Here is a 62629-nt window from a genome sequence, read left to right as displayed (position 1 = left end):
TCACGCAGAGCTATGTTTCTCCCTACCTCTTGGATATGCTTCCAGTCCATTGAGCAGTCTGTGAGCTGGAAATCATGGGAAAAGCTGAGCAAGAAAGAAATGTAGCTGTATGTACCGTATTTTTCGCCCTATAGGACGCACTTTTCCCCCTCCAAAAATGAAGGGGAAATGTGTGTGCGTCCTATGGGGCGAATGCAGGCTTTCCCGGGCTTCCTGCAGCTCTGCGCCACCCTCCGGATCCCAGCGCGAAGTCGCGCGGGGCTCCGGAGGGTGGCGCAGAGCTGCCTGCGCTCCAGGGCTTCCTGCAGCTCTGCGCCACCCTCCGGATCCCAGCGCGAAGCCGCACGGGGCTCTGGAGGGTGGCGCAGAGCTGCAGGAAGCCCGGGAAAGCTCTGGAGGGTGGCACGGAGCTGCCTGCGCTCCAGGGCTTCTTGCAGCTCCGCTGCAGATAGCAGGCTGTTCTGGGGGCTGGGGTTGGGGGAAGCTCGGGCTTCCCCCGCGCCTGCCCTGTGCCTGGGGAGGGAATTTTTTTTTAAACCCCCCCCCCCAAAAAATTAGGTGCGTCCTATGGGGCAAAAAATACGGTAAATCATGGGCATTTACCTAGGGAAGACATTGACCTCTATTAAGAGACTGGAAATGTGATAAAACATTAAGCTTGATCAGTTAAATGCATAAAAATTATCCTATCCTGCTTCCACAGAGCTCAGAATAACATTTGCTTTCTTCCTGTGTCCTTTTGTTCAACTGACTGGCCCAAATTTACCCACTGTGTTAACTCAGATTTGAATCTCCACTCAACCATGTTACTGGTCTCGATTCAGACCAGTCTGCTACACTAACACTGCCTTCTTCCAGCTTTGCTTATGGGTACTGATAAACAATAGTTTGTGTAGAGAAAGAAATTAGCATTTTGTCACCTTAGCAAATAAGTCAAGCAAAGGCACAATTAATCCCAGCCTCAGTTCTTATAGTCATTTAAAGTAACCTCAGAACTGTGTACAGTATATCACAGACTAAAATTTAAATTCTGGGGCAAGAAACATAGGATTTTGACCCATATATTCACACTGAACGAATTTACATAATTTTGTCTCTGCTAGTCATGGAGGACATATTGGCATTTGCTTAGAATCAAATTATTAATTCTCAGTTTCACACACAAGCCCAGTGCTAGTGGCACCTCCACATTGTATGAAACAGTACTCTGGAAGAGGATCCAGGAAATCCCAAGAGCACATGTATGGAAGACTATGTGGCCTTTTGCAAGCTTGCTCAGAAAGAAGTCATGCCAACATAAGTTGCTCCCACACATTTATTACAGTTAATACCAGGTTTCTTCACCTATGCACGGAGAAACAAGATGAAGACTGCACATCCCTTATTTAACACGCATTACTTTAACCAAACCACCCACCCTCACTAATAGTACTAAAGAAGTTCAGACACGGAACATTAAAGCCCAGACCTATGCCTAGAAATGCAGCGCAAAAGGAAGTCTGGATGAGTGAAGTTGAGGTTAGATTTGAACTCAGCGCTTCTGAATCCTGAGTAATAATCTTAAAGATACGTTCTACCCAGCCATAAATGCTGAAAGGTGATAAATGCTATTTACAACAGGGATGGGGAACCCTTGGTAATTTGGCTCACCTTGAGAACCAGTTTGGCCCATGAAGCAATTTCCCCCCAACCACCACCCCATGTCAGGTATGGGGCATGTAGAAACAGCTTGATGGGCTGTGTGACCCAAGTTTCCCACGGGGAACTGGATGACACAGCTGATCTCTGCAGAAGGCAGGCTTCACCAATATTAACCAATAGCCATCTCAACAGTACAGTCTCATTAACTTGAATTCCACACCTTCACCCATCTTTAAAGCTGCAGGCTTACACTTTCCTGGGAATAAGCTCCACGGAACTCAACGAGAACGAACTTCTCAACAGACATGCATAGGATTCCACTGTAAGTTTTGCAAGTTTCTTTCGAAGCTTGCAGAGGAGTGTAGTGACAGGCTGCCTTCAAGAGGAAATGATTTCAGTACACTATGGCCATAAGAAATTTAACTTAAGAAGCTGAGGGTACCTCCACCTTAACTGAAGCTTTCAAAGGTTGGGTTCACGCAGAGAAACAACCTCAAAGAAACAGCCCAGGAAAATAAGACAAATATTTGATGACCGGAAGAAAATAAGCTAAATATACTTGAGCTCATCCAGACTTCTTTTTGCACCACGTTCTGCAGCTCCAGATCCATGCTTTAAAGATCTGTGTCCAAGTGGGTTTGAGGTTTTTTCCACCTGGAACTTTCCCTGGAAAACCCGCATGTTACCACTGAATCAGAGCAAATGGTAAATTGTAGAAAACCCAGTTGCCATATGCTGTGATTCAGTGGTAAAATGCAGATTTTCCTGGGGAAAGCATTTGGGGGGAAAACAGCACTGAGCTTTAAAGCCCAGACCTGTGCCTAGAAACGAGGCATGAAAGGAAATCTGGATGAGCGCTGAGTGACATTAGAAAATACTATTTCCAGGCAAGATTGGTACAAATATGCTATTTATACATGTTTTTTAAGGCACAGCTTGCAAGGTTATGAGTCAGGTGGCTTTTGGTTTCAGTTAAAAGTGTTTACACTTCAAACCGAATGGGGGTATGGGGAGGTGGTACTACTAATGTATTTTATTCGGTTTTGACTTGTTGCTTTTTGATGCTGAATAGAGACTAAAGTAATATTTGTGCTGAAAACTATGTTAAAACCATAAGAAAAAAATGAGCAGGACTTTCACAGAACTTTCATACCCCTCCTGTTTAATTTTGCCTACTGCTTATCAACAGTATAAGCAACAAAACAATGACTATCATCACAATCAGATCCCAATGTAGTTTTAGCATGTGGTCCAAGTCCGGCAGTTTCCAGTTTCCCGTTTGCTATAGAAGAGAAGAAGAAGAAAGTATTTTCAAGGTGAAAAGCTTTGCTTTGCAAATACGACTTGCACAATAGGTATGAGCAACACCTTTCTGTATTATCCACTTTCCTCCCGGGTTACTACTTGGTCTCAGGTTCGTGGCATGTATGCTTCATTCCTGGTGCTGTAACTATAATGTAACTATAACATCCTGATCCTATGCTGCAGATCCTCCCTTCATCAGCTTTGCTCAGCTCCATAAGGGTGACTTTGACAGAAGGACCTACAACAGGCATAGGCAAACTCGGCCCTCCATATGTTTTTGGGACTACAACTCCCATCATCCCTAGCTAACATGACCAGTGGTCAGGGATGATGGGAATTGTAGTCTCAAAACATCTGGAGGGCCGAGTTTGCCTATGCCTGACCTACAACATGGACAAATCCCCATGTGGCTCAGGTTTTGGGTTGTTACCCCAAAGAGCAGAGAAAAGAATTGAGCTACAACGGCATTCACCGAATGATCTTAATTTTAGACTGCGTCCTTTCTTCAAGTGAAGGACAGTTTAAGAATAAAATAGGCCTACATGCCTTACCAAATAAAGGACCCTATGCCATTCGTAGTCAGGTTCTAGAGTTCTATTAACACAGAGCATTTTCACGACATCATGGTTTCAATATACACTGCAAAAAATGCTGAGATACGATTCTGCCCACCAGTTTGTTTTGGTACCCGGGAATAACCTTAACAAGTGTGCATCCACAAAAAAAGAAGAAAAGGCTTCTGTTCATGGGGGTGGACATGGAGGACTGTTTAAATGCCAAACTATTTTGCTATGTGGGAGGGAGTCCCTGGCATTCGTACAGTATACACCTTCCATTTTTGTCCTCTTCCTCCAGATTTGGGTGCGGGGGGGGGGGGAATCTGTACACCAATAGATAGGTGGAAGGCTCCAGTTTTTCTGGGAGAAGTAAGTTCCTCTCATGACAGCTGAAAGTTTCTTCAAGTAACACCTCCTCCTCCAAAATGGTGGAAGCTAAAAGAACTGCTACCTAACCATAACCCCTAACACTAACCCTCAGCCTCACCCTAACTGCTGATCCTAACCCCCTAAACCCTAACACACTAACCCCAACACCAGCCCTAACCCTCACCCTCACCCTAACCAACCTCTAAACTTAAACCTAACCCTCACCCTAAAACTTCTTAATCCTAACCCCCTAACCCAAACCCAAACCCCAAACTTGAACCCCTAAACACAACCCTAATCCTAACCCCCAGCCCTAATGACCTAACCTGTACTCCTAACCCTAACCACTAATCCTAATGCTAACCCTTACCCCTAACCAAACCCTAAACCTAACTGTAACTGTAACCCCAACACACTAATCCAACCCTCAAATCTACCCCAACCCAACTGTAACCCCAACCCTCACCCTAAACCTAACCCTACCCAATCCTAAACCTAACAATAAGCCTAAGCCAATCCTAACCCTAGTTTAGGAATTTGGTTTAGGGGTTCAGGGGTTTGGTTTAGGGATTGGGGGTTCAGGTTTTGAGCATTAGATTTAGGGCTTCAGGGCTGGGGTTTAGGGTTTGGGAAGAAAGTATGAAAAGTTAGAGTCCCACTCAAGGAATGGCAAAGATTGCCATTAGGCTTAGTAGAAATATATTTAGATTTGCACATCTAGCCCCACTTTCAAGATTTGATACTTAAAATCACACTTCTGTGAATTATACAGGAGGATTTCAGTTTCGTATGGATTCTGCATCTGAGGAAGTCGCTCCAGTGTGAAATTTCAATTAGCAACAACATTTGCATGTTGGGAGCACGTTAGGTGCCCTGAATCTTAAAAACTGGTCTAAGAGCATTCTAGGTTTGACAACTACAATGACTACAAATAAGAGTGAAGTGCAATTTCACAAAGAGGGTATCATGGAATAGCAGACCCTAATCAAATTACAAGAGGTTAAGTTTGTGTAAATCACACTTACCTTGAGAAGCTGAAGATCTGTGAACAAATGCATCACTTCTAGTCTTATATATGCTAGGAACACTGGTATGAAAGCATCTGTGCTTGTCTCAGCTGCCAGGTCATACCACCTTCTAGCTAAGTGTATATCCTAAAGATAGAAAGTCATTTCTAAAATTTGCAAGGGCTTTATGAAATATCCATGGTTAAGGCACCTTCCAGTAGCAATGTCATTGTGGCGCTCTCAAAATCATTTTGATTGATATGGTAAGGGCCAATCAAGATTGTCAAATTCTATTGACTGAATCAGAATTCTTGCTTGTATGCATAGTTTGCGTGCTTTAGCATAAAGCCTTGGGGTGATTTACTATATTGTAAGCATCAGTCAGCCTAGAAAACTAGCGAGGAAAAGAATCACTATTTCCTCAAAGGTAGTTTAAAAGTGTATCTCAAGATCCAAAGAACTGCAGGTAGTGACCCCTTTTTGCATAGATGTTTGTCAGCAAGCCCTTCCAACAGCATCTCTGAGCAAAACCAAACACTGTCTTCTGGGGGAAAATATTTTTGCTTTCAGGGTGCAGAACCACTTGACACTTGTGCATGGCATGAATAATGTGGAGCTAAGCCACTGGGTCATTTGTAGTTCCACTTGTTAAATAAGACTAACATATTCCACCAATTGTAGTGTTATAGTCCATTAATAATGGTGGAAATTCTCATAATCTACTGACTTCTCAATTATTTCGCTTTTCTGAGCTGTGCTGGTTATCCTGATGTCGCAGTAGAAGAACATATTCAGTGTCTTCATTGTTCCTAATATACTGATGTGTTGGTCAATATTTAGTCAATACTTGCATCAACTGACCACATTTTTGGACAGGTCAAGTACCCTGCCCAAATGAAAATTCTGTGTCCCACCTTGGTTCTTTAACTAGAATATTCACAATAACCAAAGTTTACTTGCAGAGCTAATGTTTGATGCAGCACCAGACATAGATTATGTTACCTTAGGAATGCCTAAACCATATTCATACATATATGCCAGATTGAACATGGCTTGAGCACTCTGTTGATTAGCAGCAAGGTTGTAATGAACCGCAGCTGTCAAGTAATCTCTCTTTATTCCAAAACCATAGAAGTGATAATCTCCCGTTTTAACTCTGGCAAATATATTGCCTGCAAGACAAATAGGTGAAAAAAATGTTATGATTATGATTGCTTTTGTGACTGTTATTTCTAATATCCCGCACCTATCAATCCAAGGTGGTAGAGGAAGAATTCTTGGCCATTGTCATTCGTGCCACCAGTTCTGAAGGTGGTTCTGAAAAGTGCAATTCAAACAAAGTGGCCTCCCTCCGAAAGAGGTTTCTGTGCATGTGTACAAAGACACTGGACCACGTATGATACCTGCTTCTCCATCACTAGTGTTGACTTACTCTGTTTTCAGGCTCTTGGCTGGATCCCAGCTATTTTGATCACAAGCATTTATTAGAAATGTTTCTTAGGCTACCTGCCAATAAACCTGTGAGGCAGCTTACAATGCAGTAATCCAATTAGATAAGACAGAGAGACTGTGATACATAGATAAAACAGCACTTGAAAACTAACCATAACAGAACAGTTATAACAAGCCTACACTCACCTTGAGACAAAAAAGAAAAGTCTGGAACTGCAATTATTTGAGAACCGGTGCCAGATTACTAGCTCTCAGAGCCCATGTTGCTATGAATACAAATGGTGCTATATTCTCACCTCTTTGTAACTGGGGTAGTTCTGAAGAAGAGGCCTCATAAAGGAAGCTCTTCTAGGGACTTCCCCTGCATGCAAAGACAGGCTCTGGCAGATTGATCGGATGTGACCATTAGTGGGTCCAACAGTCAAGAAAGCAGTTTCTGCACGAGCTGTAGAGGCGCAGGCGGGGCTCGTTCACCTGGGGTGGTAGCCCATCTCGGAGAAGGAAAACTCTGAACCAAACCTCCATTGTCTTGCAGGTGTACTTGTCTATGAGAAAGACTTCAGGAGTAAACCTCAAGGAACAATCCATATCCACTGCTTTATGAGACTTCTTTGGGAGAAGTCCAAAAAGTACAATTTTTTCGCTCTATAGGACACACTTTTCCCCCTCCAAAAATTAAGGGGCAATGTGTGTGCGTCCTATGGAGCGAATGCAGGTTCCTTGGCTTCAGTGATAGCAACGTGAAGCCTCCGAAGCGCAGAGGGAGAGCTCCTCCTGCGCTCCGAGAGGCTTCGCGTTGCTTTTGCTGAAGCCTGGAGAGTGAGAGGGGTCAGTGCGCACCGACCCCTCTCGCTCTCCAGGCTTCAGGGATAGCTGCCTGAAGCCTTTGGAGTGCAGCGGGAAGTCGCGCTGCACTCCGAAGGCTTTGGGTTCCTTTTGCTGAAGCTGGGAGAGCAAGACTCTCCCAGCTTCAGCAGAGAGGGAGAGCTGCGCAGCGCCCCTTCAGCGAAGCAGGAGGAGAAATGGAAGGAGCTCCGTTTCTCCTGCCGCTTTGCTGTAGGGGCGCTGAGCAGAGAGGGGGAGATTTTTTTCTCTCTTTTTCTCCCTCTCTAAAACTGTTGGCCCGGTCTTATTCAACATCTTTATCAACGACTTGGATGATGGACTCAAGGGCATCCTGATCAAATTTGCAGATGACACCAAACTGGGAGGGGTGGCTAACACCCCAGAGGACAGGATCACACTTCAAAACGATCTTGACAGATTAGAGAACTGGGCCAAAACAAACAAGATGAACTTTAACAGGGAGAAATGTAAAGTATTGCACTTGGGCAAAAAAAATGAGAGGCACAAATACAGGATGGGGGACACCTGGCTTGAGAGTAGTACATGTGAAAAGGATCTAGGAGTCTTGGTTGACCACAAACTTGACATGAGCCAACAGTGTGACGCGGCAGCTAAAAAAGCCAATGCAATTCTGGGCTGCATCAATAGGAGTATAGCATCTAGATCAAGGGAAGTAATAGTGCCACTGTATTCTGCTCTGGTCAGACCTCACCTGGAGTACTGTGTCCAGTTCTGGGCACCACAGTTCAAGAAGGACACTGACAAACTGGAACGTGTCCAGAGGAGGGCAACCAAAATGGTCAAAGGCCTGGAAACGATGCCTTCTGAGGAACGGCTAAGGGAGCTGGGCATGTTTAGCCTGGAGAAGGGGAGGTTAAGGGGTGATATGATAGCCATGTTCAAATATATAAAAGGATGTCATATAGAGGAGTGAGAAAGGTTGTTTTCTGCTGCTCCAGAGAAGCGGACACGGAGCAATGGATCCAAACTACAAGAAAGAAGATTCCACCTAAACATTAGGAAGAACTTCCTGACAGTAAGAGCTGTTCGACAGTGGAAATTGCTGCCAAGGAGTGTGGTGGAGTCTCCTACTTTGGAGGTCTTTAAGCAGAGGCTTGACAACCATATGTCAGGAGTGCTCTGATGGTGTTTCCTGCTTGGCAGGGGGTTGGACTCGATGGCCCTTGTGGTCTCTTCCAACTCTATGATTCTATGATTCTAAAACAAGGTGCGTCCTATGTTCGGGTGCGAAAATATAGAGCGAAAAATACGGTATACCCTAAACAAATCCAGAGTAGAATGGCATCTTGTATGTTTCCTTCTGGCAGCTCCTGCAGCCAAGCTAGTGCCAAATGTATTGCTTTCCTTTCCTTTGGATCACATCAGTGAGGCCAAGAGAGGAGTCTTGTCATTTGGACAGCACAGGACCTCCACACACGCTGCCCAGGTTTGGCAGAACAACAGTACCCAGACTTTACAGCACTGAAGTGTGGGTGAAGTACATATTTTAATTCTTTTCCCTCTCCTGCTTCCTATAAATTCTTATAAATTGTAATTATTATTGATACAAAATACCTTTTCCTTATGGTCACCAATTTAAGCAATACATGTTATTACACATCATTTGACACAACTTTGTTAATATATTCTGAAACTTTTATCTTAGTATTTATTGTTATGAACATGAAATTTATTACGGTCAGAGTCCAGCTTGAGAAACACATTTATTGTTATGTAATTGTTGCATGTCAAATGCTCTAATAAAGATAGGTAAAGGTAAAGGATCCCTGGACAGTCCAGTCAAAGTCCAGTCAAAGGCGACTACGGGGTTGTGGCGCTCATCTCGCTTCAGGCCAAGGGAGCCGGTGTTTGTCCACAGACAGATTTCCGGATCATGTGACCAGCATGACTAAACTGCTTCTGGCTGTGCCACAAACCAGAGCGCACAGAAATGCCGTTGACCTTCCCGCCACAGCGGTACCTATTTATTGATTTGCACTGGTGTGTTTTCAAACTGCTAAGTTGGCAGAAACTGGGACAGAGCAACGGGAGCTCACCCCGCTGTGCGGATTCGAACTGCCGACCTTCCAATCAGCAAGCCCAAGAGGCTCGGTGGTTTAGACCACAGTGCCACCCGCTCCCAAAGATATATCCCAATGCAAACTAACAGTTTAAAGAGGAAAATGAGTAAAAACTATGTTGCCAAGAATTGGCGCCAGATGAATCTCCCTGTAAATGGCATAAGACACTCTAGGCAGTCACTCAGTCACCACCTGCTTATCTTTAGGCAGAGGAAGAGGACATGGGAAAGGGTCTGTGGTCATTCCTAGGTCTGCTTAAGGACTAGTGGAGGACAGACTGCTGCTTTTCTATAGTGCAGTGGAGACTCTGGTCAATGCAAAGATCTAGTGGTCTTTAGGACTGCGGAATCAGAATGATGCTGGCAGTGTGACAGTAAACTGCATTTGTTCTGAAAATGTTCTTCTTTTGTTTTAACAGGATTGTTTGCACACTTTGAATCCCCAAACCGCAGGGATCGAGTAGGTTACAAATTTTAGTCAAACGAAAATGGCAATTGGCTTTGGGAATACTTTGCCCTTCTATTAAAATATTTGATAGTAATTCAGGTATGTCATTTGGTGACATGGTTCTAGGACCTGGAACGAGGATGCCCTTGTTCAGATTTGCTGGCTAGTCTTTAATAGAATTGTCAAGGCTAAAGCATTATTCTATCATTAAATCTACCCGTCCTGGTTAAGGAAGTACTCTAAAGAAAAACCAAGATCAAAGAAATGCTGAAATCTAAGTTCCCCATTGTGAGTCTCAAGAAATGGACAGGCTGGGATGAATTATGTCCAAGGAAGTGAGGCAAGCTGAGAGCACTCTTCATTCTGACATCTTAGAAAATCCAGTCACCTTCAGGGCATGGAGGACAAGGCATAGCTAGTTGATTTGCTTGAGCAGAAATTGAAGGTTCATGGTAGCTAAGTCTTTACTGCTCAGTGAGTTTACTTCTGTGCCCCAAACATCACGTAGAGACTTTGATAGGCATGTCAAAGAACTGGAAAAATAATTAGCTTGAACGAGCATGAGGTTGCATTTTTCAAATTATCCTTCCTTTTCTCTGACAGAATGGATGGCTCATATGAAATAGCAATGAAGCGAAATTGTTTAAACCATTCATTGCTTCTTTACATGTAACAAAATTAAGTAGAGGGTAATAAAAAAAAGTGAGATTGGTTGGGAATAAAGATAGCTAGGTTGGTGGGGGGATGCCTATTCTTGAAGGTCACTTAACGTTCTAACGTCATAGGAATTATATTTGTTATTATTATTATTTATTAAATTTGTATACTACCCTTCATCCAAAGATCACAGGGAGGTTCACAACATAAAAATACAAAATAAGAACACAAAATACATAATAAAAGCAAAAACAAAGCAATAACCCCACTATAGAGATTGATGTAGCAAGGCCATGTAAAAGGAACAAGGTAACAATTAATATGCACATCATTCATTTTTTTACATTTTGTTATTCAGTACTTTATAAGAAATGCCTGTGGGATTGCCATCTCAATGAATTAAGTGGAGGGGAAGGAAAATAATATCTAAATATTTTGTAACAGTGATTTTTAATGACTTATCGGTATTGTTGCATGAATGTAATATTTTCTTCCTATTTAACTGCAAGAGCCAAAATGGGGGAAAATATCATACTAATAAGAGTGGACAGCTAGGCACAGGTTATTTTTAACTCTGTTCATACCTTGATTTGCAGCCCGCTTCCATAAAAGAAGAGCCAATGGATATATCTGCTCTCGGTGGAGAAGTTTAACGTTTTCTGTAACAAAATATTAGCATCATTTGTCTTAAGACAATCACCGTGTTAAAGAATGCAAGTAGGCAGCCTAAGATAAAGTTTCCCTTACCAGATTCCATAATGTGAGCTGAATTGCACTGAGCTACTTCATAGCCCATTTCTGCTAGAAGTGCATATTGAACAAGAGATGAATCAACATTGCCAGTCTGGTAAGCAAAGTGTGCTGTCAGGAATTTGTCTGACCATCTCCCCAATTCACATACGGTTCTGTAAAGCTAAATAGCAAAAAAAAGGACAAACATTAAACACATACAAAGAACACCAGAAGTTTGTAATTAACTTTGCCTTAACAGCAGGCTTAATGGAAGAAAAGAAGATTAAAGGGAGACACTAGACAGGGCAGTGGTTTTAAACGGATGCCACCAATGTGGGCACAACGCTTCAGGTGGCAGTCCTAGGCATACTTACCTGGGAGTAAGCCCCCTGAAAACAATGGGACTTCTGAGTTTCTGAGAAAAAAAAATCCATAGGTTTGCACTATAAAACAAGTTCAGCATGTGTTGTGCTTAAATCTCCTTTGAAATCAATGCAATGTGCATAGCTTTGGCTGGATTGTGTCTCATGTGTGTAATGTTTGCAAAACATTTCTTCACGCTAAGGACACAAATGCCATGAGGAGATGCAAAAAAAAAAAAAAAGTAGAATTAATTCATCTACAGACTAGCAACTACCCAAAATCTTAATATTTTGTAGCCTCTTTGATAGAAACCTAACTTTGGAAGGTGGGGGTAATAGATGCCAGTGGAAGATTTTTTTGCTAAATCTAAGCGCAAGAGACTCATGAGAAGAGAACACTCGCTGGAAAAGACCCTGATGTTGGGAAAGACTGAGGGCACAAGGAGAAGGGGATGACAGAGGATGGGATGGTTGGACAGTGTTCTCAAAGCTACCAGCATGAGTTTGACCAAACTGCGGGAGGCAGTGGAAGACAGAAGTGCCTGGCATGCTCTGGTCCATGGGGTCACAAAGAGTCGGACACGACTAAACAACAAGCGTAAGAGAACCTGTTTGCCATGGTTGTGGTTGGGCAGGAAAAAAACCATAAACTTTTCCTCCCCACACACTGTAGTCCTGATGCAATTTTGGCCCCCATGTCTGAATTTCAAGAAAGAAAACTCCTGGAATGTTTTTGAGCTATTCGTTTGACATAAAGTGTAGTTTGACTCTGCATCTATTGCTACTGGGTGGTTGTTGTCTTTGGACAGCTGTTGATATTGGATGAGAACAACCATCAACATTAATATCTCAAAGGGCAGACTCTCAAACAGGGCATTACTTACTTTAACAGCATTCTGGCATGACCTGAAAGCTCCCATTCCCGTAGCGTACATTTCAGCCAAGTGATAAACAGCAAGGGGTTGCCCGTTTTGAGATGCCAAGTAAAAATATTGGAAGGCAAGTTTGTAATCTCTCTTGACTCCAGAGCCATCTGCAATGAAATATGATTTGGATTTTCATCAAAAATTAGGTAACTGAACCATGGGAGCCTTGACAAAAGGGAGAACTGTGCCCAGGGACTTACTGTGATACATAAGGCCCAGCTGAAATTGGGCCTGGGCATATCCCTTCTCTGCTGCTTTATGAAAGTATTTAAAAGCTTCGCTGTGATTCTGAAAGGGAAACAAACTTATTGAGAGGTCAAGAAATTAGTTTCTGGTTTCGTGGACCGCAGCTCAGAAGAAGTTGCAGCTGCATTATGAGAAGTGGTATTGATAACTTGCGGCACAATCCTGTACTTGAGATCTGTCGGCTGAGGGGTCATGAGACGTAGCACTAAGTCCCACTATGACAACAGAGCACAAGGTACACAAAGACCCTGGCGGAACAGCCCCTGTGGTAAGCCATTTATTGGTCTGTGCAATGTGCCTCCTCATTGGCTCAGGGGTGCTTGAAGGTAGAAACCCCTCCCCACCTTGACTACTGTGTGGTGGTATCCTAGGACCCCTTGCATGTAAAACATAAAACCTATGTTTTAATTTTGGGGTGTTAAAGCCACATTAGGCCAAGCGTCTTATGGTTTTATTGGCTTTTTTATTATGAAAAAGCTCTGATACACTGAAGACTTACCCGTGGAAGACCTTTACCACGTAAATAAATAAGTCCAAGCCCCCATAGTCCAATGGAATTGCCCTAAATGACATATTGAGAATGTTTCATTTAGACATAAGAATAAGTTGCCCACTCTATGAAAAGAACCTATAAAGAATCACTGTAATTGTGTGCCTTAGCGTCAATTATAATTATTTACTGATTATATTTCTCGCTTGTTAACCAAGAGACAAATGTCTCCTTCGCCATATCTCCTCTGGACATTGTGTCACACCAAGTTATTCACATAACCCTGGTATGAGCAATAAATGGTTTAAAGGTAAAGGGACCCCTGACCATTAGGTCCAGTAGCAGATGACTCTGGGGTTGCGGCGCTCATCTCACTATTGGCTGAGGGAGCCGGCGTACAGCTTCCGGGTCATGTGGCCAGCATGACTAAGCTGCTTCTGGCGAACCAGAGTAGCACATGGAAACACCGTTTACCTTCCTGCCAGAGCGGTACCTATTTATCTACTTGCACTTTGATGTGCTTTCAAACTGCTAGGTTGGCAGAAGCAGGGACTGGGCAACAGGAGCTCGGACAACCTAAATGAAGCATTTTGTTACACAGTTGTGATTATTAATGCAATCTTATGCAACTCTACTCATTTAATTCAATTGGAACTATTTCCATTGAGTTCAATGAGTTTAATTAAGAGTAAAATCCTGCCTCCCTCCCCAAAAGAAGTTCTGATAGGTTTGCTCTGGAGGTAGTTGTAATGTTCATAAACATCAGTGTCATTATATCAACCCAGGTTGGTGTCAAAGACTTCACCAGACCCAAGTACAACACAATACAGTATAGACAAAGAGAATATTCATTTTGTAGGACAAATGCAGTCTGAGCAAGTGTAATTTGAAGCCTACAAGTTTAATGGAAGTTTTATGGAAAAGTTCCCCTCTCCCCCAATGTTGTTCATCACGTAACCATTTTTCTATACGGCCTTTTCATGTGCTCCTACTTATCTATTACAGTCCTTAGTGTTGAACAAGTTAGTCACCTCTTACATAGCACCAATGCATCTGGTGTTTTAAAAGATTAAATTAAAGAGGCAGATGTGAGATGCCAGCAGTCTAAAAATACAGGCAAAATGAACAGTAGGAGAGGAATGAAGGGACAATGTACTTTGACACATGACACCCTCAATATATCTACAACTTGATTCCCAATTCAATATTGATGTGATGAAATCACCATGAAGCAACACTTTCCCATAACACTTGTGGGGTCCTTCTCTCTTTCAAATATAACCTTGAGTTGTTAGATCTGAAATTTACTTCATTAGTTATAACAATTCGTAATGTTTTGCACTTTTAGCACTGAAACATTTTGTTTGTTTTATATATTAGCTGCTTGATTTTTCATTGTAAAAAGGCAACCCACCTCTAAGAAGTTTACATAAAGCTGTGCAAAATATTCCATTGACTGATCTTGTTGATGTCTAAGTAACAACAGGGAGCATTCCTCAGTATCAGGAAAAATATGCAAGAGATTTTTTAAATGAAAGTTCAGAGTCTAGAGCACCAGCCATGGGCACCACTGGGAGCTTCCACAGGCAGAAGGTTGACAAACCTAGTATAATAGGTTAAGGACATTTTAAAGAGCAAGTACAGAAGGTTAATCATGGTGTGGTTTGATTTAGTGCTTGGAATATATAAAGTTAAAAGTTGATTTGAAGCCGTTATTGTTGTGATCTTTAATTGTCAGATTTAACTGTATTCCTAAGAAAGGTACCCCTGCCCGTACGGGCCAGTCGTGTCCGACTCTAGGGTTGCGCGCTCATCTCGCTCAAGAGGCCGGGAGCCAGCGCTGTCTGAAGACACTTCCGGGTCACGTGGCCAGCGTGACGAGCATATTCCTAAGAACAATGTATTAATTATAATTAATTAAAGCCGCTACTTTTTTTAGAAAAAGAAAGAAAATACAATACCTTCTCTGCCGCCATTTTGAAATACTTCAAAGCTGCAATGTTACTCTGAGGCACTGTAGCACTTCCTTCTAAATACATCTAGACAGGATTAAGAGGGGATATTTCTTCAGATGATGGTGACCATCCATGGAAATGCCTCCTCTTGCCATTAAAAATTTGCAAAACAAACGGATGAAGTTCCTCTGAATTTTATCCTATTTTGCACTTTTACTTCCTGTTTTCTGTTTGACTCTATGTTATGTATAGTGCTGGGCTTCCATGAGTCATTTTAAGGAAGATTTGAGGAATCTTTAGCCCTCCAATGTTACTGAACATTAACTCACAATATCTATTAGCCATGTTTGACAGGGCTGATGAGAGTTATCTATCAGCAACATCTAGAGAGCTGAAGGCTCTCTAGGTTAAGGGACCCCTGACCATTAGGTCCAGTCATGACCGACTCTGGGGTTGTGGCGCTCATCTCACTTTATTGGCCAAGGGAGCTGGCATACAGCTTCCGGGTCATGTGGCCAGCATGACTAAGCCGCTTCTGGAGAACCAGAGCAGCGCACAGAAATGCTGTTTACCTTCCTGCCGGAGCGGTACCTATTTATCTACTTGCACTGGTGTGCTTTCGAACTGCTAGGTTGGCAGAAGCAGGGACTGAGCAACGGGAGCTCACCCCATCATGGGGATTTGAAATGCTGACCTTCTGATCATCAAGTCCTAGGCTCTGTGGTTTAACCCACAGCGCCACCCAGGTCCCTTGAAGGCTCTGTACTCCTGCTTTAAATATACAACTATAACACAAGCAGCTGAACACATTGTGTATTTGTTTCCAAAAGGAATACCCACAGCTTACAGTAACATAACAATTCTCTTTTTTTAAAAATACCAATACCCACTTAATAATAATTAATATTAAATTTATTACCTGCCCTTCGCCTTAAGGTTCCAGGGCAGATTACAACATTACAACACACATTACAACACAATATAAAACACACTTTAAAACGACTTACAAGTAGAGAAAAAAAGTGGGTGCTAAAAATATACATCTCAAGTGTCAAAGGCAAGGACAAAGAGGTGCGTCTTGAGGAATCACCAGAAGCTGTGGAATGAAGGTATCAGACACAGCTCTCCGGGGAGGGAGCTCCACAACTTACAACCAGCAATGGCATGAATTTTCCATTTGCAAATTGAAAGACTCCTTCTATTCATGGAAGGCCTTTCAATCCAGTGTAGGCCCCCACTGGCAGAAGGAACAGAGAGTGTTTTTTTTCTGATCCCCCTTTCCCCTCCAGTCCTCTGTGTCAAATCTTGAACTGTTCCAGTTGGTCTCTTAAGCCCTCCAGAACAGATTTTCAGGGTGCTGCAAAGGAGAAATAAGCCAAAATTGCCCCCCCCCAATTCTGCCAGCAGCATCTTATGGAAATTTGGAGTCCACACCACTGATTAGAAGAGAAGCACTTTTGTGTGTGTCTTGTTCTTAAGCTGACCAGGAAATGTCAATAAATGGAAGGAGAAAAGAAATGTCAAGCTCTCCCCTCAAAAGTGTTCATGCCTCTTGAAAGTCCTCCTTAAGTTTGCCATTCTACTTTGAAGCACAACACTTCAAAGTCAATCATGATATGCCTTTGATTTTGCATGCAGAGATACAAGACAGTCAGATCCCTTTGGCCATGATCATACAGCAGAGCTTTCCAAACTGTGCGTCATGAGACGTTAGTGTGTCAGCTGCAGTGTGTAGGTGTATCTCACAAATGCTCCCTGCATTCCTCCTGGGACTGGAAAGGGGTTAGTTTTACCTCCAGTTTGCTAGCAAAACTGAATTAACTGTGTTGCGAAATGATGCATGTCTAAAAAGTGTGTCTCCAACATGAAAAGTTTGGAAAGCTCTGTCATACAAGATAGGTGAGAACTGTAGTTTAATGTGGTCTTAAATGTACAACTGAAGATTGCCTCTTTCCTCCTCCAGTCTCCTCCACTCTGCTTTGACCACATCGCAAGTAGCTTGTATGTGAGAATGGCCCCAATCCACTGCAGCTGGACTCTGCTTGAATGTGAGGAAACTACAAAGGACCATAGATGGGGTCTCAAGCTAGCAAATTAATCCCAAGAAGCAAACATAGGTACCTTTCCCAGGAATGCCATACCATGTGCATTCCCTGCATTCGCTGCCTTTAGGAAATAGTAGAAGGCTTTCTAAAGAAAAAGAGCAGAATAAAGTGATGACTGATATAACAAAGTTTCCAAATCAAGGTATGCATTCTCCTGCCATGACAACTGTTCATAGTTAGACAGGCCATATTGGTGAACAATAATTCAAACTGGCATCTTTATGTTCTAGTAGTCTGTACAAACTTAGATCATATGCCCCAAATGGTATTGGGGTTCAATCCATAATGTCTCCAGGCAGGGCTGCAAATGTCAAATCTGAAACCCCTGGAGAGACACCATCCACTAGGGATGGAAGAATCTGCCCATTTGGATCTCTTAGTTGCTTATTAGTTTTTCCATCTTAAAATAATTTTTTGTCATATGAGCAGCAATTTGCAGTTTGTTTTCAAATCCCCATGAAAATTCTTCTGCATTTTAGTGTGTCGTTTTTATAAAGTTTTGACTATATGTGCATTTTTGCAAACAATTTTCCTTAATGTGATATGTTTTTGTATGTTATTTTAATGCACATTTCACCCTAATATATGCATTTTTTAAAGCTCTGCTTGATTGGTGAGCTGCATTACAACTCAGATGTGTGTGAATTTCAAAGGCTGGCTGTGTGCGGGGTTTTTTTGTTTTGTTTTTAATTGTATCAGAAAGTGTGAATTTAATTAATTCAGCTTTACATGCTAACTGAACTGAAATTTTTCCACATCCCTAGAGCTCCAAAGAGCCAACGGCTTGACCTGGTATAAGACTGCTCCCTGTGTTTGTTTGCTTTTTTTAGTCCCATTTTGCTGCAAATGCATAAATCTTAGGTTGCGGTCCAGAAGGGCACTCACATATGCCTACCTTTTCCTCCTTAAATAATGCTTTTCTGAAATTGCTTTAAAGAAACCCTAATTTTCTGCTGCCAAAACTCCCAAACTAAAAAAGCACTCTACACATTTGTTGCATAAATGTTTAAAAGAACACGCAAACTCACACAGCTGGCATTTCTGTTTATAAAAACCTAAGCACCAGCTTCCTAAATTGGTGCTTGAACTCGGAGGAAATGAAAGACCGCGCTAGATTCTCAAAAGGATGCCTGTTTGAACAGGGGTATTACTTTGTGATCTTAAACACGCTCATTGGAACCATCCCATTCAAATCAACCAAATATACTTCTAAAATTTAAAACTGTAAGAGCACGGCTTTCATCCTTCTAATCTACCTGCACTTACAGCATGATCTCTCTCGAGTCCTTTCCTTCCGAAGAGATGCAGCTGTCCTAGATATACCTAGAAATAATTATTTTAAAAATGAATGTCTTGTATCTTTTGGACCCAAAAGTCAATGAGCAAGAATGGCCCAATGTCACACCAGCAAACACAACAAAATTTCCCCCTTCCACCTGTTTTTTCCAAGCCTCCAGAGCAGATTTTGTATTTTGCGGGTGCACAGAAAACTGCAGGAGAGAAGAGAGGAAGGGGAAGTCCCATTCGTGCAAATGGTGTCAGAGAATAAGACTTGGGCACAGAATTTATGGCAAAGGGTCTGTGGGGGAATACTAGTCTGAAGGATTCAGCTGCCCTTCCTGGGATCTTATTTAACATTAACTTACTTTTTTAATAGAAAGGGATAAAATAACAACAAACACACAACATTTTTGGTTGGTTGGTTGGTTGATTGATAATTATGTCCCACATCAGAGTTAAAAAGGTGGCTAACAGGATTTTTTAACATAGACCAAACAATTCAACCATTTATTTATTTTTAAGCTTCCAGAAGACATATGACTTCATCATTGTTAGATTCCCTGGGAAGCAGATCTATCAAGCAGATCCTGAAGGTGAGGGCGAAATAAGACCACAATGGGGTGGGGAGAGGGGAGAAAGAGGATTGGTGACAGCAGTTTCCATGCATTTATCACTTAATGCCACACTAATCTGCAATATTTGTAAGCTGAGGGTCAATTATAATATTCTTAGTAAAGATAGGGATTCCAGTAAATCAGGACTTCAGGAATATTGTTTGAATTCCTGAACACTACAGTTAGATCTGAGGACGCAGGTGGCACTGTGGGTTAAACCACAGAGCCTAGGACATGCCGATCAAAAGGTCAGCGGTTCAAATCCCTGCGACGGGGTGAGCTCCTGTTGCTCGGTCCCTGCTCCTGCCCACCTAGCAGTTCGAAAGCACATCAAAGTGCAAGCAGATAAATAGGTACTGCTCCGTCGGGAAGGTAAATGGCGTTTCCGTGCGCTCCTCTGGTTCGCCAGATGCAGCTTAGTCATGCTGGCCACATGACCCGGAAGCTGTACGCTGGTTCCCTCGGCCAATAAAGCGAGATGAGTGCCGCCAGTGGCGTAGCGTGGGGGGTGCAGCCGCACCGGGTGCAACATCTGGGGGGTTAGGGTTAGGGGGCGCAAATCCACGGGTTAGGGGGCACAAATTACTTGCCTTGCCCCGGGTGCTGACAACCCACGCTACGCCACTGAGTGCCGCAACCCCAGAGTCGGCCACAACTGGACCTAATGATCAGGGATCCCTTTACCTTTACCTTTACAGTTAGATCTATGCGGGCAAAGCCTTGCATCGCATAGCACAAAAACACAAAGTGGCTACATTCAGTTTAGATGGCTTTAATAGAGGATTAGACAAATTGATGGATGTTAAAGCTATCAATGGATACCAAGCACAATGACTACGGCATAATATGTCCTACCTCCACCACTGGAGGCAGTAGGTCTCTAAGTACCAGTTGTGTGGAATTGCAGATGGGAAAAGGGCTGTTGTGCTCAGGTTCTGCTTTTGGGCTTCGCATGGGCAGCTGGCTGGTCACTATGAGCACAGGATCCTAACTAGATGGGCCTTGGACCTGATCTAGCAGGCTCTTTTTATGTCATTATAATTGCTGTTTTTATTGTTTTTTGTGTTATAGCATATTTTAATTATGGATTTTTAAAAAGTGTTTCGATTGAATTATTTTATTGTGTATTTTGATGATGTGTGGATTCTAATTGATTTTATACTTGTAAACCACTTTGAAGTCAGGTAAGCAGTATTAACAAATTAATAAATAATAATAATAAATAGGCAAATAGAAAGGAATGCCTCTCACCTGTATCTGTGTGTCTCCTCTTTCAGCCAAAAACTTGTAGTACTGATGTACATCCCAGTCCAAGATTTCTGTATCAAAACCCAGATTTTCTGATCTTTCCATCAGCTTCACTTTTTCAACTGGCTTATCTTCATTTTCTTCTAATTTGCTTGCAACTAATAATAACAATAATAAATTCCAAGTAACACAAATCAGAACAACCGCTTCCTACAATCTGAGAAGATTTCATTTTTCCTTTCCATGATGTAGTCAATGTAGTACCCTCCAGATGTTCTGAACAACAACTTCCATCACTCTTGACATTGGTCATGCTAGGTCACCTTAAACACAGTGATGGAGGAGGCAGGTCCAGTCTACTTGCCCCACCACCCTCACACATGTATTTACAGTTCCCTAATTGTAATGCCTGCATATGGCTTCGGTTAACTTGCTTTGTCACTTGGGACTGTATTTTAGTACAAATAAACATGGCAAGAAGAGTTTGGATTTGATATCCTGCTTTATCACTACTCTAAGAAATCTCAAAGCAGCTAACAATCTCCTTTCCCTTCCTCCCCCACAACAAACACTCTGTGAGGTGAGTGAGGCTGAGAGACTTCAGAGAAGTGTGACTGGCCTAAGGTCACCCAGCAGCTGCATGTGGAGGAGTGGAGACGCGAACCCGGTTCCCCAGATTACGAGACTACCGCTCTTAACCACTACACCACACTGGCTCTTTTGTTAGACAAGTAACTGGATTCCTGGGATTAGGGTCGGCCCACCTGTGAGGCAAGGTGATGTGACTGCCTCAGGCAGCAGGATCCACAGGGGCAGCAGATTTGACGTCCAAGGAAGGCATCGTCTGCTGCTACTGCCAGTGCCATAGTTGGCAGCATCAGCTGCAGCTTGCTCCTTGGAGGCCAGATCTGCTGTGTCCTTGGCTGCCTCCCCCAGTGCTGCCTCTACAGTGGCCTCTTGGTGAAAAGGGGGTGCTGTTGGTCCCCCTCAACCTTCGTTCTCAAGGTAGACCTTTATTCCCCCCTTGTTCCTGATGCACATCATCACTAATCCCTTCTTCCCTGGTGGGGGTGGAGGGTGCCATTCTCAGGTTCACCTCAGGTGCCAAAAAGTATTGGGCTATGCATGCCTGGGATCTTGGAAAATTTGTTCTTTTCATATGTTAATAATTTGAGTGAGAATCGTGTCCTCTGCCCCCCATGAGGGTCTGGTATTTCTTAGTCTTTAAGGTGCCACAGGACTCTTGAAAGAGCAAACAAAAAACAAAAGTGGCACTTTCAAACAAGGCAAGATACAATAGATGAAGGCCACCTACTGTAATCTGCAACTTTCTTGTAATAAATAAGTGCTGCTTCGCAGCTCCTTGGAACATTGATTCCTAACCAGTAACGATAGCCCTGTTGGGGGAAAATTCACAATTATTTTAATTATCACTCAAGCCTCTAGAATTGGAAATAGTGAAAATATGTGATTTACAAACCAAGATCATCTGGGATATCAGATTTCCCCCATTACTTGCGAATGTGTAGTAAACAAGTGCCTAAAAAGGGGGTGGGGGAGAGAAATAAAATCATAAAATCATGCCAGGTTTTTCTTCTTCGAAAAACACAAAATATAGATGAAAGACTTCAATGACAATAGGGTAAAGTCAGCACAGAATTTTATTACCTTTGATTGACTGTATTCCACTCCTATTCCATATGAAGACAAGAAACCTAATGCCTATGGGGGGAAATAAAGTAAAAAGTTCAGTCAATCCTTTTGCTTTTCAGTTGCTTATATTGTTAACAGTTGTCTTAGGCCCAACTCTCATGCGGTAAAATTATCTTTAAGTTATTTTACCATGTCAGTTTCATGTAATCAGGGCTTAGCATTAATGCACTTGTGCCGAGAGTCAGCAGGTATATTTACTGCAGCCCCCCATGAAATGTAGGAGAATGAAATTTTCCAAAGTAGTGAATGTTTATCTGGGCTCTACCATTTCAGACTGCTTACATGGCTGAATGCTTCCTTCAACCACTGAGAGGACCTCTAAATTCTCTGCTTTCCTTATCCAGGGACAACATCCTCAGAGGCAGCATGTGAATTGCAGCCAGGGAAAGTAAGGCAAATGTAGGCTTGGCATTTTGGGCAAGAAGTGCAAAGAAAAACAAAACAAAACAAAACAAAACAAAACCACACTGAGGTGCACACAGATGTGTCTACATTAAGGGTTGCATCCAATGGCATTACTCAGGCAACTCTTAGTGAATCATCATCCCTCTTGCAGCTACCCACACCTCCTAAGCATTGGAGCCCTCCAGAAAGGTTGGAAGCCCTCCAAAACAGATTCAGGTGGTGAAGACTGTAGGAGAAGGAATAATTGAAAATTGCTTCCCTTCTTGTTCTGCTGATGGAAATCTTACTGTCAGCTCAACAACACCACTAGATACAACCCATAATCTAAAAACGTATGCAATTTTTTTATTTCTTTTCCCTCTGAAAGTGTTGTAATCCTAAACTTGAAGAGGACCTAAGAAGGCTAGGTGTTGGAATTTTTGAGAACCGATATCTGAAAATGAAGCTCTCAAAATGTGAAATGGACTTTCTGGAAATGGCCATCACAATTGGGAGGTATAAGCAGATGACAAAAATATATGGGGGCAAACAAACTAAAGCGAGAAAGTCAAGGCAGAGTATGCTTAAATAAGAAATTTTCATGAAGCCGTCACATTGCTCATGTCTTTGAACAATGACACATATATATATGATACAGACATTTTCAGGTTACATTAAGGCAGCATATGAGAATACTATGTGAACACACACATACGTGTGTTTTCATATATTCCCCTTTGTAAATTTTCTCTGCGTAGCTATATAAACATCATACTGAAAACAAAGTTAAAGTGGCAGACAGGCTGTGATGTGACTGTATATAGACTCCTTGAGGCACAGGCGTGTGCTTTGATCTTTGTACAAAATGAATTCTAGATTTATTCCGGCCAGTCTTGGTTCAAGGTTATAGACATGGACAAGATTAATTGGTGGAACATTGTGTCACAGAAAAGATGTAACATGGAAAAAGTAATGGTGCTTCTGAATGAAGAAAAACTATCTATATTTCTATATCACAACTTTGTTCCTCACAAATAGTTATAAGTTTAAAATAGGTCACTGAGCTAAAATTTAATTCAGGGATGTCCAGCCTTTGTATCTTCAGACATTCCGTTTTCCAGACCGTGGTCCAGAGGATGGAAGTGTATTTACAATGTAAACTGACCTCCTCCTATGGTCAGGATCCACAATAAAGCTGTGCTATTTAGCTGTTTCACAAGGAAATGAGGAAACTTATGTGCTTAGGTGTAGTGTTTTACAATATTAAAGCGATGCAACATTAAACAATATGAAAACATTTCCCCTTTCCTCTGAAATGTTTCTTAATGATACTCCTGAAGATACTGTAACATTTATTATAATGTGCAGTTCTGCACATTCCAGAGGAACACTAATGTGACACCTTGGAGATAGAAATCCTTGTTGTGGGATCACATTTCATGGCCCAGAACCTATAATATATAATATTTTTTTATTTATACCCCGCCCATCTGGCTGGGTTGCCCTAGCCACTCTTGGCAGATTCTAACACAAATAAAAACACAATAAAAAAACAAACATTAATAGTAACAATCTGATCCAATATAAAAAGTCACAATAACTTTAAAATAAAGAAACAAAACAGCATTCGACAATCCATCAGAGTCTAATAGTAAACAGTAAAATTAAAGATCAGCAAATAATAATTTAAACAGTTTACGCTTATCAGTTACAATAAAGAACAGGGGTCAGCAAACTTTTTCAGCAGGGGGCTGGTCCACTGTCCCTCAGACCTTGCGGGGGGCCGGGGTATATTTGGGGGGGCGGAGAACGTTGGTGGAGGGACAATGAATGAGCGGCGCGTGAAAGGGCTCTGGAGAGGGGCTGCTTAAAATGGCAGCTGCTCAAGTGCTGCTGCTGCTGCTGGCACCAACAAAGCCCAGCCCCCTTCCTCCTCTAGGCAGGGCGGGGAGAGGCCAGGAGGGAGGGAGGAGGTGGCGGTGCCGCCGCTGTGTGAGGGAGAGGGAAAGAACGCGCACACTGGCGATCCACACGGTGATTCCTGGACCGTCCATGGGCTGGATCCAGAAGGCAGTTGGGTTTGATCTGGCCCACAAACCTTAGTCTGCCTACCCATGATAAAGAATTACTAATCTATAATCAATAAAAATAATGGCAAATCACAATGCATAAAATACCACAAAGATTACAAAATCATGTAAAAGGATCGAATTGAAAAACAAGGACACACAACTTATAAAACTATTCTTAAATAATATCCCATGACTTCTCTCTTCCCAGCTGCTTCTGCTTTTCTCAAAGTCATGGTCGGGAAAGCCTCCCAGGGCTGGAGTGTGGGGCAAGGCAGGTGGAAAAGCCATTGCCTGGTGACCATAAAACAATGAACCTGCATTATGTGATGCACATGGACACTAATCCACAAAAGCTTACAGCACAATAAATATGTTACAGCAACATCCAAGGTTGGTCATACTGAGAATAGACACAATGAAACCAATGGACTCTGTATATGACTTAGTTGGATATCATCCTTCCTGTCTAAGATGCCACAAGACTCTTTCGTTTTTCTTTCAACAAAGCTTTCACTCATCAGAACTCAGTTGGAAGGTAAGAAACCCTGGCAGGAGAGCCCTGCATTATTGAAACGATGAGTGGACTGGAAAGCTTTTGTAAAGCCAATGTGTTTTGGCACATTTGGTCGATCTGTTCTTTAATGACCCATAAACAATTCATGTATTGCTTTTATCCATGTATGTGCGCACAGGAAACAATCAGACACATATGCAAAATGCTATGAAAACCTAGACAAAAGATTCAACAATCAGCACAACTTGTGAGATGCCTCTTCATGTTCTGCAACAGAGTCATGCGAAAGGAATGCAGGAGGAGATCCATTTGTGATTTATTAGACAAGAGACTAGTCTAAGCAACTGAATTTGCAGCCGATCTCTTACGCATAGTTGTTTTTTTGCTATTATTTTGTGTCATCCATAAATCCTTTTCAATTAAAATTGATAATTTGCCTTAAATCAGAACATGTTAGACACACTAGCTAGGTGCGAAAATATAATTAGTTCTTATATCTTCAATTATAACAACCGTAAACATTTGATTTTTGTTCCATGGAAACCATTGTCTACCTTTGGAGTGTCTTCAGTGGAATAAGGACTGAAGCCTTGACCTGGAATTTTATTGAAAAAGGATTTTAGAAGATGTTTGCTGAACACACCAGATAGCCTCTTGAAACAGGCAATTTAATAAATAATTAACTTTATATCCCTACCTTGTTGACATTTCTTGGCTGAGCATAAACACCATCTTACCTCTTTTCAAATATTTATGCACTCTAAAGTAGACTAGTGCCTGTTTAAAGCTTTAGCTAATTAAAGAGCACGTACCGTCTGGCCTTTATGAGATCCTTCGTCAGCTAAAATCTCATACAATGATACAGCTGCTTCTACATTTTGAGGAACATTATTTCCAAACAACATGTCAGATGCCAGTTGCTCCATAGCTTTCTGGTTTCCCATTTTTGCTGCTTTGACAAGGAGCCGGTGGGCTCTGATACAGAAACACAAAGTTCAGATTTAGTCCGTCGGATATGGAAATTTCTCATCCATACATAAAACAGGAATTTATTCTGCTGTAACTTTGCATTAGAAGTACATCACCTTCATCATATGGTTCATCACCATAGACTGGGCCGTCTTAAGCATATGCAGAACTGGGGTGCAAAGATCTGCCTGGCACCCCTAGGTTGCCCAGAGTTGTCAACCTTTTTTTAGGGGGGGCAAAGTTATTGAAATAGTTGTTTACCTTTAGACGCAGGGACTCACAGCACCAACCAACAGGCGTGCCAGCGCTCCATGCACAGGAATGTACATAGGTGGGTGCGGGTTCCATGCTGGGGGGGGCAAAATGTTGGGCAGCACAGTCGCCGCGCTGTCTGCCTGCTGCCTCCCCCCTGCTGCATCGCAGCTAACTGTTTTGGCTGCACATGCAGTGCTCGGAGCACCGTGTAACGTTGTGGGCACTGCGCAACGCATGCTATTGCATACACCAAGCTGCGGGTTCCTTTGCTGGCTTTTCCGCTGTTGGAACATGCTCCCAGCGCCGCCCAACATGGGGTGCCAGCGCAGAACAATGGGGAAGGCAAGTGGCAGCAGAGGAAAGATCTCCGGATGGGATCCATGTGCTCCTATTCGTCGGGTTTTGTTGCTGCCGTCGGCGCTGTCGGCGTGCGGTAGATCCCATCTGGAGATGTTTCCTCCGCTGCTGCTTGCCTTCCCCATCGTTCTGTGCTGGCACCCCATGTTGGGTGGCGCTGGGAACATGAGCCAACAGCAGAAAAGCCAGTGTGGTGTAGTGGTTAAGAGCAGTAGACTCATAATCTGGTGAACAGGGTTCGCATCTCCGCTCCTCCACATGCAGCTGCTGGGTGACCTTGGGCCAGTCACACTTCTCTGAAGTCTCTCAGCCCCACTCACCTCACAGAGTGTTTGTTGTGGGGGAGGAGGGGAAAGGAGAATGCGAGCTGCTTTGAGACTCCTTTGGGTAGTGATAAAGCGGGATATCAAATCCAAACTCTTCTTCTTCTTCAAAGGAACCCACAGCTCGGCGCACGCAACAGGATGCGTCGTGCAGTACCCACAACGTTATGCGGCGCTCCAGGTGCAACCCTGAAGCAGTTAGCCGCCATACAGCTAGGGCAAAAGCCGACAGCAGAACAGAGTGGAGAAGAGTCCGTTGGAGTGCCGCGGGCTCTTCTGCAGGCAGCTCGGCGTGAGTTTGGCAGCAAGAGTTGGAGTCCGGGGAAGAGCTGCCCACAGTAGAAGAGCCCGCGGTGCTCTGACAGGCTCTGCTCCGCTCAGCTGTCAGTAGGTCTTCCCCTGACTTCAACGCTCAGCCCCGGACTCTTGGCCTGGCACCCCTAGCACCAATGGTTAAGACGGCCTTGACCATAGAGAATTTCAAATCAGGAAAAAGACTGAACATAGCTGTGATTTTCCTTGGAAGGCTATTGGGACTGAAGCAGAGCCTAAGTACAGTTTGCTGCTCCCCTCCCTGTTTAATACTAGTTATGTTTAGTACAAATAAGCACGACATAATATGGTGTCCTGCCATTGTCCCATTCATTTGCTGATGTTTGCAGGCTGCATGGAAACAATGAACATGGAATGTAATATTATGTGTTTTTTTCACCAAATATTACATGGGGCAGATGTGGATCGACACATGGCTGATTATAAAAGGACCCCTCCATAGGTGTGCTTCATAAGCCTATCACTGCAAATCTCTACAAGAAAAACTCACTCTTGCATTGGCAATGGAACCATACAAATTAATAGGAAAGGGAGAAACATGGCACATGTACCTATTCCATCCTTCTAAAGTCACCAAGAGAGACTGTGCCAGCCATGTGCCAGACCTGCACATAAACCGATTTATGCCTTCACTGGGACTGCGTTAGCAAAACAGCTAAGCCTACACTTACTTTTCTGTATCTTCTTTGTCTTTGGAATGCTTCAGTATTTTGAGGCTTCTCTGATAAAACTGACGACCTTTGTCCTCCTCTTCCACTAGAAATGTGACCAGAAAAAACATTGTGATGCAACTCCATGATGTATCGCCAGAGATTTAAATCATGCACTCTTTTGATAGGGTGCATGTATAAGCAACATTTCTGTTTTCGAATTCCGGTGAATGCTAGAGTGGAATTTAAATATAAGGTTTCAAATAAGATTTGCGCATGAATTGAGCCACCCTTAAAGCACACTGCATTTGATCTAATACAGTATGTGGTTACTAAAGATCGCTTATACTGCCAAGCCCCATTAAGCATTTATGAATCCCCTTCATCGAAAGCACTAGAGTTAGGGCTTTAACCCACCTACCCATTACAAGTTTAAATAAGAGTGCATTGTGCCATAGCAATGAGTGGCATTTATATCCTCAAACCTTGATGATTTCTAATTGTTTCCATGGCTCTCATCCCATCTCCTGTCTGCTTTCAAAGTTCATTGGCCCTTTCTCTTGGACATACACAATATTTCACAAAAGCATACATGTTGGCTTCTTTCCCCAACAAGTAGTAGGCTTTCTTTTTGGCCCCAAGGCTCTCATCATTCTCTCTGAAATCTCATCTCTTCCTCCATCACTCTAGGAGCCAAATCAAATGAGTCATAGGGATTTTGTGACCAGATCTCCCATCATTTTTCATTTCCATTCTAAAACAGCCATGCAGAGGCTCTGAATTTTTTGATTAGAACATGGCACCAGGAGAGAAAGTGTTCAACCCTTACCCCCTACAGTTTCCCTAGTCTAAATCCCCTTTCCTCAAAGCTGTTGTTATTAACTCCACTGAGGGAAATATACACTTAACTTCCCCAGTATTTTTGTTCATCAGTAGGACAAATATCAGCTAGAGAGAGGAGTGAAATGTTGGACTGAACTTCAGACAGACTTCAAAGTAATAATAAAATGAATCAGTTTTGATCGCAGATATCTCGCACTGTGCCTACTTTGGTTTTAAGATGCTGTATCTTCATTGGAGTGACAGTGGGGGAGTCACTTTTCTGAGGTGTCATTCCTAGAAACTGCTGCAACATTTAAAGGCCCCAAATCATGTGGTCAGGGCTAACCACACCATTTCTTCCCTTCAGATTATGCTTGCTTGGGAAAGGCCCACTCAACTATCCGCACCTAAATTGAGGAGGGCAATTAAACATTCCACCAACCTCAATCTGCCCTCAGCCTCCACTTCCTGCCTTCTTATTTACATCCCGCCCAAGGAGCAGGCACTGGCTGTCAGCTTTGTCTTCCTTCGTCTCAGTGTTGTTCTTAAGAAGGAGGAGGAGCAGGACAGAGCCAAAACTAGCATTTGCTGGCTTTGTTCTTCATTTGCTCCAGCTTTACCTAGCTTATAGGGACATGGGTGGCGCTGTGGGTTAAACCACAGAGCCTAGGACTTGCCGATCAGAAGGTCGGCGGTTCGAATCCCCGTGACGAGCTCCCGTTCCTCGGTCCCTGCTCCTGCCCACCTAGCAGTTCGAAAGCACGTCAAAGTGCAAGTAGATAAATAGGTACCGCTCCTGCGGGAAGGTAAACGGTGTTTCCATGTGCTGCTCTGGTTCACCAGAAGCGGCTTAGTCATGCTGGCCACATGACCCGGAACGCCAGCTCCCTCAGCCAATAAAGTGAGATGAGCGCCACAAACCCAGAGTCAGTCACGACTGGACCTAATGGTCAGAGGTCCCTTTACCTATACCTAGCTTCTGCCTTCTGCCCCACCAGACTCAATGGGCTTTAGCCATCACTGCCCACAACTGTATATTCATAGGAAACTGCCTTATATGGAGTCAGGCCATTGTCTACACCAGAGCCTTCCAAGCTTTTCCTGTTGGTGACACACTTTTTAGCCATGCATCATTTCCCGACACTGAAATTCAGTTTTACTAGCAAACTGGAGGTTAAACTAACCCCTTTCCAGCCCCGGGAGGAGCATGGGGAGCATTCGAGCAACACATCTACACACTGCAGCCGACACACCAATGTGTCGTGACAGCTTGGAAAGCTCTGGTCCACACACACTGGCAGCAGCTGTCTACTGTCTTAGAAAAAGGTCTTTCTGAGTCCCACCTGAAGATACCAAGGACTGAACCAGGGACCTTTTTGCAGGCAAAGCCTGTACTCTACTTACTGAATTACGTTCCTTGAAGAATAAGAAGAAACGCTGGCATTTGCTGTCAGGCACTGGGCAAATTCGAATTTATTTATCACACTTAGTTAAAACAAAGACCTCATAGTTATGCACAGCTAGAATGGTACACAAACTGGCTTCTGTCCCTAACTAATGCACCATCTTGTGCTTGACAAGTAGAGCATGTCATTCTGAGAGAGAGTGTCCACTAGCAACAAATATGTTGTAAGTGTTTAATACCAACTATAAGGCACATGGGATCATGCTGACATAGTGAGCTTGGTGATGGCTATAATGCTACTGGTGCTTGGCTGCATTTAGGCTAGGAAATAGGTTGGGCAGTGTTCTGAGCAGAAAAAGCCTTTCTTTCTTTCTTTCTTTCTTTCTTTCTTTCTTTCTTTCTTTCTTTCTTCCTTTCTTTCTTTCCTTCCTTTCTTTCTTTCTTTCTTTCTTTCTTTCTTTCTTTCTTTCTCTGTCTACAGCACAGGGGAGGATTTGTTGTAATTGTGTAGGCAAAGCGTAAACCTACTTTCCCTGCATGCTGTGTTCACGGGGGGGAGGGGGGAGAGAGAAATCACTCTCACACCTGTAATTTATTTTATTTAAACTATGACATGATTGGGAGGGACACAACTAGTGTCATGTGCATGGGCATTGCCAGGAGTTGGGGGGGCAGGCCTTCTGTTGGGGGGGCAGAACCTCAGTTTGCTATGTATTTTTATTGGTTTTTATTGGTTTGGGGGGGCAGCTGCCCCTCCTTGCCCCCCACCCCCGTTGCACCCATGGCCATGTATAATTAAACTCTTAGGAATGTGGAATCAAAACTCTAGTGCTTATGAAGTTTCACATGGACGTCTTCTATAAGGTGAGCTGAATGGGGTTCTGCGATTCATAACTAGATATTTATAAAGTGTCAAAGAAAGTTCTGGATAAAGTTTGCATTAATTCACAAATTGCTGACCACTTCATTGTCCGACCTAGTTTCCCCGGTTCTGTCAGCGCTTCTTGCTCCCGAATGTTTTTGCTCTTCTGATATGAGCAAAAATAGCCAGTCATGCCACATTTTGCATTCTTTTAAAACATGCAGTCAAGTTGACAAGCACATCTTCATGGATTCCTATTTTTCAGTGGAAAATCAATATTGACATTTTTTTAAAAAAGCATGGGCTTCCAAAGATGTGTTTTTTGTGGTGGTTATTATCTTGTTGTTGTTTAGTCGTGTCCGACTCTTCGTGACCCCATGGACCAGAGCACGCCACATTATTACCTAACTTACGTCAAATATACTATTCCTTATTTTAATTAAGAGTAAGAAAACTCGCACTGAGATTATGATGTTGATTATCAGCTAACATTCTAACAGTGCAGTCCTAGATGTGTCTGCTCAGATGTAATTCCTGCTGAATTCATTGGGACTTACTCCCAGATACGTGTGTATAGGATTGCAGGCTGACCTGGGAGTAAGTTCCACTGAACTCAGTGAGGTTCACTTTCAAGTAGATATGCAATTGTGATGTAACAGTATTTTATATTAGATTCCCTCTCTGCTGTTAGCTCTTGGCTGGCCTTGAAAAAGATGCATGTATTCATTTAAGACGAGCACTGGGGGGAAGTTGTGCTCTTGTGCCTTCAATAGCTCTGTGGCATACATTCAACATGGTAAACATTTCTAGTACAGTGGTACCTTGGGTTAAGTACTTAATTCGTTCCGGAGGTCTGTTCTTAACCTGAAACTGTTCTTAACCTGAAGCACCACTTTAGCTAATGGGGCCTCCTGCTGCTGCCGCGTCGCCGGAGCACGATTTCTGTTCTTATCCTGAAGCAAAGTTCTTAACCCGAGGTACTATTTCTCGGTTAGCAGAGTCTGTAACCCGAAGCGTATGTAACCTGAAGCGTATGTAACCTGAAGTGTATGTAACCTGAGGTACCACTGTATATAAATTCAAATATAGGAAAACATTCCCCTGCTCAGATTCTGTCAGATGTTTTATCACATGTGTGTCTACTGATTTATTTTTGAGTCTTCCTCTCCACCTGAGAAAGAGAGCACAAATTTGCATGTGATGCAAAGAATGTGCAAATTTTATGCAAATCTGTGCTCTCATTTTGCAAGTGGTTTAGAGGGCCCGATCCACATACAGGGTACTGGGCACACAAAAATTCCTATTGTCACCCCTGATAGAACATTGTCTCATTATGCTTTCATTTTGCCAATTCTGAATTGAGTGAGATTTTACAGTAGAGCAGTGAGAAAACTGGATAGGGAGATTTTATTATTTTTTCTATTGAAAACATTTTTTAAAAAATTACAGTGGTACCTTGGTCTACGAAGAGCCCTATTAACAAACTATTCAGTGAACGAACTCCGCAAAACCGGAAGTAGGTGTTCTGGTTAGCGAACTTTGCCTCGGAAGCCGAACAGAAGCTGAATGGTGGAAGGGCACTGGCGGTGGGAGGCCTCAGTAGGGAAAGCGCGCCTCGGTTTAAGAATGCTTTGGTTTAAGAACGGACTTCAAGGTACCACTGTACTGATTCAGAAAGCTTTTACGGCTCAAATTTTGCCTAACACTCCGAGAGAATATACAAAAGATCTGAGGGGGTAAGAGACAATTAAGCTTTGATTACCTTCTGATGAAAATGAATCTTGAACTGTTAATCTTTTACTCTTGTTCAGGGTCTCCTGCAAAACAATTGAATCTATATATGTAATCTATCTTCAAAATTGAAAGAAATCGTTGTCTGGTCAGGTCCTAGAATCTGCTTAGTTGTTCATAAAGGGTTTGTCTACACTTCCGCTTGTCCCATGTCGAGAAAGCATGGGTCTGAGTAATTTCCCGCTTGTTCCATGCTTTATAGGCCTGGGTCCGAGCAGTTTCACAGTAAGGATTTAAACAATTTTTTTAATGGCTGTTGCAGAACTATGCTTTCTTTACAAATAACTAAGTAGAATTAAGAGTGGCTGGGGAGGCCCAGCCAGATGGGCGGGGTATAAATAATAAATTATTATTATTATTATTAAGTGGTTTTTAATTTTGCCCAGATGACATTGCATACATCCCACATTGCTGTGGAGCATGTTATGTAATGGCACTTGAGGGATGATATGCAAAATGTGCTCATCTTGAGTGCCTCTTCTTTCACTTTTAACAAAATTCAATTGTTTTTTAATCATGTTTTGCTTCATTTCCAGCTCTAAAATGAGCTCTAGCTATTCACACTCAAAATTGTATTTCAGTTATTTGATTTGATCAACCTGAGCATAATCATCAGAGGCAACTTTTATCCCCAGTTAAGGTTTTTTATTTGCATGAAATGATTCATTTTGCAGCAGCTTCTTTTATTTTCCCTAGAAGGGATTTTGCATTGACAATAAGAAACAACTATTCATCAGCTATATCATCTATCACTTAGGCTGTGTAAGTCAAAATCAACTTTGCTGAAGGCAGTAGGCAGAAAGCACACAGCAGAACGAAGTTACTGTGACTGTTTGGAATGAAGCAAGAACTTAACAAGGAAACACAAAAATCTCATAGCATGGAGAAACATAGCTAATAATCTCTGAGCTCATCTGTATGTTTAGCACAGCAACATAAAAACAGCAAAAACAAACAAGGATGGGCATCATTCTTCCACATAATATAAACAACTATTGTTATTTTAAAAGGTTTATAAACCACTCACATTATAAAACATTAGTATCGTGTATAGAAAACCAAAAATACATCTAAAACATACACCAGAAACAATACAGCTAAGATAACACAGTACAACACCAAAAGATGATCAGCGGACAGCAATTAAATATTTAAGTCAGAAAAGGCTTGGGTAAATAAAGGTCTGGAGCATGTTATCTGAAGGAGTAGACACCTGGAACATGCCTTATCTCATAAGGCAATAAATTCCACATTAAAAGGGCCACAACACTGGTGGACACAAGGTAAATACTCAGAACTGTTGGAATCGCTAGGAGGTAGGGATGGAATCCTTAGGTCGGATACCCAAGTGATCTAATCTGGGAAGATCATAAGATGGATCAGATAATGAAGTCCACTTTAGAATCTCCAGTCTGTGGATTCTGGCTGCCTGCACCAGGTGGTCTGAGGGAACTGGAGGCATGCATGTTTTTGCTGCACATTTCTGTTATGTACTGAAGTTCTCACCCTGGGCCAGCAGGGGGATACTGTAGATAGTGTGCTGGCCCCGGGGGTAAGGTACCGTGAGTGTAGCAGAGTCCACACGAAGAGGGGCGAGGTCCGATGCAGAGAGCCGGGCGGGGAACAGGAACGCTGGAACAGAAGGCTGAGTAGGTAGCAGGAACACCGGATAGACGGGAACAGGAGGCCGAGCAGGGAACAGGAGTACTGGATAGTCAGGAACAGGAAGCCAAGCAGGGAACAGGAGTACTGGATAGTCAGGAACAGGAGGCCGAGCCGAGATCAAGAACACAGGAAGGTCCGAAGCCAACAACGACGTTGCTCCCGCAACCTGGGGCCGGCCTGACTGGGCTTTTATCCTCTTCTAAGGTCAGGGGCGGTCCCGACCCCCAGGAGCCCCGCCTCCTCTGGCCTTAAGGCGAGCACTCCTCCTGGGGGCAACCAGTTCCCTTCGCCTCTCTGCCCTAAGCCTCTGCAGATCAGGAGAGGCCGAAGGGTTACTGGGCCCTGGAGGAGGCTCACCTGTGGCCACTGAGTCATCCAGCACCTCTGGGGCCAGAATGGTTTCACCTGGTGCCTGCTCTTGAGTTTCCTCAGCATCTAGGCCTTGCCCCAGTTCAGCCGGCCCTGGAGACGGGGACTCCTGTGCCAGCTGGGATTCCTCCGGATCGCTCTCAGACTCGGAATCCCAGGCCATCACACCATCCCCCCTCCCAGGCCCCCCCCTCACTTGAGGGTCCGGACCCGGCTTGCTGGGGTACGCCGCATGAAACTCTCGGATGCAGGCAGGCGCGTGGACGTTGGCCGCTGGTTCCCAGGAACGGTCCTCTGGCCCATACCCCTTCCAGTCAATGAGATACTGCAGCCTTCCCCTGCGGTATCGGGAGTCCAGAATGCGTTCCACCTCGTACTCAGGCTCTCCCTGCACCAAAACTGGCTGCGGTCGGGGACGGTTCGGGTGGAACTCGTCGGGTGGGGCCACCGGACTCAGAAGGGACCTGTGGAATACCGGGTGAACCTTCAGGTGTGCTGGCAACCGGAGACGGAATGCCACAGGCGAGACCTGGTTCACGATAGGGAACGGGCCGGTGAACCGGGCGTCCAGCTTCCGCGAAGGTCGAGAAGGGTGGAGGTGGCGAGTGGAAAGCCACACCAGGTCACCGACGTGAAGTTCCGGCCCCACCTGGCGGTGGCGGTCGGCCTGGACCTTGTACGCCTCCTTGGCCTGGCGCAGCTGCTCCATCAACAGCTGTTGCTGGGACTGGAGCTCCTGAAGCCACTCTGTCACCGCAGGGACCGCAGATGCCGGCAGCACATCCGGAAACAACCGTGGATGAAAACCATAACTGGCTTGGAACGGGGTCTGCTGGGTGGACGCATTCACCGCGTTGTTATAAGCGAACTCCGCCAATGCTAGGTGGTCGACCCAGTCGTCCTGCTGGTAGCTGCAGTAACACCGGAGGTACTGTTCCAGCACTGCGTTCGCCCATTCCGTCTGGCCATCAGTCTGTGGGTGGTAAGCAGATGAGAGACAGACCTCTGTCCCGAGGGCCTGGTGCAAAGCACGCCAAAACCGGGACGTGAACTGAACGCCACGGTCGGACACTACACGCTCAGGTAGGCCATGCAGGCGGAAGACATGCTGAAGGTACAGCTGCGCGGTTTCCTTAGCTGAGGGTACGGATGGGCAGGGGGCACAGTGCACCATCTTCGTGAAGTGGTCGGAGAAAACTAGAAGGCAGGTGCAGCCACGAGACGGGGGTAACTCCACTACAAAGTCCAAAGAGACCGTGTGCCAAGGACGTGGTGGAACCGGCAACGGCTGAAGAAGGCCGGGGGGTCGCCCGGTAGGCCCCTTGGCCCGCCTGCAGACGTCACAACCAGCGACGTAGCGAGCCACGTCGGCCTTCAAACGGGGCCACCAAAACTCACGGCTTACCAGATGGGTGGTCCGATACCGCCCAAAGTGCCCCGCCGCTGGCGCATCATGGGTCATCCGGAGAATCTCAGCCCGCAGCGGCCCTGATGGGATGTACAGGCGCCCGTGGTGCAGCAGAAGACCCTGATGCGAGACCAGCCCTGGATACTGAGGGCATGATCCTTCGGCCAGTTCCCGGAGTCGTTCCTGGGCCCAAGCGTCGACCCGCTGCTGTTCCCGCACCCGAGCCTGCAGTGGCTCAACCTCCTGGGTGGCCAGGAATGCAGCTGGTGGTAGGATCGTGGTGGGTGCTGCTTGCTGAACCGTGTCTACGTTGTCTTCGGGTTTCCGGGACAGGGCATCCGCCTTCTGGTTTTGGGAGCTAGGGATGTAGCGGATCCGGAACTGGAACTGGGAAAAGAACAACACCCACCGGATCTGCCTTTGGTTCAGCTTGCGGGTGGTCTGGAGGTATTCCAGGTTCCGGTGGTCGGTTCTCACCTCCACCGGGTGTCGTGCTCCTTCCAGATGATGGCGCCAAACCTCAAAGGCCACCTTGATGGCCAGTAGTTCCCGCTCCCACACGGTATAGTTACGCTCCGCTGGGAGGAGCTGGCGGGAATAGAAGGCGCAGGGTAAAAGTGGCGCTTCCGGTCCGTGCTGCTGAGACAAGACGGCACCGAGAGCCGTGCTGGAGGCGTCAGTCTCTACCACAAAGGGTCGAGAAGGATCCGGATGTTGCTCTCTGGAAACAGGCCTTCAACCCTTGAAACGCCTCCTCCGCCTCCTTGTCCCAGGAAAACGGCGTCTTGGGGCGCAGTAGTCAGGTCAACGGGGTGGTGCGGTGAGCATAGTCCGCAATGAAGGTCCGGTAATAGTTGGCGAACCCCAGGAAACGCTGTAGGTCCTTGCGGTTCCGAGGTGCCGCCCATTCTCGAACCGCTGCCACCTTCCCAGGATCCATCTGCACCCCTCCTGGTGAGAGTCGGTGACCCAGGAAGTCCACTGACCGCTGATGAAACTCGCACTTGCTGAGCTTTGCATACAGACGATGCTCACGCAAGCGCTGCAGCACGGTCCGGACATGGCCTTCGTGGCACGCCGGGTCACGGGAGTAAACCAGAATGTCATCCAAGTACACCACCACGTACTTGTCTAGCAAGTCCTGGAACACGTGGTTGATGTACCGTTGGAACACAGCAGGCGCGTTGCACAAACCAAAGGGCATAACCAGGTATTCGAACTGTCCGTACCGGGTCCCAAATGCGGTCTTCCACTCATCCCCGGCGCGGATCCGAATCAAATTGTAGGCACCCCGGAGGTCTAGCTTGGTGAACACCTGCGCCCCTTGCACCCGCTCCAGTAACTCCGAAATAAGGGGCAAGGGGTACCGGTCCAGGATGGTAATTTTGTTCAGGGCCCGGTAATCATGGCAAAGGCGGAGCTCCCCACATTTCTTTTTAACAAAGAGCACTGGCGCAGCAGTGGGCGAGGTAGAAGGCCTAATGAACCCACGCTCCAGGTTCTTGCGCAAGAAGTCCTGTAAAGCCTCGCACTCTGGCTCTGTTAACGAGTATAAGCGACTCACCGGTAGAGGCGCTCCGGGCTGGAGGTCTATGCCACAGTCAAAGGACCGATGCGGCGGCAGCTGGTCTGCCCCCCGTTCCTCAAACACGTCGTGATATTCCCGGTATTCAGCGGGGAGCGTTGCAGCAACCTCCTCAGTGGGCGCAGCTGCTAGCATCTCAGTCTCAGCAGGAGAACTGGGGTCTGGGAAGTGTACAGTCCGTTTGACCCAGTCAATCCGCACATTGTGAGCCTCCAGCCAGTCCATCCCAAGCACCAGGGGGAACCGGGGCATGGAGGCAATATCCAGAGTTCGCATCTCACGGTGCTGCTGGAGGCACAGGACCAGGGGCTGGGTCTCCTGAGTGACGGCACCCGAACGCAGGGGCCGTCCGTCGATTGCCTCCACCTGCACCGGTTCCGGCTTGTTCCAAAGTGGCACCCGATGCTGGGCAGCAAAAGCAGCGTCCATATAAGAGCGGGTTGCGCCCGAATCCACCAGTGCATGGGTAAGAATCCATGGCCCTCCTGGAGGGTATAGATGTACCGGAACCATAAGGTGTTGTAATTCAATTGGTGCGGCCCCATTCTGTGCTGTTTGGGACCCCAGGTAGCCAGGGCCATCAGCTACTGGGGTTTGGTGGTTTCCCTGCGGCCGGCGTTTCTCAGGACAGGACCTTACATAGTGTCCGCTTCCGCCACAATAGAGACATAGATTCCCCTCCCGACGCCGCAACTTCTCTGCGGGGGAGAGGCGTGGCCGCACTGCCCCAAGCTGCTTAGGTTCCTCCAATGACTTAGCTGGGCCCGTGGGGCTGCTGGTAGACACTGGAGCCAAGAACTGGAGGTGCCGGCGGTCCCGAGCCTGACGCCGGTCCTCTAGCCGATCGTCAATCTGTAGGCTCCATTGAATAAGGGTGTCTAGCATGGTGGGGCGTTCCATTGTGGCCAGCTGGTCCAGTATCTCATCTGAAAGCCCCTCGAGATACTGGTCCCGGAGAGCCGAGTCGTTCCAGGTCAAGTCCTGTGCCAGCAGCCGGAATTCTGTGGTGTATGCGGCCACCGTGGTCTTGCCCTGCCTCAACCGCCGAATCGCCCGGTTGGCTTGACTCCCCTTCTGGGGGTTGCCGAACGCGGCCTCCAACAGATTGCAAAACCCCCCGTAGTCTGTCAGCAAGGGGGAGTCTTGCCTGAGCAGCGGCAACGCCCACTTGGCCGCCTGGTCCTTTAACAAGCTAATCAAGAAATGCACCTTGGTGCGGTCGTCAGGGAAATTCCGGGCGCACCCCTGAATATACAGCTTGGCCTGGGCAAGGAACATGGGAAAGCTGGCCGGGGCCCCATCAAATTTCTCAGGCAAGGCCACTGGGTACTTGCCAGAAGCTGGGGCGTCGGCCCCAGGAGCCGGTAGGGCGTCCAAACGCTGCTGCAGTGCCGTAATCGCGTTACTGAGCTGCTGCACGGTGTGCCTCAAAGCCTGGTTCTCCTGGCCGCTTGGTCGGCCATGGCCTCTGGCTCTTCCCGAACGCACCCCTACGAAGGGGGAGTGCGGGTGTGGCGGGAGCAAACTGTGCTGGCCCCGGGGGTAAGGTACCGTGAGTGTAGCAGAGTCCACACGAAGAGGGGCGAGGTCCGATGCAGAGAGCCGGGCGGGGAACAGGAACGCTGGAACAGAAGGCTGAGTAGGTAGCAGGAACACCGGATAGACGGGAACAGGAGGCCGAGCAGGGAACAGGAGTACTGGATAGTCAGGAACAGGAAGCCGAGCAGGGAACAGGAGTACTGGATAGTCAGGAACAGGAGGCCGAGCCGAGATCAAGAACACAGGAAGGTCCGAAGCCAACAACGACGTTGCTCCCGCAACCTGGGGCCGGCCTGACTGGGCTTTTATCCTCTTCTAAGGTCAGGGGCGGTCCCGACCCCCAGGAGCCCCGCCTCCTCTGGCCTTAAGGCGAGCACTCCTCCTGGGGGCAACCAGTTCCCTTCACCTCTCTGCCCTAAGCCTCTGCAGATCAGGAGAGGCCGAAGGGTTACTGGGCCCTGGAGGAGGCTCACCTGTGGCCACTGAGTCATCCAGCACCTCTGGGGCCAGAATGGTTTCACCTGGTGCCTGCTCTTGAGTTTCCTCAGCATCTAGGCCTTGCCCCAGTTCAGCCGGCCCTGGAGACGGGGACTCCTGTGCCGGCTGGGATTCCTCCGGATCGCTCTCAGACTCGGAATCCCAGGCCATCACAGATAGTTATGCAAATGAAGGATCAAAAGTGACGTTCAGTGATTGGATAGTTTTAGAAAGTTGCTACAGTTACATTGTTCTGGAGCTCTGTATAAGCAGGCTGACTGAGCTCCTCAGTTCAGTTCTGTTCTGGCCTTTGAATAAACAAGAGCTGTTTGAAGAATCGCTGTGTCGTCTGATATGTTCGCCCACAACTTAACAATTTCCCTCTGAGAGCAACAGAACATGAATTCCCATTTTCCCCAAGGAGGACTTGCTCTGTAACAGTTGCAGATCTTGGGGTCTCAAATTTCAGTGGCACCCCTCTATCTCCTGCATTCCATTGCAGTACACCCTGCAGCATCCCTGAAACTCCACACCCAGTTTGACTGAACTGGCTGTGCTCCCCTAAATACACCTGTCTGTACTGTAATTTAAAGTTCATAGAGGTGAGGACCCCACACATTTTGAATTGCGTTTCAGAGCCTGTGGGAAGCTGAAAGTCTTACTTCTACATGGAGTTTCTTAGAAAATTACTTTCGCATTTCTGTGGATATTTTAAAGGATCCTTTGGGGGACCCACAAAGCTTAGGATCCAGCAGATTCTAGCCACTGTGGGTTGTGCCACAAAACACCTTATTTTGTGGCTTTCTGCTTGCTACTGCAGGTGGGAGAATGGCCAGTCGTAGCTTTCTACCTGCTAAGGCAAAACTGGGGCCTGCACCATGGCAGAGACTTCCAACAGTATTCCTCTCTGCTAGTGGAGGCTGGTAGAGAGGCAACTATGTGCCATCCTAACTCAGACACTCAACCATCAAGGGGAAGGGGATTAGGATTACATTCCTAATCTGGATCCAACCGAATGCATTTTAACATTGTCTGGATGGATAGTTCATCATGTGCACCGTACAAAACACATTTTCGTATGATTCAATCTATTACTAGTTTGGGGCAATAACCTTGACTTCAACAACTGTCTTACTCAGCATGTGTTATTTCCAAGTACATATCTCTTTTCTTTTCAATTATTTACTTTCTCTTTCCTTATCTAGTGATTTACCCAATAGTAGACTGAATCTTCATGCTATTTATACTGGTGTCATATATAAAAGAACCATGTGCTAAAATCTGTTATTTGTTGTTTATTTTAATATACTTTAAGAAGCACAATAAAAATGCAATTCATATACAGCAAAAACAAAGCAGTTTTTGAAAAGGCGGTAGTGTTTTACCTCTTTTGAAATGTTAACTCCTCTCTTATTCTGAAGAATTTCTTCTGATTCTGAAAACAATAAAGACATCAAATAGAGTACAACTTTTAACAAAAAGGTGTTACAGAGAAACAAGAACATTTTACAGTAAAACAAAGGAAGCCATCTTGGTCCACACACACACAAAAACAAAAAACAAAACCCACAGTGAGACAGGACTTTTACAAAGAAATTATTTTGTTACATTCTGATTGGTCCTTCTTGAACCTCCTTCAGATCAAAAAAAGAGAGGAAAGAATAAAAAATAATAGAATGAGAACTAATAAAGGCCCAGGAGATTGTCTAGTATTCCTTAACTCAAGGCTACTGAAGGATAAGATATTACAAAAAAAGTAATCAATGTAAATTGATGGTAGACGAGTTTGTAACCTGAAAGAGTCATTAAGGATTCAGTTTCAACCTCAGGATCTCTTTCAAAAATGTAGAGCATTGTATGCGCCAAAATGAGCATTAAAATGAATTGGAGCAGGGTTGCTCACAGTGGCTAAGAACTGTACATTCTTTCAGGCTTCCTCCCGCAATCCCCAATGCTGCCTGAAAATCTGCTTTGGAGGGTTGTGGGACCCTCTGGATCAACATGGAAGGTGGTAGTGGGGGTTACAGGGAGAATGGGAAATAGTTGGAAATTATTTCCCTTTCGCTTCTTCCATTGTGGAGCCGCCACTGGATCTCAATAATGCTCACCAACAAAAGGAGCCCTTCCATTTGCAGAACAGTAGGTCAGGATCTAACCCTTTAAAATACCGTATTTTTCGCTCTATAAGACACACTTTCCCCCTCCTAAAAAGTAAGGGGAAATGTGTGTGCGTCTTATGGAACGAATGCAGGCCGGAGGCTCTGCTCAGCGCTCCCTTTAAAGAGCCGCGTGGAGCGCGTGTGGGTCTCTTCCCCGAGGAGAGAGAAGGGCTACCCTTCTTCCTCCTTGTGGAAAAGCCCCCAAGAGCTTTTCCTTCATCGCACCAATCCCTCTTGCCCTCCTGGCTTCAGGGATAGCCCCGCAAAGCCTCCTGAGCGAAGATGGAGGAGCGCTCCCTCTTAGCTCAGGGTGCTTTGCGTTGCTTTCTTATTTCTTGTTTTCCTCCCCTAAAAACTAGGTGCGTCCGGTGCATCTAATAGAGTGAAAAATACAGTAGTTTAATATAATGAATTGGGCTAACAAGATTTGTTTATTGCTAAACACATCCAAAAATACCAAACAGGATGGGCACGTACATTGCCTAAAAAAGAAAGGAAATGCACCATATTATAGCATTGGTATGAGTTGGTGAAAGTTATACTTCAAATCATTGGCTTTCCCTGTCCAGGAAACTGCCGGGCAGAGAAGCCATCAAGAGGTAATCACTGGAATGACCTAGTCATTGACTTAAAAAAAGACACAGAGAGAGAACAGATCAGTAAAAGAGAGAGAGAGAGAGAGAGACTATTCTGCCAGAGTGCAAGTGGGGAAGTTCCAGATTTGAAGTGGACAGTGATGTAAGCGAACGGTAAAAAGTGTCAGTTTTGCAAGCTGGAGTGGGAGGGTAGAGCTCAAGGTGTGCTGTCATTTTGTGCTGCAGAGAGCGTCAGACACAATGCTTAGGGTCTATGAATCCAAGCCTGTAGCAATGGAAGGAGCAGGACCCTCTTGGGTTGAGAATGCTCTGCATTCTCTCCATATAGGCTCAGGTTGCAATAAGATAAAGCATGATATAAGAAATAAAGGGAGAAATAAAAAACACTAAAATTCAATAGTACAGTGGTGCCTCGCAAGATGAAAAGAATCTGTTCTGTGATTCTCTTCGTCTAGCGGTTTTTTCGTCTTGCGAAGCAAGCCCATTGAAGGATTAGCAGATTAGCGCTATTAGCGCTATTAGAGGCTTTTAGAGGCTTTTAGCGGCTTATCTGCTGATCGGATCAGCTGATAATTGGCGTAGCACTACTAGCGGCTTATCTGCTGATCGGATCAGCTGATAAGCGGCTTAGCGCTATTAACGGCTTATCTGCTGATCGGATTAGCTGATAAGCGGCTTAGCGCTATTAGCGGCTTTTAGCTGCTTTTAGCGGCTTATCGGCTGATCGGATCAGCTGATAAGCGGCTTAGCGGCTTAGGAAAAGGGGGGGAAGAGAAAAAAAACCAGCAGGAACTCGCAAGACATTGTCGTCTTGCGAAGCAAGCCCATAGGAGATTCGTTTTGCGAAGCACCTCCAAAACGGAAAACTCTTTCGTCTAGTGAGTTTTCCGTCTTGTGAGGCATTCGTCTTGCGGGGCACCACTGTATTTAATGGATGGCTATACCATCTCCTGTCTTCAACCACAAATCCAGAGACACACCACAGTTTACCTGAATGATACCGTTGTCCACCGGTGGTCCATGGACCACAATCTGGGAACCCCTGACATATTCAACTTTGCTGGGATAAATAGCTTTTCTAGTTTACTGAATTCTCTTAGCTTCTGTATTTGTTTCTAACTTCCCTGTGAAGTGCAGCTGTACTAGAAAGAAAACTGAGCAGCAGAGACTTCTTTCATATACAGTATAATACAAAATGACATTCACATGAACAAACATACCAGCTATAAATTAATACTCTCTTTTGTCTGGAAGCTTAATTTTTATGTTATCTGGTGGACCTAAAATAATTTCTCTGACAAGTTTAATTAGAATAATAAAGCTCTAGGGACCATATAACCATTTCTCCAGATTCTTGCAGTTATCCAAGCAGACAAAATGAACTTGAAATTACCTAAGGGTGGCAAATACGCAAAGGTTTATGAATGAACAAGATTAACATTAGTTAAAGTGAACCAGTTAGTTAACATTTGTTAGAGTGAACCACTGTCATACATTAGTAAACCTGAGGCAATATTTAGTCCAAGCAAAGTGTTGCACATTTATCCTAGCAATCTCTTATTACAGAAGATAATAACATTGTTTGGTAAGCAAAATGAACAAGCAAGTAAAAAACCTAAGAGCTCTTACTATGCTGATACTGGCTCTCCTTTAACTGAAATGTTTAAAATGTTAAAAACAGATGCCTACTAATTTCAAACACTGGAAAAGAGAGGCTTTAATGGTCTGATAACAAGCAGAATCTGACAGTGTAGACCACCATGTCAGCAGGTGACTGACTACAAGGAAATACCGTAATTGTTTCAGATACAGGAATTTTTAAAAAACCCTCCAGGTAACAAGGTGCCAATGTGGTTACTAGACTCCTATCATTCTTGACCATTTTTCATGCTGGCTAGGTCTGCACTATACATTTAAAGTAGCATCATACCACTTTAAACAGTCTTGTCTTCCCCCAAAGAATCCGAGGAACCGAAGTTTGTTAAGGGTGCTGAGAGTTCTTAGGAGACCCCTATTCCTACCCAACCGGATACAATTTCTAGAGTGGTTTAACAATCAATCCCTGTTCACAGGATGTTCTGAGAATTGCAGTTCTAGTAGAGGAATAGGAGGTCTCCTCTCAACTCTATTAACAAACTACACTTCCCAGGATTCTTTGGGGGAAGATGTGGCTGTTTAAAGTGGTATCCTACTGTTTTAAATGTATAGTGCACATGGGCACAAATGGCAGACACGCCCTATCATTCATGGAAAGTCCCACACCAGTCAGTTGCCAATTTAGTCACGGTTAGGATACTCCAGGTGGTGTTCCCTAGGAACAAGCAAATACAGTCGGACCTTGGAAGTGAACGGAATCTGTTCCAGAAGTCTGTTTGACTTCCAAAATGTTCGAAAACCAAAGCACGGTTTCTGATTGGCTGCCGGAAGCTCCTGCAGCCAATTGGAAGCTGCGGAACGTTCGGCTTCCAAAAGAATGTTTGAAATTTGTTTCGATTGTTTGGGAACTAAAATGTTCCAGAACTAGGCTGTTTGACTTCCAAGGTACGGCTGGCTGTATGTCGATTTTGGCTTCTTTCCATTTCTCACATTTCTAAGTTTGGTTTTCCACATTTCCACAAATGGTTTCAATTTTCTTTTTTTGGGGGGCGGGGGGAAGGCTTCGTTAAAATTAATCAGCATTTTAGGGGAAATTTCTCTTAATACATTCAAATGCAATTTTACGTCAAATACAGATATTTGCAAGGCAATTCCCCCCAATATAATATACATTTATATGCACACATTACCTTAGTATATGCATTTTTGTACATTCTACTTGGCTGGAGAACTGCATTGCTAATGACTGTGTTTCAGTTCCCCTATTGTTTTGGTTAGTGTGGATAGGTAAGTTCACCTTTAAATGCAAACTGAACTGAATGCAGTGGTACTTTGGGTTAAGTACTTAATTCGTTCCAGAGGTCCGTTCTTAACCTGAAACTGTTCTTAACCTGAAGCACCACTTTAGCTAATGGGGCCTCCTGCTGCCGCCGTGCTGCCAGAGCATGATTTCTGTTCTCATCTGAAGCAAAGTTCTTAACCTGAAGCACTATTTCTGGGTTAGCGGAGTCTGTAACCTGAAGCGTATGTAACCTGAAGCGTATGTAACCCGAGGTACCACTGTATGTGTCTCCCATCCATGGTGTCAGCTCTACTTTCTACTTATTATGGAAACCTTTTCCCAGCATTTTAATAGACTGAAAAGCTAGTAGAAGTAGATCAGGCTAAATTATTGTGACAGCATCAAATGGCCCGTGGTTGTTTTTTTTTTTGGGGGGGTGTAGTAGACTTAAAGAGTTGAGGAAACAGATTCTACAGAGAAATGGCAGACTCTACAAAACGCAGTCACCAAATGTGAAGATACACCAGTGTATAAAACTGGATTCAAGACCCATCAAATGCAGGTATCAGAATACAGTGGTAGCTTGGGTTACAGACGCTTCAGGTTACATACGCTTCAGGTTACAGACTCCGCTAACCCAGAAATAGTACCCTGGGTTAAGAACTTTGCTTCAGGATGAGAACAGAAATTGTGTGGTGGCATGTGTCTAGTTATTAACATCTGAACATAATTTTAATTACTCTTCAGAACTATGCAGATCTACAGTCAGACAGAAGCCAAAAAGAAGGCTGACTTCCGTCTCTCTGCCTGTGTTTGTGTGTGTGCATGTGTATGTGTGAGAGAGAGACTGTTCCTTATTTTTAATTCCTTTTCCTCTGTTCATATAGGCAGCATTTATCTAGGGGGCTAGTAAATAATTGGCACTTATCTGCAAGGCTGAAGGGTTGCACTAAGCAGGAGCAACTTTCTCCTTAGCACTACTGAAGCACTAAGCCTAATCTGGCATCAGTAGCTTGATACCCGTACAAATCTAATGAGCAAGGGATGAAAGGGTGAAAAGGAAAGAGGCTGTTCGCTCCATTCTAGAAATTCCTCATTGCACGTACAAAAAGAACTGGTAAACATCAGGATAGCTGATTGCAAAACTGCTTCTGATAAAATTCAGTTTCACTCCAAACATTGAATCAATATGCTTGAATGGCAGAATATAGCTGGAAGGAAGACAAAACTCTACATTTAAAAAAAAATTAATTTAGGCGTATGTGCCACCGGAGTGCTCAATAAAATACAGCATTCCTTTCGCCACCAGTCTACTTCTATATTACTACTGATTTTGAAAGTAAAATAAATAATTCAGGGAGACGGGAGCCAATAGTTTCTTCTAACTGCAATATATTGGGATCTGCAGATGAGGGTCAACATCAACCCCTCTTTATCAGAGGTGGTAGGGCAAGGAGTAGGACCTTTTCAAGAGTGGCACTTTATCTTTTCAATTCTCTTCTGAGGTGGCTGCTCCTATGGGAATCTAATTATGAAGCTAGTTTAACTGTAAAATGTTAGGTCACTCTCCAATCAGGGGCATATCTAGGGGCGACCTGGTTTACCCCCACCAATGGCACAGACTCAGGGGGCCACAAACATCATGCCTCTCCACTCTGGCTTGGAGTAGCTAGGAGCCCACCAACCCACCCACCAATGTGCTCCTGGGGCAGCTCCCCAGCAGGACACCAAGGGTGCAAGGGACAGGGGACACCAATAGAGCTCCTTGCCAAGGGCACAAGGTAACGCCTTTGTCTCCAGTGAACACACATGCCACTTAAACCTTTACTGCAGCAGTGTTGGCCATATTTCTGAGGGCTGGTCTGAGAAATTCTAAGGTACATCTTCAAATGGGGAATCATAATTTGCACAATTAGACTGGGATGAATTCAGCTTTCAAACATGAGGCTGAAAGAATGACTAGCTGCAGTCATTAAATGGAATCTCATGTGTGAACATCGGTTTGACTGTGCATGTAATAGGGCTTCAAGACAACACCGAATGCAGGTCTGTAGTGCTTAAATGACACAACTTGTTTGATCAGAGAGTACAAAAAGTGAAAGTGCTTACTACTGGAAACGATGGCTCTATGTAATGCAGTGTCAACACAGCACTTGTGGGCACCCCTGCATAGCCTTTCTCTTGTGCCTGCAAGGTCCTACTCTCCTGTTCCTACCCCTGCTAGTGTTAAGCTTGAAAGAAGTCTTTCATTGTAGCCAATAGAGGGCTTTTTCAAACTGAATTGTGACTTTGGGGGAGCGGTTTAGCTGGAGAGGGAAGTGGTAGCTTTCCCTAGCGGTGATTCTACCACCACCACCACCACCACCACAAACACCCTCCCATCACAATTAGATTTCAAAGATCCCTTCTACTGCAGCCAATAAAAGGCTCCCCGCCAGCCTAACTGAGGAAAGGGTGACTGAGGAAGGGGGAATACCCTTCCCTTCCTGCTTGCGGCCTCCCCCCTAATTCAAGCCTAATCGCTGATGGTAGCGTGGAGTGAGTGTGCATGCATGAGGGCCGGCCTGTAGTGTGTGTTTTGTGACTATGCCAGTTTTTCAGGTTTGCAAATATGCCAATGCACTGGCCCCAAAAGGCTGGTGAACCCTGCTATAGTACTGCCTCCAAGTATTTGAAAAGCTGTTGTGTTATGCAATCAAACTCACTCCCATGCTTTTAGGAAACAAAAGTCAGTGATGCTACTTCTAAATCTGTTTCTACTAGAGTGGTACCTCGGGTTAAGAACTTAATTCGTTCTGGAGGTTCGTTCTTAACCTGAAACTGTTCTTAACCTGAGGTACCACATTAGCTAATGGGGCCTCCCGCACAGCCGCTGCGTGATTTCTGTTCTCATCCTGAAGCAAAGTTCTCAACCTGAGGTACTATTTCTGGGTTAGCTGAGTCTGTACCCTGAAGCGTTTGTAACCCGAGGTACCACTGTACAGTGGTGCCCCGCAAGACGAATGCCTCGCAAGACGGAAAACTCGCTAGACGAAAGGGTTTTCCGTTTTTGAGCTGCTTCGCAAGACGAATTTCCCCATGGGCTTGCTTCGCAAGACGAAAACGTCTTGCAAGTTTGTTTCCTTTTTCTTAACACCGTTAATATAGTTGCGACTTGACTTCGAGGAGCAACTCATAGAACGCAGTGTACATAGTAGCCTTTTTTGAGGTTTTAAAAGACTTTGGTGATTTTTGAAGGTTTTTCCAAAACTTCTTTTGCAGCCATTTGGTAAGTTAAGCTTTTAAAACTTTTTTGGTGGGTTTTGGATTTTGGGTTGGGTGTTTGGAATTCAAGGACTTGGTGTTGGGAAGGGGTTTGCAAGAATCTGGAAGCTTGTGTTTTTTTCTGCATTTTTATGATTTTCTGAGACCATTGGGCCACTTTGCTGTTTTTTAAAAAAAATTCTGGGTTTGAATTTCTGTGTGCTGGGTGGCTGGGGGAACAGTTGGGGAGGGGTTTGCAAGAATCTGGAAGCTTGTGGGTTTTTTTCTGCATTTTTATGATTTTCTGTGACCATTGGGCCACTCTGCTGTTTTTTTTTTTAAAATCTGGGTTTGAATTTTGAAATGCTCTTTACAGTATGTGTGACTTTAAAGAGCACTTAATAAACTCTTGTTTTACCAAATTTGGCTTTGTTTGGACTTTTTTTGACCATAGGAACGCATTAATTGATTTTCAATGCATTCCTATGGGAAACCGTGCTTCGCAAGACGAAAAATTCGCTAGACGAAAAAATTCGCGGAACGAATTAATTTCGTCTTGCGAGGCACCACTGTATTACAGTATTAAAGCTGCATGTGTGATTATTACATGTGGTAATTCCATGGCTTTTCCCCAGCATGGTGTAGTGGTTAGAGCAGGGGTCAGCAACCTTTTTCAGCCGTGGGCCGGTCCACCGTCCCTCAGAGCACGTGGTGGGCCGGACTATATTTTGAAAAAAATATGAATGAATTCCTATGCTCCATAAATAACCCAGAGATGCATTTTAAACAAAAGCACGCATTCTACTCATGTAAGAACACCAGGCAGGCCCCACAAATAACCCAGAGATGCATTTTAAATAAAAGGACACATTCTACCCATGTAAAAACACGCTGATTCCCAGACCATCCGCGGTTGCCTACCATTGGGTTAGAGTGTTGGATGAAGACCTGGGCGACCAGGGTTCAAATCCTTACTCCAACCATGAAACTCACTTGGGTGACCATGTGCCAGTCACAGTCTCTCAGTTTAACCTACCTCACAGAGTTGTTGTGAGAATAAAACAGGGAGGGAGGGAGCGATGCACACAACGTTGAGCTCTTTGGAGGAAAAGTGGGGGATCTACACAATAAAATAAAATGTGGGCATGAACATGTGTACAATCTGAGTCAGTGCTCAATTAGAAATACCTCCATTCTTCTTCCTATAGGAGCCAACTCCTAGGGGTCCCTTCAGCTCCCCTAATAAAATATTTGAGGGGACCACCCAAGTTAATGGGCATTGCTATTCAAATCATGTGTGTGCGCCACATTATGTGATTATGTGGGGTAGGGCTTACCTGCCCCCCAATATTTTAGTCAAGTTGACACCCCTTCTTCTCCCTCCAGATAAGATGCTTAGTGATCAGCAACTGCCTTTTAAAAAAAGTTCTTTTTAAAGAGCGTGTGAATTAAGGGTTTTTTTGTGTTTAAATAAAACAGTAAAAACAAGGATAATACCAGATACCTACTATGCACTGTGACCCAGAAGGGCATCAAAACCAGTGCTACAAGAGGAGCCTTCATCTCCAATACTTCCTTTGCTTTTGGGATTCCCCCAAGAGAGGCAGGACCAGGGGCTAGGCTGGGAAACGCATCCTTGCCGCTGCTCTGCAAAAGGAGCTGCTCAGACTGTTTACAAGGAGCAGAAGAGGACAGCCTGCCACGCTATGCGCCCTCCCAAGTCAACTGGCGCCTTCATCCAATCGGGAGGAGGCGCCTCCCTCGCCTGCCACCAGCATCGCCGCCGCCTCGCCGGCTCCGCCTCGTTTTTCCCCAAGGTTCTGCCCTGACGCGGTTACCTAGCAACCGCCTTCTTTCCTGCCAGCCAATCACGGCCCCGCTGCTCCTGCTGACCCGGAAAAAGACGGCTGCAGCCTCTGGTGTTCCCGCGTGCTGCGTTGGGGAGGAAGGCGAAATTCAGATCGCTTTGAAACCAGCGGCGGGGAGGAGCAGGGCGGTTGTGCTTTGCTGTCGGCATTAGCCGCTGCTTGGGCAGCAACAGAAGCAGCAAGAGGGTGTTGTTTTTCGCCCCCCCCCATCCAGGGGCTGGGCAGGCGTTTTAAGGCAGCAAGCTGAATGCACACCAGCACTCTTGATGCTTGCAAATCTGGGGGGGGGGCGGCACCTGGAGTTGCTGGACTACAAGTCCCCCATATTCCCTAACCGTTGGGCCGGCCGGTTGTGGCTGATGGGTATTGTAGTCTCAGTAACACCTGAACCAAACCAAACCAGGAAGAGTGCAGAAGCGGAAAATAAGGACTATTCAATAAGCTCTGTTGAGAGATCATCCGCCCTTTGACTCTTCTTCCTTGTCACCTATCATCAGGCTCCCTGAACTGTTTCCATTCCAGCTGGCAGGGACAAAACTAGGATTCATTTCACCCGGGTCAAAGACCCAGTTTGGCACACCCACACACCCATGCATATTTGTATACACACACACGCACGGGCGTAGCCAAGGGAGGGGCAGCTGCCCCCCAATATCAGTAAAAATCAATAAAAAGACATAGCTAATTGAGGGCCTTCCCCCCCAACAAAAATCCTGGCTACACCCATGCACATATTTTCATTTTTGTGCCATGGTGTGCTAGAATGTAAACCTGAGGGTTGGGACTGTTTATTAATTATTATATTATTATTATTGTTCTGTAAGGTACTCTGGTATGTTTTGGGCTAAAGAGCTGATTATAAATGCTCTAAATAAATACGGTAAGTAGTTCTGGTGCTGTCTGCTCTATGATTCCACAGAGTTTTAGTGTATGGGCTTACCAAAGGCTGTGTGGGAGTATGGCCATGTTCAGAGAACCTTTTAATACACTTTTAAATCTGCACAGCTCCATGAGGAAGAATGAAGTGGTAGAATGAGGAGCGAGTAAAACAGACCACTGCAGACTGTAGGAGGGCAGAATGCATGGTGTTAGAAGATTGGGCAGAATGTTGCCCGAACTGGCTGGCCAGATGTGGCCGGGCACAACCTTTTATTTATTATTTATTAAATGAATGAAATTTATATGCCACTTGAGTAGAAAAACCTCAAAGTGGTTTACAAAAGACAAAAAAGTAAATCAAGAAAAAACCACAACCATGTTTTAAAATATACTTTTAAACATACAAAAGTTAAATACTAAAATACTGAAACAGATTAAAATTTAGCAGGCATACAAAAGAGTACAGTGAAGGCACCTGCTTGAATTCAATAGGTAGCATGCTCTGCCACACTAAATGAGTGAGTTCTTACCAATGCTGAACAGTATTATGTGGCACCTCTAGTAAATTCTGTTGTTGGGTTGCCATGGGAACTAAATGGTTAGACAATTTTTACTTCAGAATCACTTTGGGAATGTTATGAATATAAAAATCAGAAAAGGTAGCAGAAGACCCCTAGCTAACGATGAGGTAATGCAGATGTCTCTGTGTGACGAGAATCACACACACATGAAATAGCACAGAGAACTGACTTTTGTTAAGCATCTTAAAAGTTTTGGATGTCCCCTTGAGATCTGACGCCAGAGCAGTGGACTTTGGTTAGCCGTGTTATGAAGTATGTCCACATCTCTGCTCACTCTGTATGTGTAAATAAGTGCAGATATTACAAAATGTCAATAAAACTCCTGCGACCTTTTAACGGTGACCTACTTCCAAAGGGAACCAAACTCGGGCAACTTGAACAGACCTCAAATTTCTCAGTGCTTGGCGGGAACGTAACAATATTTTTAATACCTAGCTACTTGCTCCGCTTGCAAGTAACGTCCCTACTTAAGTTCAATAAGTCTTACAGTTAAGGTACTGAGCTGCAGCCCAGCAGTGAGCTGCTCTATGGATATATGCCCAGAAGGTATTCTGCAGCTCCAAAACCCAAGCCTTAAACCCATTTTCTTCTTCTTCTGGGCACCAGGGTGTGCCTTAGAGCAAGCTCCACTTCAGCTACACCCTTGTCACTTCTCTCCCACAGTTAGCACAGAGAAGCCCACTCTTCCTGGGGCCGGCCCACCTATGAGGCAAGGTTTGGGTGCCTCGGGCGGCTGGATGCACAGAGGTGGCAGACGCCAATGGAGATCTAGCTCCTCCCCTTTTGTTCCCTCTTGCCCCTCCCTCCCTCGCTCCCCCTGCCTGTCAGGGTGCCCTGCCTGCCGCCCCTCCTCCCGCTCCCTCCATTATGCCTCCCTGCCCCTTTAAACAATCTTGGCGGCGGCGGCGGCGCAGGGGGGCGGGGCGCGTCGCTTGAGCGGCGTCTGCCGGAGCCAACGGGCGGCGGAGGCGGACGCTGCGGGGGTGTCTGTCGGGTTAGAGCGAGGCGTGACCCAGTCGGCGAGCGCTGTGAGGGGAGTGTGTGTGTGTGAGAGAGAGATAAGAGGAGGGAGGAGGCGAGCGGAGGAGGAGGAGGTGCCCAGCAGCAGCAGCAGCAGCAGCAGGGCGACGAGCATCACCGCCGAAGACGCCGCCGCCGCCGCCACAGCGGAGCAAGCTGTGCCCTCTCGCTCGAGCCCCGCAGCCGGGTCGGCGCGCCTCCCCCGTCGCCCGTGAGCCTGGGGAACCTGCAGCTCAAAGCCTCCGCCAGCCACAGCACCATGTATCCCGGGAACAAGCGGAAAAAGGTCTGGAGGGAAGAGAAAGGTACTGACACCCCCCCCCCCACCCCGCTCGTCCCTCCACCCGCGCCCATTAAAGCGCGCCCCTCAGGCAAACGGTTAAAAGGGGGGGAGAGTTCGCTTTGCCCCCCCCTTCTCCAGGATGCGCGCGATCCAGAGAACCCCCCCCCCGCGCGCCGCCTCTTTCCTGGACAAGGTCTCCTTCCTGTTACCTCAGGCTTACCTTGGCGAGGCAGCGGGGCTCCTCCTCCTCCTCCTCTCGCTCATTCCCTCAGCCTTGCCTTTGAATGTTGTGGTTTTCGCTTCTTCTCTCTCTCCGCTCCCCTCCCCCCCCCTTGCCACCCTTAGTTCACTTTTCCTCTCTTATTGGGTCACGCGTTTCTTTCCCAGGGACAGCCGAGGAAGAGAGGGCATGAAAGAGGCGCTGGCTTTACCGTTGGGAACGTTGGGGGCGGTTGGTGGGGGGGTGGGGTGGGAAAGAGAGAGAGCCAGAGCAGGTGACGAGGAGACGGTCGCCTCGGGGTTTATCTTGTCCCTTCCAAGTGCTACGACCTTGTCAGGGGCTCTGTATTAGTTAGGCTGCCTCCTGTGCATGGCCTGGTTTTTTGTTTTGCTGGGGAGGGAAAAATCATAATAGCTACGCTTTCCTCTCTCTCTCTTATACTCTTAATAAAAAAATTCCTTCCAGTAGCACCTTAAATACCAACTAAGTTAGTTCTTGGTATGAGCTTTTGTGTGCATGCACACTTCTTCAGATACACACATGCACACGAAAGCTCATACCAAGAACTAACTTAGTTGGTCTTTAAGGTGCTACTGGAAGGATTTTTTTTTATTTTGACTATGGCAGACCAACACGGCTACCTATCTGTATCTTATACTCTTGACTTTGTTCTCTGTTCTGGAGTTGCATTTTATTTTTTGGACTTTGCCCTTCTTCTCCAAAGGTAGAGCAACAACAACAAAACTATTGATTGCAAACAGCATCCATTTAAGAAAATCCCCATTTTTTAAAGAAAAAAGCAGATGATGCATCTGTCCTCTTCATCGGGCTGCCTGTGTTACTTTCTTTCCCTGGGTGGTTCTGTTTATAGCTTGTCATGGTTCTGTGTTTGGGTCGCTCCTCTGCTCTGTTCTTGCTTTCTGCTGGGTCGCCTGTGTCTCACGCCGATGTCTGCAACACAGAGCAAGAAAAAGCAGGGTAAAAATTGATTGCTGTCTTCTGTCATTCACGTGTCACTGCAAAGAAATGCAAGGCATGGTGGCGTTTATTGCCATCGGTGCAAAGCACCTAACCTTTGGGACGTGAATTTTGAAATAGACCCCTCCCTCATGCACCAACCCTCTCATACTTGTGTCAGGAAATGAAAGTGTAGAGTGCCTCTTTGCTGCCTCCTTACAACTTTAGTTTCTGTGCTCTGCAAAGTTAATGACAACTGCTCCTGTTTCCAAAGTGTTTCGATCTCTCCCTATTCTGTGTTAAAAACCATTGTCAGGATACTGCCGACGCAGTGACAGCACAGCCAAAGCTGGCTCTCCTAGCGCAGGAAATACTTAGAAATATACAAGTTTCATTTCAAATAACTTGTCGGTTGTTGAAACTAACAGAATGAAAGTTTGTAAGCTAATCTCTGTTGGACCAAAACTGCTTCTGTAAACAAAAACATAGTATCTTTGAACTTAGACAAGCAAGCTTCCATTGGTCAGAGTACAACACAAAACGTGCTCTCTTTTCTCTGATGGGCTGATTGCAGTACCCCAGTCTTAAAAACAGTGGGCCTGTAATTTAGAAGCCACAGATGGACACAATTGTTTTGTTCTTTTTTGACCTATGCATTTATGCTGACTAAAATGTAACTATTCAAAAGGAGACAAAATGATTGCTAGTATGTGTAGGGGCTATTCTCTAATGGTGTGTGTTTTAACTAACAGACTTATAAAAGTTCTCTCATCAGCAAATACATTAGCTGTTCAGTGGAAAATGTCACTACATTTTTGTGATCATTGTTTATGAATGGCTTAAATATAATATAAAAAACTTAAAATAATATTTAAACTCATTGTAATAATGCTAATTAAAACAAAGTTGTACCTATTGGACAGGGCTGTGCATGTTAAAATTCTTCCTAGATTTAACAATGGAAACTTCATTTTGCATTTACAGTAGCCAGTCCAGTCCTGAGCTGTGAATTTCTTGCAGATATGTTATTAAATAAGATTTAGTAGGAGTACTACCGGTAGTAGATGTGACTTTTCTCATAGTCAGATGAAAGAAAAGCAAATCAGAAGTCATTTGCTATTATTAAAAAAAGGTGTTGCCAAGCTTTTTAGGCCCATGGCCACATTTGAGTTTTAAACTGAGTGTTGTGGGCATAATTCCCTCTGATCGCTACTCTCCCTCCTATCCCAGCCTTCGCCAGGCAGATGGAAAGAGAAAGTGTTCATGCACAGACTTCACTTTTCCAAGAGATCTGGGTGGAAGTTGCATTAATAGAATTAATCTGATCCCTGAAAAGCACATGGAACTGGAAGAGGAAGTAGGAAAGCACAGCACTCCTTTAACTTCCTTCTCCAGGTCTATATACTTTTCAATAGTGAAAAAAGTAATTATCCTCACCACTGAGGGGGCAGTAATTGTGTCTCAAGCTTCTTGGGCATCAGGAAAGACTGGGTGCACTAATAGTTAAAGACAGAGCAAATGTAGAATATTTGTCCTCCTTCTCATCACTGTTGGATGGGCGCCACAGTATTGAGAGCTCCTGTTGTTCTGTTGATTCACTTGCTAGATCTGCCACAGCTACTGTACATCAGACTAGATTCACTCTACTAAAGTTGTGAGCCTCCAGCTTCATGGTGGATTGCTATATTTCTTCCTAGTTAATTGCTTTTAGGTTTGCTTTTGCACATCACGTTCTCAAGAGCAGCTATGTGAAATCTCATTGTGTTCAAGAGGATTTTGTTAATTTTCCAACATGAAATGCCGAACACTAAAGGGTTGTTTTTATAATCGTGGAAATCTTTATTCTTATTTCTATTGGTAGAAACATTTATACCTAAAAGTTATAACTTAAGGTCCTTAACATTTTTATTTTAAGGTTGATGGTTTAGCTAATGCAAATAAAAACTTCAAGAAGAGTAGATCACTTTTTTTTCAGTCTATATCAGTTATATTTTCCTTACAGATTGACTAGAGTGTGGTGTGGGTTTATTCTGTAGTTTTGAAGCAATGCTAAATTTTAGTAGAGCAAGTTTCTTTGACCTACTTCAGAAATTATAATATATGTGGAAATAGGAGTGTACAGTGGTACCTCGGATTACATACGCTTCAGGTTACAGACTCCGCTAACCTAGAAATAGTACCTCAGGTTAAGAACTTTGCTTCAGGATGAGAACAGAAATCGTTCTCTGGCGGCGCAGCGGCAGCAGGAGACCTCATTAGCTAAAGTGGGGCTTCAGGTTAAGAACGGAGCTCTGGAACGAATTAAGTACCGTATTTTTTGCACCATAACACTCACTTTTTTCCTCCTAAAAAGTAAGGGGAAATGTCTGTGCGTGTTATGGAGGGAATGCATACGGGTGGCATGCCTACGGATTTTCCTCCTCTAAAAACTACGTGCGTGTTATGGTCAGGTGCGTGTTATAGAGCGAAAAATACGGTACTTTACCCAAGGTACCAATGTATTTATAACAATAATGGTGCAAATGCCTTAAATTAGCTCTTGCCTTGAGTAAATATCTTAAGTGTTTTATGTGAACTGAATGTCTTTGATGGTATGGGTTTATTAGTACATATGTATTGCCTGTCAAACTAATATTTCAATAGCATTTTAAATTAAGTGATAAGTCCTAATAGAAGTCCTTGATCACTTCAGTTTTAAATAATAAGCAGCCATGAAAACCAAAGCAAGTTCTTAAGCGCTGTTTCAAGTTGCATAAGAAATGGCACACATTTGTTTTGTCTGTTTTTTTATTTATTGTAGGTTGTATCCAACTAATTCATACTTGAAGCAAACCAATTGAAATAAATAGACATGACTAACAAGTTTGTTGATTTCCGTGAAGAAGTATAGCTTAGTTGGATACAGCCCAGAAACACTAGAAAGGAAGCCTGAAATGAAATTCAGCCACAGCATTAAGAACTCATTGGAAGCTTGGTTGTTGAGAAATAAAGGTGTTGATGGATTATGCTTTCTGAGTGTAATTGAACTATTTTATCACTGCTTTTTGTGCAGTTTGCCTATATTCTGAAACTGGTATAAGATGCAATAAAACTTAGATAAAAACACACTCTTGAAATCTCATATATTCCCCAAGATAAATGTTATTCCATCTGTAGAAAGAAAAAGTGGGTACTTGTAGGATAATTCATGAACCTTGCTTCAATAGAAACGGATTAACTTTAATACTAGTAATGTATACTAACTTTTTTTAACAGAGCGTTTGTTGAAGATGACACTAGAGGAGAGGCGTAAAGAATACATACGAGATTACGTTCCTCTGAAAGACATCCCAACATGGATGGAAGAAATTAAAAGCAAGACCCAAAGTGATGGTAGGTTAGCTTCTAATAATTGTGCTTTAGAAGATGAATCATGGCATCTATAATTTTGCTTTCCATGCTGGAGTAGTTTTGGTTCCTTGTGTTGTAGAGGTTGAGGGCTGAGGATTTGCATTAAACAATGTTGCAGATTGCTGCATTGTGCTGTTTTTGGCCATATTCCTATAGGAGTGCTTCACTCACTACATTTTAAGGTTTACACATAGAATTCCTTATATAATAATAATAAATTAATTATTTATATACCGCTCATCTGGCTGGGTAAATTAGTTGAGCTTAGTCTCATGGGTAAATTAGTTGAATGTTGTCCCATTTATTTAAATTGGAACTATGTACAAATAAAACTTGTTTGGATCCGGCCCATTGTGCAAATGTGACGTATGTTTGCAAACAAATATATTCTATTGGTACCAATTCTGGCGTGCTCTGCTCCATGGGGTCACAAAGAGTTGGACACAACTAAAAACAACACCACCAATTCCCAGAGTTCATTCCATCCTTTCTTTAGCCAGCTTTTTTCGCTTGATAACATGAACTCAGACTGTCTTGACACTGAAGAATAACCTTGATACCGTTCTGAAGAATAACTTGAGGTGAAACATATAAAAGTTTGGAAACAGTTAAAACAAATTCAGATTTTCACATATCAAGTTACATAAAGGACAACTGTAGATTAATTATGCCATCAAAACTTTTGCACCTCATATTCTTTGGAGTTACTAGTTTGTTAGTCGAAGCTGTACTTCTGTTGATTTCTGTACCATATTTCTTTCCAGGGACATGCCTACCTCTTTGGTACTTCCTACTGCTTGTCTTCAGTGGCTTGGATCCAAAGAGCAACTTTAGGTGCACACAGTGGGACAGCATACTCACTGTGCAGTATCAAACAATTTTTAAAAATCCCTTCATTTTTCAAATATGTGTTGCCATGATGCATGGAGGAATTATTCAAGAGAAACAAACCTGAAGCTGCCTCTTGACTGCAGACTTTCTTGTACAGTTTTTAAAATATTGGGTTATAACTAGAAAGTATCCTTCAACTTCTGAACAGAGCTCTTCTTCTGTAATGAGAAGAGAATAAAATGGAGTAAACGACCAAACTAGAAATGGTCAAGGCAAGGGTAGAAGTCTATTTTGGTATTGTTAAAATTAAATGAATCATTGCATGTTAAAATCTTCAAGCTGTACTCTTCCAAGCTGAAGTCAAATTAAAGTCAGTGGTGTAGTCCATCTTGTGTGTATTGCAGATACAAGGAACAAGTGTAATGAATGTAAAGCTATTCAACTTCTGAAAATAGCCTTTAGTTTTATGTATTAATTGTGGAATATTTATTTTGAGTATTTATATATCACCTCTCACAAGAAAAGATAAAAAGCAGTTTGCAAAGTGCCTTTACAAATAAATATGACAGTAGCTTCTGGGTATCTGGTGTATATAATGGAATTAGATGGCTTTCTTAGGGTTGCTTCTGATGTCTTTCAGCAAGTCACTTTAGTGAGTAATGTCTACATATTTAACTGCAAGTCAGACATGTTAATAATAAGAACTATAGAGCAGATGTCACTCATGAGTACTTGCCAGAATGTAGCTATTTTAGTTATATGCAAAGGAATAATTTTTTTCTTCCCTTATCTAGTCACCTATATAATTGAATCTGCTTCACAAATGCTGGAGACTGCTCTATTCCTAGAGTTGGTGTAAAGGGAGGGCAGTTGTGTTCCTTTGGTTCTTGAGATCTTGATGTTTGATTCTACATGGTGCTGTCACATTTATTACAGTGTGTCATCAGGACAGTTTGTGAAGATGCCACATAATGTTGGGTTTCAGTTAGTGTCTGCTATGCATTTTATTCTGATGTGATTTTAAAATTTCTTCAAATAGAATAACTGAAGCAGTTCCTAACCACCACATTGATGTAGCTATATGAGCCAGATTTCTTATTAAAAGATTAAAGTGCTTTTAACCCCAGCTTCCAGTGTCCTCTCAACAATTTAAAATGGAAGCAAATGCTTCTGAACTCACAGCTGCATTTGAGTGGGGGAAGCCAGCCCAAGTTACTTTTTTCATCACACTAAATGCTGGTCTAATGTTAATATCTGAACCATCAGTGTCCCTTTCAAAGTAGGCTGGTGCTCAGTGACAGATCCAGTGGTTTTTGTTCTATGATTTACTGTAATCACCTCATTATTATGTAAAATAATACGTTTGGTATTTTACACACCCCCATGACCCATTTTTTCTCAGTCATGTTTTATGATTCATGTGTGTACAATTTTGTAACAGAAAAATAAAAATATATATTAAAAGTTGCATTTTAAAATATCAAACATGCATTAATATATAAACACTGACAACATGATTCCATGGGCCTAAAATGCCAATCCTCCCACTTTGGTTAAACATAAGGGTCTCTGTAGGTAAAGCTCTAATAAAGAGAAAACTAGAGGCAGTGTTGATGAATGAGTAGCCAAGACTGGTTTTGCACAACTGTTGCCTGGAACTCCAAAACTAGAGTTCCATGCCAGGACAAAGATGTACCGCCACTTTGAGTTGAAACTTTAAAATTCCTTTATTCAATTATTTTGCATCCCTAGAAACAAACTTAAATGAAATATTGGTCTTATGAAACTGAGGCAGTACCTTTTAATACAACAAGCACAATGTGATAATTTGACCGGGCAGAGCAATCCAAGCCCCTGTTCTGCCATGCTGGAAGACATGAAAGGAGCAGAGGTGTACAGAAACTGAGGGTACAGTAGCTATGGGAGGTAGCACCAGGTGATATGAAGTCTAGATACTAGGTGACCCAGCTGGTCATTGTGGCATTTGAAGCCACCTTCAAGCCCTTCTATTCTTTTTGATGATTTAATGCAGTGGTTCTCAAAAGGTGTGATGTGCCACACTGGTGTGGCAGGAGAGGATGACAAGTATGGCAGGAAGATTCAAGGACAATCAAAGAAATATTTCAACGTTTCAGGATAGTATCAAAAAATAATATTATTTTTTGCAAAATATGTAGCTACATTGTTCTATACCTTTTGGATGTCCCATGATCATATTATAAAGTAGCCGTGTTCTATGTTATAAATCAAACACTGCTCAGAGTTGTTTCTTTTTGTTTTCCAATGCATTTCTTAGCAATAAAAAATTTGGTGTGGAATGAGCAAATTTTTATTCTGAAAATGTGGCCCAGAGAAATTTTTTTGAGAACCATTGCTTTAATACATTAGCTCAGGCATAGGCAAACTCGGCCCTCCAGATGTTTTGGGACTACAACTCCCATCACCCCTAGCTAACAGGACCAGTAGTCAGGGATGATGTGAGTTGTAGTCCCAAAACATCTGGAGGGCTGAGTTTGCCTATGCCTGCATTAGCTGCTGCAAGTATGGTTTAATGAGAAGACATGTGCACCAGTCTTTCACTTAAGAAAAATGGTCTGCTTTTTTAGCTGGTCATGAAAAAAGAACAGTTTTGGGGCAAAACAGTTTCTTTTGTTCTACCTATTTACACAATAATTGTTTGGATACTTAGGGAGAATAATTAGGTCTATACTGCATAAATAACAGATGCAGTCTTTAGTACAAAAAGGGGTCTGGCATTTTAGTCTAGCTTATTTTAACTCCAGCTTTCTATAGACTGACTCCAGCTGCATAAAAAGGTGATAGAAAAGTGTGTGTGTAATTATACACATGCAAATTGAGGTAACACTGGAGTATAAATGAAGTGAATAACGGGAGAACAAAAGGCAATGGGGAGGAAGATCATCTTAATTGCTGGGGTATGGAAATAACACCTGCTCTGAACACTTGCTGGAGCATTACATGCTTAGGCTAAATGCTGCACTGCTGGCCACGAATACAGTGCATGATCACATGTAAATCTGATTGGAGTGAAGATTCTATTAAATTGCTGTCAAGATGGATGGACAGACATGAACTAATAGATTTAAATCCAAGCCCTTGTGAGACTGCATTGCCTAGCCACAGGTAGCACTGGTTGGTGATGGTATATCATCCTAACAATTTCACCCACTTTAACAGTTTCAAAATACAGTGCATATTAATTTTTTTTAATATATTCTCCCACATATTCATTGCTGGTATCGATTGTAAAAATGTCACCGTGGCTGCTGGGTTTGATTACTTCAAAAGCTTATATTTGAACATGGAAACAAACCCCCATCATAGTATGCTAAGGCAAACAAGGGATAATTCTTGCCATGACACTCTTTGAGTGCTACCCTGAGTTATCTGCTTAGGCACCAAGGAAAATGACATACTAGGCACACACCTAATAAAGCAAAGTAATATAGCAAAGAGTTGAGCTGACGACATAAACAGGAGCAAGCTGGGCTCTGAGAATGGAATTAAAAAACTGAACCCTGCTTTGTAATTTTTCAACTGGTTTATAAGTGTTTATAAGTATTATGACCATGATAAAGAAATGTTCCTTATATTTTTCATTTGAAGATTTAAAGGCTGCTTTTGGTTTGGTTGGTAGGGAATGTATGTGGGAAGAAATTGCCTTAACTGGTATAAAAGACTGATTGCTTTATTTAGTTATAAGGCTCAACAAATAAAATGTGGTAGAAGTTAAAGGAGGATCCTCTGGAGGATTGTCCAGTAGCATTCCAACTCTTAAGGGAGTTTGACAAGGTTGCTTGCTGCCTCCCTGATTAAATTTATATATAAACAACATTGCTACTAGTTCATCCAGTATATTTGGGAACAGATGAGCTTTACTCTTGCTGTT

General features: G+C 44.1%; 2 protein-coding genes across 14 annotated transcripts in view; one reads left to right on the top strand and one right to left on the bottom strand.

Annotated features, from left to right (window-relative positions):
- Positions 1–2782: 2782 nt before the first annotated feature.
- Positions 2783–50493, bottom strand: SEL1L2 (SEL1L2 adaptor subunit of SYVN1 ubiquitin ligase). Of its 7 annotated transcripts, XM_082215541.1 has the most exons (20): positions 50199–50493; positions 41200–41249; positions 32743–32797; positions 27913–27997; positions 25817–25979; positions 21990–22043; positions 21802–21861; positions 21637–21718; positions 20325–20479; positions 18445–18501; positions 17195–17263; positions 15080–15157; positions 13128–13190; positions 12583–12670; positions 12341–12489; positions 11110–11275; positions 10947–11021; positions 5882–6051; positions 4898–5026; positions 2783–2923 (listed from the first exon to the last, which is right to left on the bottom strand). In XM_082215541.1, exons 1-20 carry the CDS (start codon positions 50251–50253, stop codon positions 2804–2806), a joined length of 1923 nt encoding a protein of 640 aa, XP_082071667.1. In that variant the 5' UTR covers positions 50254–50493; the 3' UTR covers positions 2783–2803. The 7 variants fall into 7 exon arrangements, with proteins under 7 accessions (XP_082071667.1, XP_082071668.1, XP_082071669.1 ...); XM_082215542.1 differs by lacking the exon at positions 13128–13190; XM_082215543.1 differs by lacking the exon at positions 17195–17263.
- Positions 50494–52984: 2491 nt separating this feature from the next.
- The window catches only part of MACROD2 (mono-ADP ribosylhydrolase 2), a 1043571-nt gene continuing 1033926 nt past the window's right edge, over positions 52985–62629 (top strand). The window contains exons 1-2 of one of the 7 annotated variants that reach the window (XM_082215586.1): positions 52985–53343; positions 57754–57870. In XM_082215586.1, coding sequence (XP_082071712.1) covers positions 53298–53343; positions 57754–57870 — 163 coding nt within the window. In that variant the 5' untranslated portion in view covers positions 52985–53297. Of the gene's footprint in view, positions 53344–54190; positions 54520–57753; positions 57871–62629 lie in introns of those variants that run through there. The other 6 variants (XM_082215585.1, XM_082215587.1, XM_082215583.1 and 3 more) reach the window with 6 other exon arrangements.

The sequence above is a fragment of the Podarcis vaucheri genome, assembly GCF_965113315.1.
Source record: "Podarcis vaucheri genome assembly, chromosome: 3".
Lineage (NCBI taxonomy): Eukaryota > Metazoa > Chordata > Lepidosauria > Squamata > Lacertidae > Podarcis > Podarcis vaucheri.
Note: the sequence above shows the minus strand (reverse complement) of the source record. Positions and strands in the feature narration are given on the sequence as shown.

Coding starts and splice junctions, on each gene's coding strand:
- SEL1L2 (XM_082215541.1), bottom strand. CDS start 50,253: ATGAAGGCTCCTCTTGTAGCACTGGTTTTGATGCCCTTCTGGGTCACA. Junction 32,798..41,199: donor GAGTTAACATTTCAAAAGAG/GTAAAACACTAC, acceptor ATTGTTTTGCAG/GAGACCCTGAACAAGAGTAA. Junction 18,502..20,324: donor GAGGAGACACACAGATACAG/GTGAGAGGCATT, acceptor AATTATTTCTAG/GTATATCTAGGACAGCTGCA.